The sequence below is a fragment of the Arachis stenosperma genome, chromosome 1 (assembly GCF_014773155.1).
Source record: "Arachis stenosperma cultivar V10309 chromosome 1, arast.V10309.gnm1.PFL2, whole genome shotgun sequence".
Classification (NCBI taxonomy): domain Eukaryota; kingdom Viridiplantae; phylum Streptophyta; class Magnoliopsida; order Fabales; family Fabaceae; genus Arachis; species Arachis stenosperma.
The window spans coordinates 5,166,560-5,234,701 of record NC_080377.1 but is presented as its reverse complement, the minus strand read 5'-3'; the positions used below and the strand labels follow the sequence as shown (position 1 = coordinate 5,234,701).

Genomic DNA, 68,142 nt, shown 5'->3' with positions numbered 1-68,142 from the left:
TCCTTTGTCCCACTTTTGCCTTATTTCATCCATCAATTTTATAGATTAATTCCAAATATAATGATTGGTTCTCATGGACTGTTTTGCTTTTTTCTTTTTTTGGTACTCTAAATAAAGAAATAACAATAAGAATAAGATAATGGATCACTACTAAAAACATTGGTATTGTTAAAAATAATTGGAAAGTTTTCAAATGTTCCTGACTATTGGGGTGTGTTTGGGAAGCACGTTTAAACTTCTTCAAAACTTCAATTTTTGATTTGGCAAACTTTTTTTCTCTATGAATGTAGAAGTAATTTTACTACCAAAACCAACGTTTACAAGAAGCAACTATTTTTAACTTCTGCGTTTTCCTAACGGGTTTTTAGCTATGGATACTAACTATTTATTTATCTTTTACCAACTTTATCCTTCATGTATGTTATTATATTATTTATAAAATTCTTGTTATTTCTATTTATATGAACTCTATTTTTCTATTTTTTATTTTTTTTCAACTGTTTGTTTGATATTATACACTTTTATAATTGTGATTTTTGTGTATTATGTTTGTTATTATCTTTTTATAATATGATTTATTGATTCTATTAGGTAAAGTAAATTAAACAAAAATTTAACGATAAATAATAATAATAATAAAAAATTATAGCATACTAAAAAAATACTAAAAATATTAAAAATATACTATATAAAAAGATCATCAAGAATTTTTAGATTTGTTTCAATTACTATAAAGTAAATATTTAATTTTTAATTATTTTTAGTACTCTCTTTTATAATTGTAATTCTCATATACTATATTTTAGTGTAATTTTTTATAATATAGATTATGCTTCCATTAAAAAAATAAATTAAATAAAAAATTAATCATAGATAATAATAAAATCATAAACGTTGGATTCCAAATTAATATTAAGAATAAGATTATTGAGAGTACTAAAATAAGAGTACGATGTAAAAAAATACTAAAGTACATTCTTAGTTAATACTTAAAAAAATGTAACATATTTGATTAAATATTCTTTTATATATATATATATATATATATATATATATATATATATATATCTAAAATTTATATTGTTTTATTTTTATTTAAAAATATATTTTATCTAGTTTTATATGTTATTTTTATTTTAGTAAGTAAATATTAATTTTGTTATAAAATTAACTAATAAGATCTATTTAAATATCTAAATTAAAATGATAGGATAATATAAAAAATTATTTAAGTTGAGGTCTAATTTAGTAATTTTTTATTTAAAAGTGATTTTAAATAGTATAAACCAAACAACATTTATTTTACTATAATCAATTTTGATACAAAAATTACCAAATATAAATCACTTTAACACAAACTTATTTTTTATCAAAATCAAATTTATAAAATTAATTTTATACAAACTTCAATTTACAAACTGTAATCCAAACACATTGTATGTATTACGTTCATAAAATAATAGAAAGTTTTATTTTGTCCCTCCCACAATTTCTAAGATAGCACATATTCTCTAGGCCTCAAAAGTGGGAACTTCTTAACTGTACGGCCAACTTTAACACCCTTAGATTCATAAGCCTGTAGTTGATTATACTCAAATACAGTAGAAGTTTCTTAGCATCTCAGACGAAGTATCATTAAATATAGTCACGCCCAAATAATTAAAATCAATTAAAATCAATAACATTTAACAAATTAAGAAAAAATTTGCAGTTGCAGGTTGCACTACCAGAAACGCAGTTATTAGCAATAGGAAGATACCCACAAACAAAAAATAGTAGTAAATTTATATGATCGTGTTGATTGATTGCAATATCTTATATTTCTGTAATCAAATTTTGTACAGATTTACGATAATTCTGTTTGTTCGTGACTAACTTGAAATAAGTTCTCTTAATTACTACAGTTCCATTGATTATCGTGACAAAATTAAATAATTGAGAAAGTATAGGGAGCCAATGACCTAAGCGTACAATATGTACAATGAAGGTTTAGAAAGTATTAGAGATATGATTATTAGTGTTACATTGTCCTATCAAGTTATGTTTTTGGGATGAGTGGTTTCAGGACATGGTATTAGAGTTTCGGATCCGAAAGGTCAATAGTTTGAACCTTGGTGAACCCAAAATTAACTTTTTATAACATGAGATGTTTATTATCCCTGGATAGTATAGGTGATGTCCATTTTATTCATAAACCAAGGATTTAACCCATTGTACACATTGTACGTTTAGGTCATTGGCTCACTAGCACTACTCTAAACAATTTTCACCTCTCGTATTTAATTTAATGTTTTTCTCCATCTTTAATTTAGTATTTTCCTCCATCTTTTTCAAAATATTTTTATACATTTTATACTTTTTCAAATTTAAACTCTAACCTAAGGTAAATTTGATTTATCAGGTGCAAACTTTTTTAATTTCTCAATTGTTAGTTTCTTCTCAATTATTAGCCATTGACAAATTAATAAAATATGTTAATGATTTGATTTTAAATATTGTTGATGATGTGCAATTTTTTCCCTTCATATGATTCTTAAATTCTGCCATATCTTTGAATTATGAGTTTTTTTATCTAGTACTAGCTATGCGCTTATTTGGTTAATTTTTTTTATTTAACAGTAGTTTTTTTAACATAGTTGTGTTATTCATTATCTGTATAAAAATCAGATTGTGATGTAACTAAAGAGATTAAATTATATACATACAATTTTACTATTTGAATTTTTTAGTTGTTACATTCTTTTTGTCTGTGTTCTTTTTGATCAAATACAATTTCGGTGCCCAATTTCATAGTATCGATGCCCAATTTTATAGTATGCATAAATTTAAAGACTTTGGTAATGGAATAAAATGATTCAATTGAAAATGAATGTCAAAATTATAAAAAAATACCAAAAAAGTACAAAAAGAGTACATATTTATATTTGATAAAATATTTCTAACTAATTTTAGAAAATAAAAAATACTAACTATGATTGATTGGAATAATAACTAATTTAATTACTCATTATTAATTACTCACTGTTAATTTATGGCAACATTAATGAACAGAATCCTAATTTTTAAAATTCAGAATATTAGTTTTTGTTCGGTAACTCGGATACCGGTGCCTGGTTTAGGATTGCGGAAATGGAGCTGGCAGCCGACTTCCCGAGTTCCTAATGTGGAGGGCGTTATCTGCAAAAACAATACGCCCAAGTCAGTTGAGCGTGCGGCGAAAAAATGAGAATAAAGTGGTGTGTGTCGTGCTTGGGGGAGTTTTGGCGCTGAGGATTAGAGAGTGGAGAGAGAATTATGGTTACAGGTTACTAGTGCAACTCTAGCTCATTCCAGTATTTCACTCATGTGGGGATGGGTGCATGGGGTTGTGTTTGGGAGTAAGGGTTGTGGGTTAATTTAGAAATTTTTAAGTGAACAAGTTTTTAATAATAATTTAAAATAATTATAATATATTAAAATTATTTTAAAAATATATCAAATATATATTTATATATTAATTTATTTAAGTTGAAATAATTATTTTAATTTAAAATATAAAATTATTTAATTAATTTATTTTATTCATAAATTTAAATTTAAATTTTAATTATTTAAATTAATTATTTAAATTTTTATTATTTTATAATTACTTATATTTTAATTTTAATTATGTATAATGATTAATTATTAAAAAATTATATAGAAGTCTTAATTAAATAAGATTAATTTAAAAAAATTGATTTAGTGTATTTTAATATTTTAAAAATAAATTTTTTAAATAAATAAAATAATTTTTAAGTAATTTATCAAAAATAAAAAAATGATAAGGAGAAAGAAATTACATAAAACATCTTATATAAGAAGTGAAATTATAAATTAAGTATTTCTAGAAACGATTTTTATGGGTATTTTTTGTATAATTATTTAAATATTAGAAAATTGTTACTTGATAAAAAAAATTGTTGTAATGGTCTGTTCTTTAAAATAGTCAAAGAGAACGGTTTTATTTTGTTGCCATAACATAATGAAAAATTAAATTTCAACAGCAACACTATAAAAACCATTATCTTTGACCATTTAATAGAACGATTTTAAAGTGTAGCAAATTTTGGCAACGGTTTTTATGTATACTATAAATTAAGTACTCTTAGGCAACATCTTTTATGCGTATCTTATTGTATAATTATTTAAACAACATTAAAAAATTATTGCCTAAAAACAAATCATTGTAACAGTTATAAAATCATTCTTTAAAATAGTCAAAGAGAACGGTTTTATTTTATTGCTATAAAATAATGAAAAATTGAACTTCAATAGTAACATTGTAAAAACCGTTGTTTAAAACCATCTAAAAGAATGGTTTTAAGACGTTAATTTTAGCGTTGCTAAAGCCCATATTTGTTGTAGTGCATTATAAAACACATCTTCAAGGTGAACTCTTTGTCAAGGTAACTTGTGCTTGAATTCATCCTTAAACATCCACCAGTGCTTGATCTTCAAGTGATTGCCAGAGTTTTCAATCAAATGCACTAAGCTTTGATGAAGTTATGCCCAAGTCAGGAGCTCCTAAAATTGATCCTCATCTTGTAATTCGGGATCCCAAACTTTGTTTTCACACCCGTCTTCTAGTTGATTTTTGTGATCTCGCTCGGGTGCCATCACTCCAGAATTCTCATTTAGACACCAAAGCACCCTCTAGGCCCAATCAATTGAGCGTTTATTTACAATGCCAACCACTAACCATCTCTCTCTACTACAAGAAAAATACCCATTCAGGTACACTTAAAAAGTGTAGCCAAAAGTGAAAAAAAATGATGCCTTAGGCTAAGGCTACGCTTTTTGGGCTACGGAGACGTTTTAGTAGGGGATGCCTATTCGGCCGTTACCTATTCTCAAAGGCTACGCCTTTCTGCACCAAAGGCTACACTTTTGGCGTTTGAGAATGAGATACGCTTTTCAAGTGATGCTGTCCAGGACCAAAGGCTACGCTTTTCAGCTTCCATTTTTACCATAATAGGCTACACTTTTCGATGCTAGTGCATCACCTCTAAAGCGTAGCCACATTGTATACCATAGCTACGTTTATAAGTGTAGCCTTAGGTCCCTCATTGTTTTTTTTTATACCATAGCTACTGTATATAAGTGTAGCCTTAGGTCCCTTATTGTTTTATATATACATATATATATAATATTTTAGTACTTATTAATATACAACATAATATTTAGTAATATGATTACATATATAATAATTATGCATTTTTAATTAAAAGAATTAAATATTATAAAATAAAAATAAATACATAATTATACTAAATAATTTCTTTAAATAATAAAAATTATCAGTAACCAAAATATATTTATAATAATGATTCAAAAGTACTGGAATGAAGTTAATTTTGAATATTCATACATCTCACTCTAAATTAAGCATAGCCATATCAAAATAAGCATGAGACCACTTAGAATTTACTACTAATACTCTACGAAAAACTAAAAATATTATATCCTACATAAGTATCTTCTAATAAAAATATTGTTCTAAAAACCGAATCGGACTGACCAGTTCAACTGAGTTAACCGAAAATCGGTCATCTAATTGGTTCGATTAAGGTGTAAAACCGTCGGATAAAAAACCGATAAAAAACTGATCGAACCGGTAGTTAACCGATGAACCGCTTGAACTAGACGGTTTTTTTCCAGTTTTCAATTTAAAAAAAGTAAATATATATATATAAACCCTCCCCCATTTTCTCTCTCTCTCACTCATGCACAAGACGACGAAACTCAGCCCCCCTCTCTCTGCACTCCACGGAACCCTAGCCCCATTTTCTTTCTCTCTTCCAGCCAACAGCAGTAGGAGGCCAAGAGCCAGCGCCCAGTGCCTAGCGCCATCGTCGCCGACGAACTCGTCAGCCAGCGTCCAACCTCGTCGTCGCCGATCCTCTTCTAGATCCCATCTCCTCGCGTCGCTAGGTCTCATCGCCGAACGAACGGGTGGAACTGACCGTGGTGGCATCAGGAATCGTCGCCTATGGAAGGTGAAAGTATACTCGTCGCCTGTCATCGTTTCTCTTCCCCTCGCTGTCGAGCGCTCTCTCTGTCGCCGTCGAGCTCTCTCTCCATGTTGCTGTTGAGCTCTTGATGATCTCTCTGTGTCGCCGTCGAGCCCAATGACCCTTCCTCCGGTAAAAACTGCTGCTTGAATTATTTTTACTTGTTTTTGTACTTTTGTTAATAATGCTGATTAAGTTGAGGTTTTACTATTTTAGTGATCTTATTTGCTGAGTTAATAGTATCGAATTACTGATTTTGATAATTTTTTATTATCCTGAGTTGTTGAATTGAATTTTTGAAACGATGTTGCTAATTTTTTGGAATAATACTGTTGTTAGTTTTCTGGTTTTCTGATTTTGGTATGTCTAATGTTGTAAGTGAGTAGAAAGTTCATGCGGAGGTTTAGGCTTCCTGAGAACGGCAAGATGGATCAGGTGAAGACATCCGTGGAGAATAGTGTTCTTACTGTCACTGTTCCCAAGGCAGAAGTTAAGAAACCTAATGTTAAGTCCATTCAAATCAGTGGTTAAACAAGATACTTTTTCTTAATATCCCCCCTTCTGGTTTTCAAGCATGTGTTTACATTTTGTTGTGAATTGTGATTGTGTAATATCTATTGAATTTTTAATAATTTTATTTAAAAAAATTTTAAACTTGTTGAACAAAGGTCGAATCATTAAATCATAAATCAATTATCTTATCGGTTCGTTGATTTCTCCGATTCTCGCAACTTGAATAAAAGTCATTATTAGTTAACCAAATATCTATAAATTCTCAACACTACTTCATCTTTGTCAATAAATCATCATGACAACTTAATCTTCATTAACATCCTTAAAATTATCCTGCATAATTATATAGAAAAGTAATTAGAAAAATATTTATAATGATATAGTGTCAATATTAAACAAGAGATGTGAAAATGACTAAACTGATTCGCAATTATAAAAATAAAAAAATCAAAATAATTATATAACGAGGAAAAATTCAGATATGAAATATGATTGAAGTGAGGCAAAAATTCAGATATGCAAACAGACCAAAAAATCCTCCAAGTACAATGTCAATCAATATTAAATTTTGAAGGGAGTGTATGGAGTGCAGTGTCACACATAATAACAGGTGTAATAGGGGCAGGAGTGTTGTCTCTAGCATGGGCAGTGGCACAGCTAGGGTGGATCGCAGCTCCATTGTTCCTCATGCTCTTTGCACCCATCACCTTTGTTTCTTCATACATTCTATGTGATTGCTACGGATTTCCTCACCCTCAACATGGTTTTATTAGGTAGTGTTTGGTGGAGAGATAGAGACTAAAAGAAACAAAGATTGAAATAAATTTTAGTATGAAATAAATTTTAGTATTCTGTTTGGTGCAAAATAAGAGACAGAAATTGAAATAAGAATGAAACTCTAATTTAATTTGCACAAAAGATAAAATTGGAATTAATTAATTAAAATAAAGATATTTTAAGTATAAAATGTTATTAAAATTTCAGTCTCTATTTTTAAAAATTTAGTCTCATGTGTCTCCACTTTTTGAAAGTACTAAAATACTAAAATTTTAGAGACAGAGATAGAAATTTTAGTATCACTCTCTAAACTAACAAACATAATACTAAGTCTCAATCTCTCTATCTCTATCTTAATATCTCAAACAAATGCTACCTTAGGAACTCTTCCTACATATTTGAAGTCAACATGTATCTTGGTCAAATCTCTTTTTCTTTCTTTCTCTCAAAAAATTTAAATATAAGCACTTAGTCACTAAATTAATTATTATATATTTTTATATAAATATATTATTTAATTAATTTTAATATATATATTTTTTATATTTTAATATATACTTTATATTAAGAATATAGTTAATTTTTTATATATACGTATTATAACACCATAAAATCTAATATGAACTTCTTTTTAGTATTTCAAATTTTCCACTGTTCATCATATAAAACAAACTTTTCATAAATGAATACTTTGATAAAAATAATTAAATAAATAACTAACACATTTTGAATGTCTTGTATTAAAATTAAATTGAAGTTTTGATGAGGAGGTCGTTTTTTATCTATCTATACTTTCATGCATACACAACATAAAAAATTAAAGGGAGCTGCTATGGTGCTGAAAAAAAAGATCTTTTTTGCTGAAAGAAAGATCCTTCAGCAGCTACGAAGAGTGCATGTTACTTGGTGGAAGTAACATGTGTCTTGTTGTAGTGTTAATTATGTTTGCAGGTGCTGCATTGGAGGCAGGTAGTTCAGTTGAGGGTCTCACGGTTCAGAAAGTTTGTGTGAGACTCCTTTATTAACATACAGATTAACAAATAATAAAGAGTTTGGTTTAGGAAAATAAATAAAATTTAATAATAACGTAATTTTTTTTGTTTCGATATTTGGACTGGATGGATGTAAAAATATTGTATGGACTGTGGATTATCATAGGCAAGTTAAAGAGAGTTGGACTTTTTTTGTCTTAAGAAACATAAAAAAGAATTTGTTTTAATGGTCAAAAATGATAAAAATGAAGTCCAATTTTTTAAAACAAGAAGAGTTAAGAAATTTATTTGCCCTTAACCCAAAAATCGAAAGATTTTTATTATTTGCTCACGACAACCAAGGAAGGGGATCTTTCTTTCAGTGTGAGTGAAGGTAGCGTTGGAGTTCACCATAAAAATATTGTTTTAATATTTTCAATTCAATCCTATGTGGGTCTCACTTTCACTGAATTGAATTCAGAAGAAACCTTAAATCCTGCGCAACCCAGAAAGCATTTATCATTGCTCATCGCACACCAGAGATCCAACCAGCCTAACTGTTGTCGTCGTCGGCGTAGATTGTGTCGGATTCTTGTCATTGTTCCACTGAAAATTGTGGGCAAATCTCTTTTGTTATTCTTTAAAGGTGGATAGATAAAAACTAAAAAGAACGTGATCGTCTTTCATAATTACCTGTATAAAAATCAGTGTATTTTAATAAATTATTTGGACGAAGATTTTGAATAAGACATATCTTTTTTTTACATAAGTGAATCAAATGTTAATATGTATTTTCAACAAAGTGTTGATGCTAATCCACGTAGTCAGAGACAAAGCTTCTTCTATATTAAACGGGGCAATTCCTCTTCCAAACTGTGATTTGATTCACTCATTCAGCATACATTCAAGATTAGTTAAGAACTTACTGATTTAATTGGTTAGCATGTACATGCATTAGTTGGTAACTAAAGTAATTAGTTAGTTAGCTGTTATAAATTTTTTGACAAGTTGATTAAGTTAGTTGAGGAAATTGTTAATTGGCTGGACATGTATATATATTCACACAATGTAACTAACTGCACTGATTTTTTTTCCTACTTAATTCATTTTTCCTAATTTCACATTCAAGAACCCTCTTTCCATTCTCTCTCTCTTCATCTCAGTTCTTCACTCCTCCTCTCTCTTTCTTTCTGATTCTTCCACTTCTCATCTCCATTCATGCCTTTTCTCTGAAACTCACTCAACAGAAATTGATGAGAGCTCATCATCTCTGCGCACGTTTCCAGACAAACTAAGAACCAATTCATTTTTTAAAATAAAATCGTAAAATAACTGTAAATTACATCTCAAATAATAAAAAATAAATATTGTCATATCCCCTCTTCCAATTAAATTTTTTTTTTTGCAAAAATTTCTTAATTTCTATATTGACCTCTCTCCTCCCTCCCATTCTATTTATTTTTTCTCTTCTAAAGTTATATTTTGTATATTGGTTCCTCAAAAAAATTTATAGTTCCGCCTCTACATGTGGCTAATGTCATTGATGATTGTCAGACTATGAGCACATATTCTTTTTTTTTTATATATAGATGGATTAGACCGTTCTCAATTTTGCATATTACAACACAATAAATTCTCAGGTCCACCTACACAATGTATTACATGGGTTAAACCCATATTTCGAACCCACATGCAACTGCTACTATGTACAATTGTGCACACATCCTAAAGCGTCCTAATAAAAATTCGACAGGTTAGTCCTTAACTTGTCGGATTAGGGGATACCATTTGGATAAACAAAAAAAAAACTAAAAACATCACAAATATGGCATTACTTTTTTTTGGACTCTGTGGCCTTACTTTTTTTAACGCGGTTTAAAAGAGTCACCAATACCCTTTTCCTCTATTTTTTGGACTCTATGGCCTTACTTTGGAGTTGCTCTAAACCCATTGGACTTGAACCCAAAGCAAGTTGTTTATGGTTTATTTTTTTTTTCAAATTTAGTTCAACTATTTTTGGTCAGACATTTAGTTCAATTTGTTTTAGGAAACAAGGTTTCTCAAACTAAATTATGTAAAATCAAGGCGATCCAATTTTTGTTTGCAAACACAAACACAAACCCAAACTTTTTATTTATTTGGGCTCTTTTTCTCAAATTACAATTTTGGGTGCCATTAGGAGGATCTTCATCTTTTAAATTTCTATCACAAATTAATTTACATAAAAATTGAAGTTCGGAGGACACGGTGACCCTATCAATGTCATTACCACTCCAAATAGATGCAAGTTTTCTATTGCCATGGTATCCCAAACAAACCCTACCCCATATATTTATGTATGAGAAAGAAAGGGTTCTCCTCTACTAAGAAATTTTGTGGACATATAGGTAGGTAAATAAATATTCCGCTCTCTTATAATATGATTAGTCAAATTGATGATGGCCACTTTCTTAGTGTTTTGTTTATTTATTTACTATTTTTATACACATAATAAGGGTACATGAATAAAGGCAACCGAGTTTAGTTAGATTTAGATTCAACTTTAATATTTTATTAATTCTATTTTAAAAATTCAAATTTTATCTTAAATTAATCCGATAGATGTATAATTAGTGTGTAAAATTTTATATAATAAATTAATAAAATTTTACTTTTAAAAAATAAATTTAATAAATATTATATACCATTTATATAAAAATAATTATACAAAAAAAGATACTATATAATATTATATTTTAGTTGTACAATATGACTTTTTGGATCAGACAAAATAAGATTTGGATGAACCAAATTTTGGATTGAACCAAGTCTTTATAGTTTATATATACATATTCCATGCTCACACATGACCGTAACATTTAAAAATTTGGAAGAATTTTAAATATTCTAAGAATACTGGTTTAGTAATGCTAGTTATTTATTTGAATTATATATATATATTAATTGAGATCAATAACTAAAGTAATTTATAATATTAATATTCGAGTTAATATTTAAAATAGTTTCTAAAATTTAATTATAGACTTAAATTGGCCTCTAAATTTTTAATTAACTCAAATTAAATTTTTAAATTTTAAAAGTCTACTCACATTAACCTTTATTTATCTCTGTTAACAGCGTACTTAGTTGAAATGTTAAGTGACACGTTAGATAGCATATAATCTGATAATATCTATTTGACATAGCAAAAATTGATATAGACTCAATTTAGCTCTTCTTAATAAATTTAAAATTATAACATGAGAGTTAAATTCCTAAATTGATATCATCGTTTGAATGTTGGAGAAGATGTTGAGGAGTACCAAATAAGATTTTGGATGCTACAACAGATCTCATTCGCATGAAAGTTTGGCAAAGAACCCAAATCGAACTAAAATTGAAAAGGTTTCACATTAGTGCAATTGTGGGATGCATTCTATTTTTTGCTAGTTTGTAATAGAAGCAAATTTAGAGAAATCCTTTTTTGGATGTCTAAACTATAATGTAAATTCTTTGACTACTTTATTTTTGAATTTACCTCTTCTTTCTGTAATGCATACTTAATTTATTTTTGTGATTTTCGTTGTGGCAGACCTTGAAAAGAAATAGTGTGAATTTTTTGTGTAGTCAGATGATGAAGAAGAAAAAAGACATGGTTGGAAGAAATAAAAATAAAAATAGTGATCATTAAAAGATGAATATGGATTGGAGAATTAGGACAATAAAAACTTAAATTAAGATTTTAAAAATATGAAATAGTATTTTAAGTTTTTCTCTTATTTTGTTTGTGTTTGTAGTTATTAGTTATGTTTTGAATGTAAAAAAATGATGAATGAAATTTAATTAAATATGTTACAAATATATTTTTTTCAATCATGTAATTTACAAATTAAAAGTGAGAAGTTGTGAATGAACCTACAAATATGTTTTGTTTGTTATGATGTTTATGACAATAAAAGAGATATTGTAAAATGAAATGGTAAATACAAGAATAAACATGAAATTGGCTAAGGATATCACAAATCTGCACATAAGATTAATGACAATGAGCATAAAGTAACCTTCAATCTGAATTCATAAAGTAATCATACTCACGACAATAAATAAAAAATGATGTTCAAAATATTATCATTATAGATACAAAATAAAAAAGGTTATTTAAAAGGTTTTAAAATACAGTCCAACACAAGATATTATAAAAGAAATAAATAGCCACTAACACACTCATATTCAAATTATATTTATCAACTTCATCCAGACAAGATAATATAAATTGATCTCTATTTTTTTTTGGTGGTTTGAAATTTAGAATAGAAACAAATTTCATATACCATGCCAATTTTAATATTGTTCTAGAACTAACTTCTTACATTGCGTTCACACTAGAATTTGTTCTTCTTTTAGGCCATAGTTTATCGGGCCTTGAGACCGGAGGTGGGAATGAATTTAGAGATGGATCTGATAGAGATACCTACATGTAATTAAAAGTATTTGATTCATTACGGATAAGTATATGAACTTTTAGAAAAATAATTAATTAAATTGTTAGATAATGTTATTTGTTCTATAATTTTTAGCTGTGAATAAGTGAGTTGGGTGAAGTCAATCTCTAAAGTATGTAGAATATCAATAATTTGTGTATCAGTAGCTACCGCAGCATTATTGGATATATTTAGGTTAGCTCCATTTTAGGATTTGAATTTAGCTACACAACAAACCAACAAAAACACATGCAATATCATCAGCTTTCTACTTATGAGAGCAACTTTTTAGTGTTGTTGGGAATAGGACACCATTTCCCCTTGAGAAAATACCTTTGATAGAGAAATAAAATAGACACAATCACAACACAAGAATTTAACGTGGAAACTCCAATTACCGGAGAAAAACCACGGCCGTTGTCAAATGACAACCAGAGAATATCACTATGTGAAAATTGTTACAACACATAGACTTCTTTCTCTCTAACACCGGCACCCCAGTACACTCACACTCTCTCAAAGCAAATATCTAACTACACCTCACAACACTCTCTAATCAAAGAGTACAGAAGAAAAGAAAAATCATATACAAGCTTAAAGTATTTCTGACTGGTGCAAAAAATATGGAGAACTTAGCCTCATATTTATAGCCTAGGCCACCCACTCCATTTGCTATCCTAAGCAATGTGGGACTAATTCAACCAAATCCTCACCTTGATTGAAATAGTCACACATCTTCAGCTTCCATTGTCAACACCGACAATTCTTTGCTGCCATTGTCTATACCGACAATTATAGTTCAGAGAACTATCATACTCCACCATGAAAGTATACTCACTTGGAATTAGACCACTCCAAGCATTTCGCCTTGGTACAGATTGAAACCTTACTGAAAATTCATGGTGCAACTTTCAAATTGGCTTTTCCTGAAAGTTCTTCAGCCATCGACCTAACTCCGCTACACACCTTGCATCTCAACGCCAACCAATACCCGTGTGCAATTATGGACCCGATTGCCACAACTTATCCTTATCCATGGCAGTGCGGCAATACCATGAGGATACTTCTTGTCTTCCATAGAACATCATCTTCATACCAGAGATCTTCTCCTTCAACGCCTTGTGCAAACCTGATTGTATCAACACATCCTTAACTTGTATTTGCCACAAGCCAAAATTGATTTTTCCATCAAATTTCTCTATTTCAAGCTTCACAGCACTTAAATATCCTGACATTGTTGCAACCGTATACTGGAATAATATAACTCAACTGTAGACCGTGCACTAGGAAGGGTCCCCAGAAAAGAGAGGTGGGTCACAATGGACACACTTAAATACCAAGTCTTTCCTTAGCCAGAACATTTCCAAACTGCACTCTCACAGTGTCACACTGCCTTCCAACAACAACAACAGCAACCAAAGATCAACCTCAAGCCACAGGACAAAATTCTTTTCTGATGTGGAAGGTCAGACTAGACTGCAACAACAGAGCATACTAAGAATAAATCCCACCAAACCGAAGCTCTGATACCACTTGTTGAGAATAGGACACCATTCCCCCTTGAGAAAACACCTTTGACAGAGAAATAAAATAGACACAATCACAACACAAGAATTTAACGTGAAAACTCCAATTACCGGAGAAAAACCACGGCAGTTGTCAAATGACAACCAGAGAATATCACTATGTGAAAATTATTACAACACATAGACTTCTTTCTCTCTAACACCGGCACCCCAGTACACCCACACTCTCTCAAAGCAAATATCTAACTACACCTCACAACACTCTCTAATCAAAGAGTACAGAGGAAAAGAAAAATCAGATACAAGCTTAAAGTGTTTCTGACTGGTGCAAAAAATATGGAGAACTTAGCCTCATATTTATAGCCTAGGCCACCCACTCCATTTGCTATCCTAAGTAATGTGGGACTAATTCAACCAAATCATAACAAGTGTGTCCTTTAATATTATAGTAAGTAAAATATGTCACTTAATGTTCCAGCTAAGTACGCTATTAATGGAGATAAGCTAAAGGGATAACATGAGTATACTTTTAAAATTTGGAAGTTTAATTTGAGCCAATTAAAAATTGGGATCCAATTTAAGTCCAAAATCAAATTTTAGGAATCATTTTGAGTATTAATTCACCAATATTCTTGAAATATATGAATTTTTTTAAAAAAAGATTTATCTCAGATAAAGAGAAGTTCTTAACAAAACTATTTATGAGTCAAATAAAAATAACAAGGTAATGTATACTTTTATCCTTAAAATTTGTTAAAAGATTTAAAAATATTCTTAAGTTTTATTTTGTTTCAATTTTGTTTCAAAAATTTTCGAATTGCATCAAATATATTCTTGACCGTTCATTTTTAAAAAATTTAGCACAAATTCAATAACAATTTCACAAAAACAATGTTCAATATGAACAAATTAGACATAATTGTAATGTATTATTGTTGAATTAGTCCTAAACTTTTTAAAAATTTAGTTGTTAAAGGTATATTTGATGTAAATAAAAAATTCAATAATAAATTAAAATAATATAAAACTTAGGAATATGTTTTAAATTTTTAACAAATTTTGAGAACAAAAAAATATTTTTTCCACAATAATAATAGAAACGTGAATATGTAAAAATAACAAACTTAATGATCAAAACTCTTGTAAACGTTACACATGCATATATAATTTTAATAATAAATTTGAAAATCAGTTATAAATCATAATAAAAGATTTTTTTGCATGACAAGAAAAATAAATTTATAAAATTAATAACCACTAAAACCAGAATAAGTTTTTTTTTGTGTATAATCAAACGGCCCAGAAACTTTGCTCAAGTCAAGCGATGTATCAATTCACAACTTTTTAAGTTCAGATTCGAGATCCTATTCAAAATACTAGTTTTCTATAATTCTATATATGCTTTTTAATTTGATGCTGTTGAAACCGTTTGACGATTATCCACTAATGTATTTTATGCTTTCTAAGTTTTTTTTTTCTGCTTTATGCTTTAAGTTTGACTTTTTTTTTTTTTAGAAAAACAAATAATTGTGCACGATTGTTAAAAATTAAGTCTTGTGCTGACCTTTTTCACATTGTTCTAAATCAATTAAATCATTAAATGCTGTTATGTGCAACATTGAAGTGCTTAAATGATCTTACAATAAATTGTGTGCTTCATTTTAGTTTTTAAATTTTTAAAATTAACAATTTGTTCTCTAAAGTTATATTTTACAAAAATTATTTTATTTTTTGATCCTATATGTTCTTCTTTCATAGGCGAGAAAGTGGCATGTCACGCACGTTATAGATGAATGTAACGGAATATATAAAAAGAAAAAAAAGTGAGTAATAGTTGGTGGTGGAATTATGGTTGGACATTGCATGCATGATGGAGTTGATTCCATGCTTATACTAAAACATAGAAGCATAGCAGACTGTGGCCGTTGGAGTATGTACATATTGAGGAAGATGGCTCGCGAACCAGTTTCATTAAAGGTTTGTTATTGATCATTAGTTAATGAATTATTATTTTATGTACAAAACAAAATTTAAATATCCAATACTTATTTAAATGAATGAATAAATTAACTAATCAAAATTGATTAGATGGATTGGTTTTATAGATGTTGTCAAGTTATCAAAGATTTTTTACAAGTTTTTTTTTTTTTTACCAAAGATTTTTTACAAGTTTTTTTTTTTTTACCAAAAATAAGAGACTCGAACCCGCAACCTCTTAATTGAGTATGAAGAGACTATGACATTTAAGTTATTACTCATTGGCAAGATTCTTTACAAGTTATTAGTAGCAAAGATGAATAGATATATAAAAACCTATGAATCACCAGATATTTTTTTTATTTATCGTCGTGTCTTAATGTCGAATATATTCCGGATTCAACACACATTTACACTCGTTTAACAGGCATGTTTTTTATATTTAATTGTGTCTTAATAAAAAAAAAATTTAAACACATTTAAATATTATCACATATTCAGTATTATTTTTAACATGTATTTTTTAAATAAATTTAAAAATATATATATTATTAATTATTAGAATAAAATATATTTTAAATATTTTATAAAATTAAAAAATATATTAAAAATAATAAAAAATTTAATTTATATTTTAATATCAATAAAATATTAAAATATTATTTTAATTTATCTAATAAACTTTATATATATATATATATATATATATATATATATATAGTTCTTATATTTTATAAAAATTTTAAATTTATGTTATCACGTATCTATGTCATGTCCTATTTTATATGTGTCCGTGTCCATTCATAACATATTGTCTTATAGTTGTGGAGGAGTGTGAAATCACCAAAAGCGGAGCCTCTTATGTGGATTGTGTTGAAGAAAGGACTGCTTAAAAAGGCCAAATATTATTTTTTGGTTAACATTCATGTATAATTATTTTTATGTAGAATTTATAATTAAAAATTATTAAATAATAATTTAATTAAATTTATTAAATTATATAATTGTTTTTAAATATTAATTTTGCATAAAAATAACTGTATGCAAATTTTTATTTTATTTTTCACATACAAATTTGTTAGAAATTTTGGGTTATATAATGCAAATGGTGGGATATGCGATGGATTATGATGGGAAGGCTAAACACTATTTTCTGTCTTGCACAAATGTAGGAAGAAGTAACAACTCTCATATGTACTTGAAAAATGTTAAAGAACTAATATTTTATTATTAATATTAGCTTAATATTTTATTTTTATATTATTAAAATTTAAAATTTAAAATTTAGTATAAAAATATCTCATGTGATATACTAATATTGCTCTTATTATTTTATTATTTGGTCGCTTTGGGAACTAAAATTTTGATACATTTGTGCAATGGGAATGGAATAGAAGTTTTGGTCTGCATAAAATGTATTATATCACTAATGATCTTTGATGTATGTTAATGCCTGAAGGGTGATTCAAGGAGTAGAACAGTAGCCTTGTCATACAATGTGGTGTTTGTAATCATTTTAGACTTGTGTTGTGATTTTTCATGGAAATACCTTGGTTAACTTTTTTTAAAATCAATTTCAATTTTATTTAAAAATAGATTTATATTTTTCATAAAAGATGATTTTTGTTTAATTATTCATTTTTCAAGTTTAAGTAATTATTTGTTTTTCAAAATAAAATAAATTTAAAAATTCAAATAATAACATTTAAAATTTTAATTCACATTTTGATATCATATTTAGCTTAAATATTTATATTGAGTTTAAATTAAATAATTATTGTTATATTCAATATTGTTTGAAATTAATTTAAAATATTAATTTTCTTAATTTATTTAAGAAAATTTTCTCAAAATAAACTCTTCAAGTTTTAGATAGAGCAATGCAAATCAATATTGAAATAATGATCACTTATTTATTTTTAGGATAAATTATTTAAATAAAATAATTATCTTTTAATATTATCTAATTATAACTTTTGAAAAAAGATTATATTTTGATTATGTTTTTATCACAAATGGATCATACTTCAAAGAGGCTGATACCATGAAAATTAAGACTTATAAAATAATTTGTCTATACGTTTAATTCTATAATTTGTATAATAATCTGATTTGAAAATCAACCAAACTATTTTATTTATGAATAAAGACACTCGCAAGATCCTTATTAGTAAACTTTAATTTATACCCTCTTTTTTATTTTTTTTAATCTTCTCTCTATGAATATGATATACAAGAGTTAAGAAACCTTTATCATTAAATATTATATTTGATTATTCTACATCATATTCATGTTCAATTAGTATTTATATACGAATATTTATTTATATTCTGTTGCATTTGTAATGAATTTACCTTTGTTCATAATTTGCTCTAATTTATCATGAATTTATCTTTTATTATGATGCTTTCTTCTGATATTTTTATAATAGTTTATTTAATATTTCAACTTGCTTATAAATTATGACAGAATCTCACAATTTAGGTATAAATTTTGGATTTGTTGGTCTCCAGAGAATTATATAAAATTAAAACAAAACCAAAATATAATTTTTTAAAAAAATGAATAAATAATATTAAAGGAGATTTATTTTGTTTAAATAATTTACCCTTATTTTTATCTTGAAAAGTGGGAAGAGATGACAACAATCTAGTCAATTTACACTAAATAGTTGGGTCAATTTGTATTATTATCTTTTAATTTAAAGAGTGAAATGCCCATGATGATCTATATTTCAGGATGTAAAGTGCATTTTGACTAAAAATTATTCTCATTCATCATACAAGGTGGAAACATATAATATATTTTTTTATCATTTTAAAGTGTTGTGGATATGCTGAGAATATTGAGAAGAAGTTGATATCCCAATCTTGAGTGTACAAGATTCAGATGCGCATATGTATGTATCTTAGTATTAGCCTCTTTCCCCTCTTTGTGGACAGGAAGTAACATCTCATGCATCATAAAAGTATCATATGTCATATAACACACATCAAACAACAGTCCAAGGAATCAATATAGAAAAAGGTATATCAATAGTTCAATACAATGTGACTTTTTTTTTTTTCCCGTTGAAAAATGTTACCCCTGGTATATGATTTATAAGCAAATAGGTTTTGGGTTTTTTTTTTTAAATAAATAAAAATTCCATATTTTTCCGATTTGAACAAACATATTAGTATTGACGATTTCGCATAATGTGTTACAATTTTGCATTCACTGCAATTTCATAGACTCAAACCACAAAATAGAGAGAGAAAGCATTTTCACACAAAAAATTATTGTGAATGCAAAATCGTAACGTACTACTAAAAAACATCAATATTAATACGTTTGTTCAAATTAAAAAATATATTTTTTTATTTATTTTAAAAAATCGATTTTGGAAGTATTTATTAGATCTTATCTCCGATAAATTATTATTTTCCCAAATTAGACTAATTTAGGGTTATCTTAAAATTCACTAATTATCTCTAAATGCCAAAAAAAATTAAATAAGATTATTCATTAATTAAAAATTTAATAATTACCTAAATATTTAAGAAATTAATTTTTATGTAATCATAATATCAAAATTTAGACATATATGTAATTATATATTACGATATCATAAAAAATTTTAAATTATTATTTAAAATGATTTAAATATATAAATTTAATTGAATAATTGTATAATTTTTTTTATATTATCAGTTTAATAAAACTAATCTCAATATTTAAAATATCTCAAGAAAAATCACAAATTAAGTCCGAAACTTTTTTTCCCCCTTTCTGACCAAAGAATCAAGTCCAAAACTTAATCATTTCTTCCAACTTGTATTGGCAAATGCAATGTGACATAATGGAAAAGAAAAAATGGATTAAAGATCGAAAAGAAAGAAAAATAGGAAGAGAGAGGAACACTATGGGCCTAATGGTTCAATCCTAACACGAAAAGTAGGTAGTCACTGCCTCCCTGCTTTTAATGGCCACACCTTCCCCCCACGCGTGACCCCCCTTTCCCTTGTTCACTCTCCACTCTCCACTCCTAGTTTCTTTTTTCTTAATAAATAAATTAAATATTAAATTTATACTTATAAATACACATAAATAAACTTACGTTTATACACTTTATTACATATTTTATCTTCAGTAAAGATAAATTGTTATGAATATATCTCATGCATTGTTATAAACAAAATATATAAGAAATTATTAGCAGTGTTTCTTGTCTGTAGACAAGATAAGATATTAGAATTATATATTTTATTGCATATTTCATCTTTAATAAAGATAAAATTATTATGAACGTATCTTATTTTTTGTTATAAATAAGATGTATAAAAAATTATTAATAATATTTTTAGTCTGTAGATAAGATAAGACAGTAAGATCTTTTTGAACGTATTTCGTCTATGACAGGGACGAGATACGTTTATAACAATCTCATCCTATACATATTTAAAGAAATTGTTATATGTGCAGACGAAATACATATGAGACAATAATTTTCAGTTATATAAGGAGCTCGTTCATTTCATTGTAACTCCAATATTATTTATTTAATTCTCTTGACATATTTTCTGAAAATGACTAATAATAAATACATTGTGTGTATTTATGTAAATAGTTGTATTAAAAACAATGATGAAGGAGATGTGTTTAATCGTCTAGATTCAGTCTTGTTTCGAATCCTTTGACTTGACACTCTACATAATTTAGAGAATTTAATATTAATGAAGATGGAGGTTCAAGGTTCGAGGGAGGTTACTAGAATTGGGTATAGGTTCCTCACTCCTTTAGCAAACGAAGGCTTCAAGTTCAAGTTTTTCTAGATCATAGGCGATGAATGCATGCGTGCGATATTTGAGACCCATGGGAGAATCATAGCACATAAAGTCATGGAGTTATACACAAAGGTCATTGATATTGTTGGAGGTAGAACTAGCCCATCTACATCCGCACCCTTGGGGCCACCGATTGCTGCATATTTGTTGCATTACACTATACTAGAAGATCAAATGTAGAAGGACTCTAAGTCAGTCCGGTAGCTCTAAGGAGGATGAGTTTGTAGCGGATACTCCGTTGGAACGAGAATTTCTCTTACCTTCACTAATTATTGTGCCTAATCTATCTAGTGTGCCTAGCCATTTTCACACACTGCATCTTGACGCGACGGAGGAATTGAAGATACACTTCGTTGATATGTTAGGTGACAATTACAACCTTGACAAGAGCGTTGAGTTTCAGGTGGGCTACTGGTTCAGGAGCATAGAAGCTGCTCATATATGGGTAAAGAATTATAGTATTCGACGGACTGTGGAGTACAGAGTGATTGAATTTGATTATATGAAATACCATTATCGATGCAAGCAAAGCTCAGTTAGGTGTCCATGGAGCATACGCGTGTCACTTACGAAATGGGTGTAGATATGGTCATATGATCGCCAATCTTTCTAAGTGCATTAACATTGTCTTGATAAGTAATTGAAACTTACTAGTTGGTGTGATTGTCCGATCCATTTAGAGAGGTTACAGTAGTTGTGGATATGAAAGGGTTGTGAGGCACAAGTGCAACTTGTAGGTGGCCAACAGTTTTCACAACATCTCCTTGCAACAGTGGAGAAGAGTAGGAAAAATCTACCAAAGATGCATATCACACATTGTGACAGGTGATCATAGGTGTTCAGTGTAGAGGAGCTTGACTCGCTAAAAGGGTGGAGTCAAATCTCGTATCGCATTCGACTAAAATGAATATTTATTTTTAGGTAATTCACCTGAATAAAATGAATGGAGATCAAAATTATGCAAATGTCCGTAACAAAAAATTGGTTACAAGTATGTCCTAAACATATCTGTATAAATCGAATCAGTGTAACTTGATGTAGCCATTTACACATAAATTGGCACATACCAATTTGAATTACATGTAACAAAGTATCAAAATAAAGTAATTCAATTTGAATAATGTGAGTTTGAATTATAAGAGGATACATGTCTCCAAGGTAAATAGAATTACCTTGATTAGAATTAGTTATAAATATAACACATAGTAAATCAAAATTAGTTAATTTAATTTAGCAATGGATATGTCCTATAAATACAACTAGAATGTCTGCTTCTGATCAGAGTGGCACTTATAATGGCTAGTAATAATCATTTTTAGTTCTTGTGTGCTAAAGAGAGACTATTAAGAAAAATGGGAGAGGGAATAAAATTTAGTGATAAGGATCCAATAAATTTCTTTATCAAACAGTTCGCGAGTTTTGCTGAGCTGCAAAGTACTACAATACAAAAATTGAAAGTCCATGGCATCAAATGTGTGGAGAAATTATTTTATAGGATTTCGATTTCTGTTGTGCGAGATTTTTTGAAGAATGACTCTTTTGTAATAAAGAATGATAAAGATTTGCAAATTTTGTTTCACTGTCATTGTCAGTTTCCCGATATGAGAACCCATGAATTGTCGGCCAAGTGTGAAGATGTGGCCGCTAGTTCTGGAGGATAAAATCAAAATACTCAATCTATAGCAATGTTAGGAGCCTCTAACTCAACGCCTATTGTTGCCTTTATATCTATGGCTGCAGTTGCACCCGAAGTAGTGTTGATGGCATAACCGTCATTTGCAGTTGATCTAAATGGAGTTAATGATGGAGAAATTGGTGATAATCATTTTTTTGGTAAACTTATGATTATGATGGTTACTTTTTCTGGGATGATACCAGCTTCAGCCTGGAGTGGAGAACCAGATCCCATGAAAGATGTATTGTGAGATGATGATGATGTAGAGCCTGCAATGATAGCTGGGGACAGCGATGATGATTTAGGGAGGAGTATTCTAGTTGGCTAAGGTGTCCCATTGAGTTTTAAAACTCAGCAATATCCACTACATTGTTTGACTTTAAATTTGGAGGACATGTGTAAGAATATGATTTTCATTAAACTGACTTTTTCTGGCTATTTTGTAATTTATTCCGCAAAATCTTGAACCACGGCCCAAAAACTATTAGTAAAGTAGGCCCAATGGTAATAAAAAATGAAAATAAATTTAAAAATAGTAATTAATAGGTCAAACTTGACTTTATGAGGGTAATTAATTCCTCTAAGTCAAATTTGACTATTAAAAAGTAAACACTTGCTTGTCATTAGTTTATTTTTCCCACTAGAAACTTTTTGAGTTAGGAATTCACTTTTAGTGATGGTTTTGCATGCGCCGAAAAAAAGTTAGTAACTGAAAAACTCGGAATCAGTAGTAAAAATAATTTCTACCTTGGTAATTGTGTTCCAAGATTAATATTAACTATCCATTCATGATTTATCTCTTTAAGAATAAATCTTAACCATTAATTATTTTATCGCACGGCAAAAGTTATCCTAAACCAAATTTCTGACTAGTATTTTGGAAACGACTCCTAGAAACCCCAAATCCTCTTATTTTCCATTCAAGTAACTAGCCCCTCCCTCTTGGTCTCTAGACCGAGAATATCTCAATCTCTAACCCCTTTCTGCTATGTTTGTAACACCGAGTAACTAACTGCGATTAATTATGGATAAGCTCGACACACAAGCGCTGACCCAACTTTTTCGTTTTCAAGCCCCTTTTTCATTAATACAGTATTAATAATACCTATCCCTTGACCACAAAAAGTTTCAGCCTTTTATCATAGAAAATTCAGCCAAGACTCTAAATTTGTATTTAAAAAAATCCTGCTCACAAATTTTACAAACACTTGTGCATTTTTACCACCTTTTTTACCGAATTCTTAAGAGAAAAATACTGCACCTTCCCTCTATATTTCAACCTTGATTCCAGTAGCTCTTGTATTGTTCTTCATGTGTTGTTCAACAATCTAAGCCATACAATTACAATTCCTTGTCCGTTTTCACTAATTGTCGCGTTTTTACAAAAAATTCAGCAAGTTGAGCTCTTATTCCTTCTCTATTTTTTTCAGTTTTTTCAGCAGTGATCATGATTAAATTCTAACACTTTTGCAATGCTTTTGCCAAATGTGTTTCAGCCTTTGTGAGAGAATTTTTTGGTATTTGAGAGGTCTAGTAACTGAATTAAATAAGAGGTAAGGATTAGGATTAGTTAGAATATGTTTGTGCTTATTTTCGGTGTTCATATGAGTCATTTTATAGTGAATTTGTACTTGTTTTGTAAATCTAGAAATTCTCTGAGTTATCTCTATTTTGGCTTGCTAATATGTGTAATATGAAATATATTTACCTGTGAATTTTGTGTGATAATAGCAAAAAATATGGAAGCACTTGGGGTTTAAGTTTCAAGCCTTAAAGTCACTAAAAGGGAAAAAATATAAAAAGTGAACATTAGGAAATTTCAACCACTAAGAGCACGGAAATTAGGGTGAAAAGAGTTAAAAATAAGTTATAAAAATAGTTTTAATCCTATGAAATAAGTAGGTAAGAATAAAATGGGTGTTATGGTCATTTTCGAATAAAAAGAGGGTTAAAAATGTGATTTAACGAAAAGAACAGAAAAATTCTGAAATTAATGTCATCAGGGATAAAATAATAACTATATAAATTATTTGGGTCAAAATTATATTTAAAATAAAGTTTTAGGCTTAAATAAACGTTTTAATAAAAGCTAGAGGTAAAACGATAAAAATTAAAAAGGTAATTAGAACAAGTAAATAAATTAATAAAGGGTAAATTGGTCTTTTAGGTCTCTAATGGTAAAAATTGAAATTTAATATAAATATTAGGAGTAATTTGGTCATAGAAAACTATTAGGATTCTGATAAAATTTTGACGCTAAACAAGGTTAAATGGTAAAATTAGAGTATTTAAAGGCAAAACTGAAATTTTTCGGCATAAAGTACAAAATTAAAAATGATTAATTAACTTAATGAAGGGTAAAAAGATATGTTTGGAAGGATATAAGGGTAAAATGGTAAAGTAATAACGTTAGTGGTGAAAGCGTCACCAAAAGCCTAAAAAAAGGGTAAAAAGAGAAGTTATGTACAAAAGGACAAACTTGGGATTATATAAAGACATCAGGGTCAAAATGATAAAATGTGACAACTCTGAGACATTTTAAGAAAAGAGATCGGGCACAAGTTTTTATAAAAGAAGGGCAAAGAAGTCCCTTAAAGAAAAAGTTTATTTGAAAAGTGTCACAGAAAAAGAAAATTGTAAACCCTAATGTGATAAGAGATTATCTGGGGAGGAGGAACATCTGTTCTGAGCCTCCGACAGAACCAGAACCATCATAAGAGATTATCTGGGGAGGAGGAGTTTCTACTCCGACAGAACCATAATCATGTTAAGATGTGGGGATGTTCACCTTATTTTGAAACATGTTTCTCCAACTGTTAGCATACTATGGCGCCAAGCTCTGCGAAGATTACTAATTGCCATAATGCATGTGGCTTTGTCTATTATGCTTGTATGCAAAACGTACGCAGTTGGAAAAACCATATTCGAACTTCGTCCCCGGTAACGTCGGGTTGCGGGTAGTCAACCGACGTGTGACCTCATGACCTGTATAGGACCAAACATGCATCATACTTGGTTGCTGTATTTATCTATGATTGTGATTTATCTACATTTCCTATATTCTGTGCTTGTTTACTATTCTTCTATATAATTGTGCTTGTACTTGTTTGCGTGACTTACCGACACAACTGCGCGAACTCTTAGACTTAGGCTGTGGAACCCCTTAGGTTCTCACCCCTTTACTTTCTCCCGTTTCGCAGATGGAAACTAGCGTAATTTTCTTTGAGTTTTTCGCATTTGGACAGGCGAGCAGCAATATCACGAGTGTGTTTAATGACTCTCTCCTTGCTTCAGCAAAGTGTTTCCTCAGCTACCAAGATATCCATGAGCAGCAGCAGTAATAGTAGTAACAGTAGTAGTAGTCTTTTCCCTTGCTTTGTGTAGACTTTTATAGGGCTAGGTGCTTTTGTAAATATCTATATAAATGAGTTAGAATGGGTCCCAGACTGGGGTGGCTCTTGTGAGTCGAGGCCTGTTAGTATAAATGATGGAATCTATAGATATTTTCATGAATAAGCAACGACGTAACTTGGCATGAACTATGATATACTAAATGAGCATTCGGTAATATATGTATGATATTACTATGTTTTCTATTCTTTATGTAAATATTATTTGTTTAATTATTATCTATTCTGTTATATCTATCTAACAGCATTCTCGACTAGCGCTACAGGCTCATATGTATATATTGAATATAAGGTTTAAAGTCTCTAAGAAAGCTGTGAAGTAGCGCCTGGCGGCTAGCATTGGTAAGGACGTACTAGAAGCTGGGTTGTTACACCATGGCACAACAGGGTTTTCCAAATGTAGAATCCGAATTCGGGAGAAAAGATACACATGATACATTAACTCCATCTGAGTTCTAAGTTGGTCAACAATTTTGGAGTAAAAAGGAAGTTGTGTTAAGTGACAAGACTTATAGTATCCGTTGTGGAATTGAGTATAGAGTGTTGAAGTTAGATTATATCAAGTGCCATGGAACATGTAAGAAATTTGAAAAAGGTTACAATTAGTTTATTCAGATCACTCTTCGCCAGCGAAAAGGTATTTGAGAAGTTAGAAGATATAATGGTCCTCATATATGTCTGACTATAGAGATTACTAATGATCACAAAAAGCTTGATTACCATGTCATATGTGCTTTCATCTTTCCTATGGTCAGAGCTAATACGGCTGTGGGTCGATTAAGGTATTGCAAAATGCAATAGAAGCAAGTTATGGTTTCAGATTGAGTTACAGAAAGGTTTTTTTGTCTAAGCAAAAGGCTGTTGCACAGATTTATAGATATTGAAAAGAGTCATACAATGCATTGCCAAGGTGGGGTCTAGCTGTGCAGACAACAATGTCGGGTAGTATTGTAGTACTAAAGATGAATCCTATGTGAGTTGGAGACCAAGTTGACAAGTCATAAGCTTATTTTCATTGGTTTTTCTGGACATTTTCACCATGCATCGAGACTTTTAGGCATTGTAAGCCGTTGGTTAGTATTGATGGGACCCACTTGTACGACAAATATGGGGTACCTTGACAGTGGCGATTGCACATAATGAAAATTCTAATATCATCCCTATTGCTTTCACACTTGTTAAGGATGAAAATGCAGAGTTATGGTCAGTTTTCCTATCTCACCTTTGGCAGTATGTCACACCTCAACTGGGTATTCTAGTTATATCAGATAGACACACCGGAATTAAAACTGTGTTGGAAGCTCCCACCCTCACCTCCACCTCTTCTATCACCACCATTTTCTCTCCATAACTAGCATCTCCGTCGCTATGACTACCATCCTCTCTCCGACCATCTCCACCTCTACCTCTAGCTCGTCTAATACGTCATCCAGGGTGAGCCCACCCCTTAAAGCCAACAATCTCCTCCTCAATTCATATCCATTCACAATCACTTGCTCGCTCGTGTACCAATGTCACGTTGCTGTTCTACACGATGCCAGACTGGGACATCAAACACTGGTTCCATAGTAGGTGCTTGTCCTCTACCCCTAGGGACCGCTTCTGTCGGAATTCCAACTGTCCTAGGTTACCGAGAAACAACTCTAGTGATAAGAATCTCTAACCATGTTGATATCACCACTCTAAGTATAACTCTTATGGGTCTAGATTCATGACGATATCAAACTAAGGTACATGCTGAATTCTATTATCCTAATGTAAGTGCCAAGACCAATTAGTACTGGAAAAACCAATGATCACTGCCTCTGCCATCTTTCAACATCAAAAAGTCTATGTTGAGTGTTGTACAAGGTCCATGTTGTACACCCCCAAATTGTAGTAGCATCCTAATAACCTTATCCACCTGATGCCACTTTACTATAACAAAGTACATTAATATCGTTACCACCCTCTACAACATCGTATGTTGTGGATCTAGTATATCAAGATGAACCCTCTGCAAAACCTCATTTGCGCTATAAGACATCCATGTGAATTGTAAAAGAAAAATAATTTTAAAATTCACTAGTCAATACTAAATGCCTCAAAGGAATATACTCTATAAATAAAATAGACAATTAATGAAGCTACAATAATACTCACATCACCTTGCTGCAACAAGTCTATCATCAGCCCCATTGCATTACTATGGGCTCTTTCTCGCTCGAGGATTATTGATATCTAGTCCACCTACAAGCCGCTACGTTAGATGAATAATGGGAAGGCATAGAATGACTAGCAATCGACATAACACACTTAATATATATACCTCGACACTAACAACAAATAAAATGCGTCAAACCCAACGGACTTAAAAGTAGGAAAATGCCAAAAGATCCATGACTGTAGTAGTTGTAATGGACTAGCCAACTTAACGACGTTCTTGTTAGAAACACATGACTGTACTCATGCATCGATAAAACCATGCAAGAGCGGTAGAGCTCCAACTATATTTACCCAATCTAACCTAGTTATGTAAGGCAACCAACAGATATGAAGACGTGTCCCAAACTTGTCACAAAATAACTGAGTCGATAGCAACAACATAACGCCCTCGCATATCTCCTTAATCTCTTCATCTGCATCTGGAGAAAGCTCACTGCATGTCTTTAGAATCACGTGCACTTCACAGTGAATTTGTAAATGTAATCTACAGAAAGTAGTATATCTAGCAACTCCTCAAAACAAGTCCAGGCAGGTCTACTGCTCTCCACAAACCTCTCGAAGTCTGTTAGGCACCCATTCACATAGTCATCATCGATCAGAAGGCCTAGCTGGTACGCCACATCTTGTAATATAGCGGTGTACTCTTCGAATGACATATGAAACGTATGCGTCTTCGGACACCATCTCTCAACAAAAGCGCTAACTAGTGATCGTTGAGTCTTGTAAGACAGTATAATCCAGCGGTATGCAAATATGGTATAATTCGGTCATCCAAGGACATACCATACTGTCTCTTTCATGCTGCTAATACATCGAGTAGGCTATATAATAGTAAAATACATTTATTAACAATTCATAACAAACTTGACACAATCAACAAATAACTTGATTACAAAATTTTAATATTATTCATAATCCTTTGAAAAAATAATAGCCCAATTCATAAACTTATAATTTATTAAGCACTTCTGATCAAAAGTAATGACAATCTTATTCTAAAAAATTAAAGCCAATCATATCATATATGCAAAATCCAATCTTAGTGTCTCTACTATATATGCTACTTTAGTTTTATCCATAGAAATCAAATCTCCACAAATCTACTTTCACCTATAATTACTATTTATCTAAATTTAGATATGATCAACAATTCTAAATTATTATTATCATTAACATTTCTAACTTAAAAAATTCTAATAAAAAATTATAAATCACTACTCTAACTAATATTTATAAACTAATAATTCTAAGTTACTAAGATGGTTAATATTTTTAATCTAACATAAAGAAAAGAAATTTCGTGTACTCACCTCTTAATTGATGTTACCCATAATATAGGCAACTACATCCGATTGGTAGATATAATCCGAATCGTTCTCCATGACCATAGTTTTAAACTTTGTCGTTTTGTGTTTTCTGAATTTTCTCTGGCCTGAGTTTTGGATGGGAGAGAAGTGAACGCAAATCGTATGAAGCCAATTCAATCCTTATATAAGAAAATCAATAATAAATTGAATTAGAGGCATTTGATTTATATAGACAAACGTGATAAGTAAATTAAATTAAGGTGAACTTTAACTAATTTGAATTATGGTAATTCGATTTATTTTAGAGATATGTATCCTCTTGTAATTTAAATTCACCTTATCCGATTTACTTTGGGACTAAGTTTTTTTGCGCTCTTCTTATAGAAAATCAGATTATCCTATTTTAATTTATTTTGTCACATGGTAATTCGAATTTGTGTAATTTAGTGACTAAATCGAGTTACACTGATTTAATTTTTATAAATATATTTAAAATAAATGTGTAATTAATTTCTGTTTGGGATATTTATGTCATTCTAATTTTTATTTATTTTATTATAGTGAATTATTCTTTATTTTTCTTTTTAGATTTAGATTTTGTAAGGGGTCTTAGTGGGTGTGTAGTTAATTTTCTCCCTGAAGTATCTCTTAGGTTTTAGGATGCTTCAGTTTATATAACAAACTAAAAAAAGGTTGTCCCGTATTTTAAATTAAATTATTAAAGTTAAAGAATATTTTTCAAAATTAATAAAACTAATTATTTATTCAACTGTTATTTATTTTTTATTATATATAATTTTTACATTTAATATATTCTGTTAGTTTTAATAATTTTATCAAATTTATAATTAAATTTTTATATTTTTTTAGTTAGATTTTTATATTACTTTTAATTTTATAATTAAATCTTTTTTATATCAAAAATGTTAAAATTAACGAAATATTTCTTCTAAAAAGTATATAGTCAAAGATTAAGTTATGTTTTTAATTATATATATCTTCAATTTATGAAAAAATATTCAATTAATTTTAATATTTTTTATATTAAAAATAATTTAATTATAAAATTTAAATTAGTATAAAGATTTAACTGAAAAAATATAAAAATTTAATTAAAAATTTAATAAAATTATAAAAATTAATAAAATAATTAAATCTAATTTTTAGTATGCTTTAATATATATTGAAAGGAGGAAGAAATAATATATACTGTTATGAAACATTCCATAATAGTTTTATTGAATATCATGCTAAGGTACGAGCATGGTGAATCCATGTGGAATGCCGATCTTCCTTGTAGTTTCATTTTCCTTTTTGTGTTGGACCTTTGCTCTTTTTACGTGGATATGCAGAAAAAAAGAGAAAAATTCAAAAGGATATTCTTTACCCCAGTCAGCGTCAACGACATCAAATTAAACTTTTGTTAAAGAATTATTATTTTAATGTGTTGTTTATAGTTTCTTCACAAAGAAGAATTTCGACCGCAGGTTGGATTTTCAACTCAACAGAAAAATTCGAGATCGAAAGGAAAAAATATATTATTTAAATTATAATTTGTTGACGATATAATATTTTTTTAATAATTTATTTGAGCTCAGATTTCACTAAATTTATTTTTGTAGCCATTTTAATTACAGTAATAATATATATATATATATATATATATATATATATATATATAACTATTATATTAGTTATTTACATAAAATATATATTAAAAATAAATTAAATAATATATATTTATATATAAATATATAAATTTATAATGTATATATATCATTTTTACTTTAATTAACACAAACCTTGAAAGTAACATTTTTTTTGTATTTTTTTATTATAAATTAACATTAACTAACTCTTTATATTTTTTGCATTAGAAGTGTTGATTTTTTTAGCATTTTTCATAACTCACCGTATACGTATTATATTTTATAATAGCAAAAATTTGAAAAAAAATCTTTTTGTTGTTTTTTAAATTAGGATTTAAGACTTTTTAATCAACATGTAACATAAAATATAAAAATAAATTAACACAAGATAATTTTAAGGATTAAGTATAATTTTAGTCTTTATAATTTTGATCAAAAATCAAAATCGTTTATAACAAATTTGGATTTAAAATAAATTTTCAGATAAAATATTTTTATGTTTGTTTTTCTCTTTTTATCACAGTTTTATCAAAAGCTTTCTTCTTCCATCTCTGTTTCTTCCATAATCTTTTATATTTGTTAGATTTCTTCTAACTCTAACAACATTATTAGTCATATAATTACTATCGTTTTAAAACTCAAACAAATCAATCAAGTAAATTAACAACACAACAAAGAGAACTCAGTTCAATATAACAATGATGGCAATCGAACAAGTAATAAAGATGACAAAACAATGATGTGAGAAACTTTTAATAGCGGCGATAGTATTTCCGTCGCCTACTTTCTCCTCATCTTCGTACCTTCTTTCTCTCTTGCTCAACCTCTAACTCTTTTCTCATTCACCTCGTCTCTTTTGGTTTACATTCGCAGAAGTGGCAATAGTTTCTTCCGTTATGCCATAGTTGTTTTTTTCTCATTGTTCTTCTATTTTTGTTTCAATTTTTTCTTTTTAGTTTAATCTCCTTCTTGCCATTGGCGGAGCTTTGTTAGGGCAAGGGGGGGTCATGGCCCCCCCAAAGTTTTTGTAAAAATATTAGTAATTCTACTCTAAAGAAAATAAAATTAGTTTGTTTGATTAAATTGATATACTTTCAACTTATGTATTTGAATTTTATGTTCATCTTTATCATTCTTTCAAACTTTTTATCCTATCCTATTTGACATAACAAATAGCATATATTTAAATCAACAACAAGTGACATATCTTTAAATCAATGTTACAAATTAAATATCATTATAGAATTAACACTAAATTATATTTAGCTACTCATATAGTTTCATGCATTATTTTATTTTTAAAATAATAAAAATTATAATATAACTAATAGTAATATTAGTTATTAATAAAAAAATATTATTTTATTTTTAAATCAACTTTACAAATTTAATGCCATTATAATATAACACTGTTTATATTAATAAATTTTGATATTTTTATTTTATTAAAAATTTAAGATTTTATTTTGTTGTATTATATTATTTAATTTGTAATAAAAGTAATAATAAAAATAATTAATCTTAAAATTTTTGAGAAATAAATATTATCAAAAGTAAAATTAATTGTATACAATTTAAATAAAAAATCAATTTTTTAAAAAGAAAAATCAATTTTTAGATAAAAAATTAATTTTTTTAAATAAAAATAGATTTTTATATGCAAAATTTTTTTTTTCATGTAAAAACTGATTTTTTATAATTAATTTTTTATTTAAAATCAAATTGGCTTATTAATCTAAACAAAAAAATTTATTAACCAAAATCAGAATTATTTTTTATTAATCTTAACCATTTATAATCCTACATATTAATAATAAATTTAAAAATAAAATAATTATATTTATAAATTTTATTTTAATATAAATACTATTATATAATTTTTTATTAAAATTTCTGGTCCCTCCAAAAATTTTTTTCAAACTCCGCCACTGCAGTTCTTGCTTTTTTTTTGTGATTGTGTAAGAATGAGTAGTATGTGTAATGAGTGAGAGTAATAGAAAGTATATCATGTATTATTTTAGAGACGAGAATATACATGAGGGAAAAAAAATTAGTGCTACTTGAATAATAGAAGATGAGAAAAAAAAAAGTATTTTTGTTCGAAAATTAGAAAAATGATAATTTTTAAACAAAATTTAACATTAGATATGATTTTAAATAAAAAAATTTAAGAACACCAAAATTATAAAAACTAAAATCATAGTTAATTCTAATTTTAATTAATGTGAACATAACAATATTAATATCTTGTTTACTAAGTTAGGCATATCTTTTTTCCCAAGCAAGAAGATGACTTATTCTGCATTGCATTAATATTAAATTTCTTGAAAGGTCAAATCGAAACACGAGTTTACAAGGTGAATGAATGGTGACGACAAGTATATATCAAATTTTATTTCCTTTTTATTAGTCATACTTCTTTATCTTCAGTAAAATGATATATCCAAAGCATAATTGATCACCCCAAATAACACTCTATCTCGTGTCACAAACTAAAGAAACCATATTTTTGTGGTTGAAGGCCATGTTATTTTGTGCGGCCACTGCTACTAACATGAATTTGCTATTTTTGTCGATAAATTATAGTTCGAACGACATATTTTTTTTATATTTATTTAAGAAGTTGTGTGTTCGAGTCACTTTATTTTTAAGGAGATAATAATTTAAAATTATTAGAAGATAATTTAATTAAATATATTAAATTATAATTTTTTAATTATTATTTTTACAAAAAGATAATTTTTATGAAAATAGAGATTGACTAAAAACATAAATTAGATGTTTGTTATGCAGCGTAGGTGTGTAAGAAAAAACATTAAGCATTAAATTTAATTTATACAGTCAAGTTTTTCAGTTAATATCAATAATTTTTAAAAAAATTATTTTGCATCTTAATTTATAAATTATAAATTTTAAACTCTAAATATCAAATGCTAATTCTAAAACTAAATACAATAATACTTTAGTAATTTTGTTTTCCAATTCCTAATACTTGAACTGAATTGAAGAAACTACATAAATGTAACAATACCAATATCAATTAAACCTACTAATTAAACTACATTAAGTCAGTAATCCATATTTTACAAGATAATAAACCACACATGTAATAAGCAATCAATTTCTTACTTGTCACACCTCACGCCCACAGATTCAATGCCAATGTAAACGCCAAACTCTACACCTTGGCTATTTCCTTTCTTCTCCAACAATTAACAATAAATAATTAATAATAAAACCCACTCACTATTATTTGTTTCGACATATTTGGGTAGGAATAATAGTTGTATATCATTATTTAATTTTACCTAGTAGTAAAGTTGAATGATGTGACGTAAGCATTAAGATACGATTTTCGTCTTCATAAAAAATATATATACAATTTTCGTAACAAAATGATAAATAATTCATTGCTAAAAATGATTTTACTCGAATTGCGTGAAGTTATTTGAATTGCAACAATTTTAGTTAATTTTATGGCTAGGAATAAAAAATTTATACCCCCAATAATTGAGTTAGCACAATTTGTATAATATAAAAGTATTTTTTTCCAACTTCATAATTTGTCATTTTCTAAATTTTCATTGTATAATGATATGAAATTATTTTATCTTGTTAGTATATGAAATTCTTTCTTTAGATAAATATATTCAAGTAATGAGTATAAATAATCAGTTTTCATTGATATAGTTATATATAAGCAAAAAAATTATTATTATTATTGTTGTTGTTGTATATATAATTATATAAGTAGGATACTCAAAATAAATATATCATATTGCATTAATTGTTTTACTTTTTTTAAATAGCTCGCATAACAAAGACACAAGTTCAGTGAATATTCAATTTGCTTTCTAATTATTCTTTCTTATAAACAGCCATCTTAACAAAAATAAAATAATAATTTTTTCTAATTACAAAAAGTGCAAGATGGATCAACCATTGATGATTTATTTTCACGATTAAGGGTTGAGTTGTAGTTTATTTTGTTCAGGATAAAAAATGGTTAGAAACTAAATCAAGCATTTACTTTTATTTGTTATTATTGTTAACAATGGATATAGTGTTTTTACCAAAGACAAAAGTTAAACTATAAAATAATTAATTCTAAGATTTTCACATATAAATAATATAATATTTTGTGTAAATATTTAGTAGTATATTGTGCATGATTAGTAATAGCTCAACAAATCATTTAAACTTATAAATTTAATTGATGGTCATATAAATATTTTATATTATTAATATATAAACAAATTAATTTTAATATAAATAATTTTATCTATATATTCAATTACATAATATTATATTAATAAAATTAATATTTTTTATTTATTACATAAATAATTATTTAAAAAATATATAATTAAATAATTATATAAAATATTATATTTTATATTATAAATACATTAAACTCTATAAAATAATATAAAATTAAAAAAATTAACGTATAATTAATTATTTTAAATAAAACTAATATTAAAAATTTATTAGATAATAATTTAATTAAACAGAATAAATTATTTAACCATTCTTAAATATAAAACTTCATATGGTAGTGAATTTTTGCCAAAAATTAAAAATAAAAATTCAAGTGCAATCAACTTTAGGTAAATTTTTTTTGGTTGTCTACGGTATTTTTCAATTTGAGACTAATCTATCGTAGATCTGAGCTCTACTTAAGGGTCTGTCGTTGGCCAAAAATTGCTACATGTAGCAGGTGGAATTCAAATTTCTAACCTTACTTAAACAGATGAGTAAATTGATCATTCGATCAATCCGAATTGATTATTTAGATGGAATTAATAGTTGAGAATTGTTAAAGAATTTTATTAAATTTTATCTATGAGCTCTAGATTTTGAGTGCATCTGAGTTTCACTAGAATGAATCTATAATTTATAATAATATAAAAAATTAATTATTACGAAACATTATGCATTATTCAGATACACATTCTGTGTCTGAGACACCTCTTTCTTGTTGAGAAAGGCTGTACACTCTCTCTCTTCTCACCATTTTCATATCTATCTATCTCTATCACTCTTTTTCTCTCTCTATATATAGGTAGAGAGAGAGTCACAGGACCCAATTACCGAAAGCGTTCTTTTTGTGAGTGCGTTTTTCTTATTTCTGCCGTATTACAAACTACAAACTATGCATCTCTACAATGCATGGCTTCCACCGCCGCTCGCCGCCCAAACCGCCGCCGAGAGGGACTCATTCCGCCGTGTCATCTCCGACGTCTCCGCCTCCTTCCGCCCTGACGATCCCGAATCCGTCTTCTCCACTCTCAAATTCATCTCTGTCCTTGACCTGTCAGTTCCATTTTTTTCCCTCTCTTGTCTCTTTCTTCTTCCACTTCCTTAGTTCCAATTTTGTACACCTCAATTTCTCTCTCTGTCACTCACTTCAATCAAATTCGGGTTTTTGTGGTTGTTTATTCAGCTTTTCGATTCAAGTGTGTGTCTTTCTCTCTCTTTGACCTTAAATCACTGATAATTTTCATTTTTGTTTGTTTGAAGTTGTTATTATTATTTTTGTGGATGCCTTAACTAAGAAAATCTTGTAATCTTGGTTTGATGCATTTGGTTTTTAATTGAGATTTATCATTTATGCTGTTGCTCTGTGTAGTTTTGTCTTTTTTTGTTGATTTAGTTATATATTTTGGTGTTTTAGGCATAAGTAGGGGGATAAAAAAAGAAAAGGCAAAAGGTTTTGCTTGTGATCGTGGTTATAAATTATTTGAGTTGGAGATGGAAGTCACTGGAGAGGAAGTGATTGTGTTTGTGTTTTTCTTATGGTTTTAGGAGTGTTGGATTTATGGTTGTGTAAGCTAGTTGCAATTTTGTTAGGGGGAGAATGATGTATGTTGGAGTTGTTTATGGATATGAGTTCTTCTGTTTTCTCTGTCTTGCGGTGGTACAGGATTTCTGTTTGTGGTGGGTTTTGCAAAGTGAAGCAATAAGTTGAAGAGAGAAGGAATTATTGGTCTCAATATGTGATAATGTTTTTTATTGTTATGTTTAGCTAGTTGAGTGGGAATTGAGATGATGAAATTGGACAAATTGAAATGAGAAGTGCAAGAAATGCTGTTACCACTTACTAGTCAATAAGACCCTCAACGTTTTTATCCAAGTCATGTTGCAATTATACTAATTACATACAAAAGAAAAAGTTTTGAGCTTAAAAAGGAATCTGCTAGTGAATCACTCTGTTTGAAAGTTATATGCTTGATACTGTTGTCACCTAAACTTTAACTAGCTGTGAATAGGCAAAAGGTGACCTTGTTTAGCAATTGTATAATACTGTGTACTGCTTATCTGCTATCGAGTATCGACTAGTCCTGTGAGATTCTTATTTTCATCCATTGCTTATTTATTGTTTCAAAAGCTACAATATAACTAGACAACTATTTTTATTTATTTATTTTCCCAGTTATGGCTTGTATCTGGGTGGAGTTAGTTGCCGGATGGAGGGGAATGAAACCTGACTTTTGCATGTCTTGTGCAGTTTTATAAAGGCCAAAAGTGATGTAGCTTTGGAAGATGTCGAAGCCCTTATTCAGATGGGCCTTGAACTATTTCACTTGTCCCGTAACAAGCTTTATGCACAGGTGCTGCATTCTGTCTCAGAGATGTGGAGTTTTTGCATTTCAATACATCTCTTCATGCTCTTAAACGATAATCTCATTTTTGTCCATTAGGTTAGATGGGGAAATTTGTTAGTCAGACTACTCAACAAATATAGGAAAAAGATTGCATTGAGTATTCAGTGGCGGCCTTTGTATGATACGTTGATCAGCACACATTTTACTAGGTAAGTTCATATGAATATTGTTTATTAGTTGTTTAAGAATATCCTAGAACCGGAATCTGTCATTTCTTAGTTAACTACTTAACTCATTGAAAGCAAAGGATAATAAAAGAAAGGAAGCAAAGTCTTAATATTTAATCACTGATATGTGGATGAACACCTAAATTAGCTGATTTGAAATACTAGGATATATATTAAACGATTGATACTTTTGTATTTATATTAGATTATATTAATATTTGGTGCTGATCGCTTTTATTGTTTTCTTGTTACAGAAGTACAGGTCCAGAAGGTTGGAGAATAAGACAACGACACTTTGAAACTATAACTACCCTTGTTCAGTCCTGCCGGAGATTCTTCCCATCAGGTTCTGCCTTTGAGATATGGTCTGAGTTTAAGTGAGTGCTCTGGCATTGTTTCTGTATAACGTTGATTTATCCTCATGAAAGCTTTCTCATTCTGATTTTATTTTTGTATTCTATGTTGATGCTTAGCTAAAATTGTTATTAAAGTGAATTGCCTTGTTTGAGCCATCAGCCACATAAGGATTTATTATTCATTTATTTGTTTTTTAAGGTTGTTTTTTTACTATATTATTTATTATCTAATGATGAATTTTCTTGTGCTCAATGAATAAATTTATAGATCTTTATTGCAAAACCCATGGCATAATTCATCCTTTGAGGGATCTGGGTTTGCAAGACTATTCCTTCCTATGAACGAGGACAATCAGGACTTTTATTCACAGTAAGAAGCATATATTTCCTTCTTTCTTTTTTTCTTTTTAATTTTTTTTATTGGCTTTTTGCGGAATTAACTTTTATAATTGAGTTGGCAGTGGTTGGATTGAAGAATGTATAGACTTGTGGGGATCTATACCAAATTGCCAATTCTGGAACAGTCAATGGGCAGATGTGGTAGCCCGGGTCATAAAAAATTACCACAATCTTGATTTGGAGTGCTTTCTGCCTTTGCTTTTTGCCAGATACTTGAATATGTTTGAGGTGAGCATATAAATTCGACTAGCAATGCTTGTCTTATGTCTTATTAACATTAGGTTAATATTGGCACTAAGCAGATTAATTGAGAATGATCACAAAGTATATATATGCCATCTCTGTCTCAAACTATCGAGATTGTTTCTTGTTTTATGCTTTTTTAACTTATTGATAATCTCTGTTATTACGACTAAGATATCAACTACAGAACATATAAAAGATGCTCTATACCCTCCTTTATGTGTTATTTTAATATTGCAAAAAAAAAAAAAATCTTGGTGGTCTTTTTTATCCGTTGTTCTCATGGCAATAAAGAATTTCACTATTCAATTGTACCTTGTATGCTATTCATGCCAAACTTTTAAAGGTATTTTAGTGAAAGTTTTTCATAATTAAGTTATAGATAAATGGACCAGTGGGAGTAACACTTTGAAGCTGTGAAACGATTAATTTTATTCAAGTGTTGGTCGTGAATATATATGTATATAGATTTCTTGTATGGGCTAATGCTGAATGCCACATCTTTGGATGATTATGTGTTCCAATCAGTAAATTGGGTGTACCTGCCATGAATTAATACAGGTTATGTCATGGTAGATACTCCTTGTGATCTGACAGTTACCCACACAAATTGTATTAATACACCAAGGACACCGTAAGCAAATTCCCTATATTTCACTCCCCAAAACTCCAAAATTATCCCAAGGTTGCCAGACTGCCTGTCTGCTCTCCTGACCACCATCTCCGACAACATAACTTAATCTCAACAGAAATCAGTATGCTCAGTATACAAAACAAGCTTTGAACCCACTTCAATCCCAATCTTTCATTATTCTCTACTCGGCTTCCTTTGCTACCACCTTGGAGTAACTAATAATTTCACATTTTGCAATCTAGATTTTTATTTACTATATTTTTCTTGTTCTGAGAAGAAAAGAAAAAAGAATAGGCATTAAAACAAAACCAGAATGGCGTAGCCTTTAGTACCAGCCCAAAACCAAGCACACCATACATGGAGGATTAACATTGTTACACCGATGAATGTCATATAAGCTAATGGAATTTGCGACCCGTGTTTTATTTTGTGAAATAGAGGGAGTAGTAGAACTTGAAGAACAGCTAAGAGGGGCAAAGGGGTGGAGTGAAGTGGTTATTGTTTGCCATTTCCCATGAGTGGAACTGCGGCTACAGGTTGTGGATGGGGGAGTGAAATTATGGAATAGTGGATTTTGGGGGGTTGGGCATTGGGAGTGGAGGGGAGGGGCAGGGACTGTGTGGACTTGAGGAGAGAGGGGTTCTGGGTTAGAGAGGGAAGAAAAACTTTACCATGAATCACGTGATTTGGTGTACCTATACTCTATCATATCTTCTCAGTTGGATAAGGTGGTTCATCAAGCTCCATTTTTAACTTGATGCATGGCATCACTATCCTTGACTGCTAGATTCTTTTACTTAATTTCTGATTACATCGAGTGTAAACAAAAATGCACAGTTTCAATATAGCATTGTTGACTGTTGGCATGTGTCACCATGCTACTGCATCTGCCAAAGGCCATGAAACATACATAGTTGTACTGCAGCAGATACTATAATTAGCTTCTTGAGTCCTCCACAATCCTTCTCATGCATATATGCAAGCATCGAAACACAATGAGTCTTGTGATGTATCATTATGCCAATAGGAATTCCAATACTGTTTCTGAATTACATGACCAAGAAATGCTAATCTTAAACTTATGCAGTTATTATGTTTCTCCTCTGTTGGATATAAAAATTATTCATCTGCCTCCCCCCTGTATCTTAGGCTTTTGGGAGAGAGTTTATCGGGTTGTGTTGGAGCTTTTCTATTAAGAGGTCTCAAGTTAGATTCTTTTTGTTCCCCTGATTTTCTAAATAACAGTCAAAATTTTAACACATGAATTTGGTTAGTTTTTGGCACTAGCTGATTGCTCGTTTTATGCAAACTTGTAGTTGGTTCATTTGCACTGCTCCCTACATTTCATGTTTGTACTTTGAATCACAGGTTCCTGTGGCAAATGGCAGTGGATCTTATCCCTATTCATTGGATGTCCCAAGGAACACGAAGTTCTTATTCTCCAACAAAAGTTCCACTCCTGCGAAGGCTATAGCCAAAACAATTGTAAGCAAATATACTGCAGCATACTTTTGTACGATTCTAATATTTGAAGTTTTGAACCGTGATACCACTTTCTTTTATTATTTTGATCTCTTGCATTTGCGATTTCAGGTATATTTATTAAAACCTGGTAGTTCATCACAACAGCACTTTGAGAAGTTGATCAACATTTTGGAGCAGTTAGTTTACTCACTCAGTGCTCTCATTATTCTGGTTTATTCAAGTTTTCCTTATTTTCTTCAGTTTGTTCTAAGTTTTGTTGTCACCCCCCTCCCCTCCCCTCCCTCCTTTTTTACTCTGCATCTATTTGTTCAGATACTATCATCCCTCGAATGGTGGTCGATGGACTTACTCATTGGAGCGATTTTTGTTTCATTTGGTGCTTCAATTTCAGAAGCGCCTGCAGAACGAACAAGTGTAAGAATGAAGTGTGGTTTATCATCTGTTCTTCTATTACTGTGACATGCCTGTTTTATGCAACTGGACAAGTTCTGTTTGCAGGGGCACAAAAAATAGCAAACCAATTGAACAACATCTTGGGAGATCAGAGAGGGTCTTCTTTGTTAATTCTGTGCTAAAGTTAATTGATCGGGGACAATACAGCAAGAATGAGCATCTCTCTGAGACAGTAGCTGCAACAACTTCGATATTATCCTATGTGGAACCCTCTTTGGTTCTACCATTTGTGGCATCTCGGTTCAGAATGGCCCTTGAGACGGTTAGTAGTGCTGGATGTGTTTCTTCTATGGTCAAATTTCATGTTATTTTTGGTCAATGATTTGTCCAAAGTACGTCATTCTTCAAACAAACAATATTTTATATTAGCTTGCCTTTCTGACCACATTCATTCTTCGTTGCTAGATGACTGCCATCCACCAGTTGAAAATTGCAGTTATGTCAGTGGCATTTGTTGGACGTTCACTATTTTTTACGTCCGTATCAGCTTCCTCAAAGAAACAAGTTGATCTTGGTGGTGATGATGAAACATTAATTGATCTTATGGGGGTTTCATTATCGAATGCATTACTTGGCATGGATGCTAATGACCCTCCGAAGACCTTGGCTACCATGCAGTTAATTGGTTCCATCTTTTCAAATGTGAGCTTTCAACTTTTAGACATATTGGATAAACAGCTTTTTATTACTACAAAGAATATTTAATTGGCCCACACTGTAATTGCAGTTGGCTTTATTGGATGATAAAATTGATGACTTGTCACTTATGCCGATGATACGTTTCTCTGAATGGCTGGATGAGTTCTTATGCCGTCTCTTTTCCTTACTTCTACACTTGGAACCAAGCAGTGTTATGTAAGTAAAGGTGCAATATGTTTCTTTATTTGGCAATGATATTGTTTAACTGTATTTTGTGTATGTTCCTTGTATAATTGGATAAATGGTTTTGGTGTATTAGAAATGAAGGTCTTCACTCTTCAGCAGCATCAGGGACTTTTCTGGTTGATGATGGTCCATACTACTTCTGTCTGCTTGAAATTCTGCTTGGGAGGCTTTCAGAATCACTTTATAATCAGGTTCTTAAAAGTATTATAATACCTAGTTTTTGTGGAGGAATATATTATTGGCTTACACATCTTTGTTAAACAGGCTTTGAAGAAAATTTCCAAGTTTGTGAGGACAAATATTCTTCCTGGTGCTATGGCTGAGGTTGGACTGCTCTGTTGTGCATGCGTACACTCAAACCCAGAAGAAGCAGTTAGTCAACTCGTTGAGCCAATATTAGCATCTGTGATATCCTCCTTGAAAGGAACACCACACACTGGATTTGCAGGAGGAACCTTTTATGCTTCTTCAACCAAGGTATCCTTTTTTTGTTTGAAGTGATTACTTCCTCTGCAATTTCGCTGCAGGATTCTTTTGAAATCTGAAACAGTGAGAATTCTCTTCTCAGAATAGATCCACAATTTCACCAGCTCTTGAGGCTGCAATCGACTATCAATTAAAAATATTAACAGTTGGCATCACTTTTGGCGGTCCGGCAATACTCCGCTATAAGGATCAATTTAAAGAAGCTGTCTTCTTGGCTTTTGACTCACCATCCTGGAAGGTTTTATTCTCTCTCAACCTTGTTGATAATGGTCTACTAGTACATATCTGACCTTGGTTATTCTTATTCTCAATGACAGGTTAATGGGGCTGCTGATCATCTTCTCCGATCCCTTCTTGGAAGTCAGGTTCATTATTATCCAATAGATCAGTACAGGTATGTATATAGCTGGCTGTGTGAGTTTTGTTGTGTTTTATTAGGGTGTGTTTGCGAATTCTAGGGGAAGGAATGTGCATGTTTGGTCGGCATTTCTGTTTCTATTTTCAGTTTTCATTTTCAATCTTCTTTATTTTTAAGATTTAGTGAAGGAAAAAGTGAAATCAGAAAACAGGATTTTAGGGCCTGTTTGGTTGCAATTTCAATTCTATTTTCATTTTCTGTTACATTTTGAGTGTTTTTTTGTTTTTAGAATTTTGTGAAGAAAAAAAAAATGAAAGCATGAAATGGGTTTTATTGTTTTCACAAACAGACCCTTATTGTTTTCACTGTTTTTTATTCTTTTTTCACAAAAATTGGAAACCAGAGAACACTGAATATGAAAACAAAAAATAACAACACAAACCAAACAGGTTTAGAGGAGAAGTTGGGGAAGTGAAGGAAAGGCAGCAGGTGTTTAAACCTCCTTTTGTTCATGATTTTAATATAAATAAGGAGGAAAATGAACGGTTTTATCATATATATCTCTTACCATTCTATCGATAACTAAAATTTATTGTAATTAATATATATGGATATAGATGATATTACAATAATTTGTTAAGGATAAAAGGTTAAATTAAATTAAAATCTAATGAAAAACTCGCCAATTTTGAGGAACTTGAAAATAGGGGCCTTGGGGTGGCAAATTGGGGTTGGAGGGTTAATACTTACTAGAACCTCCAAAACACTCCCCCACCAAATAATAAAACTCATGAACAAGGTCAAATAATTGAAAGGCTTTCCCACTGCTTCTAAACCAAACCCGCAAAGACACCCTTAGTTTTCTTTTTCCTTATTCTGTGGTTTTGTTTTTCTTTTATCTGAATGTTATACATCTGGTTTTGTAGATGTGTTCTCAGTCATCCTGATGCTGCTGCTCTAGAAGAATGGATTAATTCAAAAGATTTTACTGCAGATGAAAGATTGACCCCGAAGTGGCATATTCCTTGTGATGAAGAAGTTCAGTTTGCAAATGAGCTTTTAGACATTCACTTTAAGTCAGCTTTGGATGATCTGTTAAAAATATGCGAAACTAAAATGCATGTGGATCAAGGTATATTACACATGCACTTACCTCGATTAGTTATGCATCATTCTTAGCTCATGATTCAAGATTTCTTATTTGCATTCCTTTTTGACAGTGAGAAAATTAGCACAATAACTCGTATTATGTATTCTCAGTTTTTAAAATTGTGGAGTTTGTTGAAATATAATGAGAGATTTTAATGTTAAATAGTGGTTAGTAGTTTAGATTGTGCGTTTATAGAGAATATTTGAGTAGGTGTTAAACATTTATTACTCTTCTTTCTATATATGTTAGCATTCTCTCATGTAACAATACAATCTGCATACAATCTACACACATCACATAGGAGAAATGTATTTTTCCTCTCATTTCCCGAGTTACTATGTACTCTATTATTTTCATAGAAAATCATGGATTTTAACAGAGTTGATTTTTTTACTCCTTGAGAGATGATGCTTTGCTGGTTACTCGACTTGATTGGATACTGGTTATTGTTATGGAAGTGGCTAATAAGTCTATCTATTACTTTTCCCACTGTTATCTTGAATGTCATGTCTTGTGCAGGGGATGAGAAAGAGCACTTGAAAGTGACTCTCTTACGAATTGAGTCATCATTGCAAGGACTTTTTTCTTGCTTGCCTGATTTTGTCCCAAATTCAAGGAATGGGATGGCTGATGATTCAGATCATAAGTTTCTAATTGCTGGAGCAACAGGATGTACTGTTGGCAGTACCGCTTTGCGAGAAAAAGCTGCTGAGATTGTACATACAGCCTGCAAGTAAGGATTAACATTGACGCACCTCTGTACAGCGTACATTATTCCTTCAACTTGTGTGCTTGTACTTTTTCATATATCCCATTGATCTCGTTTACTTAACAGGTATATTCTGGAGAAAAAATCAGATGACAGCATCCTTTTGATACTCATTATACGCATTATGGATTCTTTAGGAAATTATGGTACTCTGTTTCATTTCTGATTACTTATCAAGCACTTCCCAAATTCTATGGTATACGCACGCCTAACTTATTCTGCTTCATTTTATAAACAGGTAGTTTGGAATATGATGAGTGGTCGAGTCACAGGCAGGCTTGGAAGTTTGAATCTGCTGCCATAGTAGAACCTCCGGTTAATTTCATTGTGTCAAGTCGTTCTAAAGGAAAGAAAAGGTTTAATACTTTCACATACTTTGATTTGATCACTGGAACTATGTGCTATGAACATTTCTAATAAAACTCTTGATTTTCTTCCCAGACCGAGGTGGGCTCTTATTGACAAGGCATTCATGCACAATACGTGGAGATCTTCACAAGCATCCTATCATCTTTATAGAACAAGTGGGAATTTCAGCCCATCAGATCATGTGACCCTTTTGGCGGATGATTTGTTGAGTCTCTCTTTGCATAGCTATGAAACAGTGCGCCTGTAAGTGAGCAACTTCCATTACTAACTATAATATAAAGGTTTTTATGTTCTAATTTTTGTTTTAGCAATTGATTTAGGTTGGATCATATTTATATTTTTTTTTTTAGTTTGGTAACCTATCTTTGATTATCTAACAAATTAGAATTCTATTAAAAGAGTAAAATAGAAGAATGAAATCATTTAACATTTTGTTCATTCACTACTAACTAGCCTTTAGAAAGTTTTACAATGTCTATCATGGGTGCTTAGTATGATGTCTTCACTATTCTTGTTGTTGTTTCCTTATCTTCTCGGTTAAAATTGTGGTCTAACAAAAAGTAATATAGAAAAGAATATTATGCACAATGACATCATCGTAAAATTCAAAGTATGTTTTGATGAGCTTGTTGATGTTTATCTTGATCTAAAACTTTAGTCCAACAATTTTTTACTGTTACTTGATGTCACTAGTGTTTTTGTGGCTGATTTAATTTGATATATGGTGCTAGGCTTGCAGGAAAAGCTCTAGTGAAGCTAATCAAGAGATGGCCGTCTATGATCTCTAAGTGTGTTATCACCCTTACCAACAAGTTGCAGGATTCCAATGCCGAGGAATATGCAGTGCTGGGTTCTTGTTCGGTCCTTGCCTCACAAACGGTTCTTAAACATTTGACTACGGTGATGATCAAGCATTTTCTTTAAATTGTCTTTCTGGGTGGTTATTAGTTTCATGTCTCTTATATGCTTTATTTGATTCCAGGATCTGAAGTCATTCTCTTCATTTATCATGGCCATTCTCTCAAGGTATTTCCATTTTCATTGTTTCCCATTACAGTTAGAAATTGTTGTGCTATGGGTAATTTGAGAGACTAATACGTTGCTGGTTTCTCCTTGAAGTTCTCATCATGAATCCTTGAAAGCTCAGAAAGCAATTAATGAGGTAGACTTATCCCCTTCAGATGATTGTTGACTTGTATTGTAGTTTTATTGTCTTGATATAATTTAATAGTTCCTGATTTTCAACAGCTTTTTGTAAAGTACAACATCCAATTTTCTGGAGTATCTAAAAGCTTTTTTAGGATATCAGACAAAGACAACCATACTTGTGGACTGGGATTTTCAGATTTGGTTTCTCAGATTGGCTCTATGAGTTTTGATTCCACTGGCTTGCATTGGCGGTAAATGGCAACTCATTTGGCCTTCTTTCTTTTCATATTTGACTAGGTTTTAAAGTTGTTTAACACTCACGATAGATTGAGATGGCCTGACACATGCTTTAGGCTCTGTTTCTTCACTATTTTTGTTTTATCTTATTCATCTTTAGTTTGCTTTCTGCTTTACATCTTTTTGACTTGTATATGCTTTCTATTTTATAATTTTGCACATTCAAAGCCTTGGCTCAATAAAATACTTTTCTCTTTCAGGTATAATTTAATGGCTAACAGAGTTTTGCTCTTGCTAGCTTTGGCTTCTCGGAACCACCCAAATTCATCAACTAGAATCCTGAGTGAAACAGCTGGTTTGTATTGCTTGTTATATACTTTTGAATCCTCCGTTGTGCTATCTTTTGTGCATTGTGTTTACTATTTATGCTTTTGCTCGTATAGGCCACTTTTTGAAGAATTTGAAAAGTCAACTTCCTCAGACAAGGATACTTGCAATTTCGGCTTTGAATACGCTCTTAAAGGAATCACCGTACAAGCTGTCAGCTGGTGAGAAATCTGCTGTACTCGAGGATTTGCAAGGCAATGCCAAGTCATCTCTTGAAGAAGCTTTAACTCACACCTTTCAGGAAGAGGGTTTCTTCAACGAGACACTCAATAGTCTTTCTCATGTTCATATCATAAGTGATTCTGAAAGTGCTTCTAGAGGAGGTCATGGAGATTCCAGTTTCCAAAGCTTGGCTGACAAATCTATAACCCGCTTCTACTTTGAATTCTCGGCTTCATGGCCACGCACTCCAAGTTGGATCTCATTTTTTGGGAGTGATACATTCTACTCAAGTTTTGCACGTATTTTCAAGCGGCTTGTACAAGAATGCGGCATGCCAGTTGTAGTGGCGCTAAAAGGCGCTGTAGATGAGTTTACAACTGCCAAGGAGAGGTCTAAACAATGTGTAGCTGCTGAAGTATTGGCGGGTGTGTTACACTCTGATGTTGATGGTCTATTGGGAGAGTGGGAAAACTGGCTCATGCCTCAGTTGAAGAATATCATTCTAGCACAATCTGTTGAATCAGTTCCTGAATGGGCCACTTGCATACGGTATGCAGTTACTGGCAAAGGGAAATATGGAACAAGAGTTCCTCTGCTGAGGCAGAAAATTCTTGATGCTTTGATGACACCTTTACCTCCAACAGTAGCTACCACTGTAACAGCCAAGCGATATGCTTTCCTGGCAGCTGCGCTGATAGAAATATCCCCACAGAAAATGGCAGTTGCTGAAATCCAGCTCCACAATATACTCTTGAATGAAGTTCTTGGTAATATGTGCCACTCATCAGCCCAAGTAAGCATTCCCTCTGGTTCTATTTGATTAGTTGATCACCTGATTAAATTTTCCCTTACGTAATTGTCCTAAATTCTTTTCTTTTCTTTTGGTGAGAAAATTTCTTCTATTTACTTTTTCAGAGTTCTCCCTTCTTTACAGTATATGTACTTCAACTATGTAATTGATCTTTTGTGATTGTCCGTGCAATTTTAAAGCTCAGCTTATTTATTCTGTAGTTTTAGGAAAATCATGCCAGTTTTTAATAACTCCACATCTTGTTATGCCAGCAGTTGATATATTGGTATATTTATTAAACCCCTAAGCTCAATATATTCTTAGTATTTATTCATTTATTTATTTATTCATGATGATGTTCTTAGTATTGAATTTACGACAAGGATGAATAGCTAATATTTTACAAGCATATTCAGTCAGTAATTTGGTTGGTTATTCAGCCAGTACGGTAAACAAGTGACCTTAGGATTGTAATTCTAAGTCTTGTATATTTCACAATGCTATCTCTTTATAAAACTGAATATCGTGTTATCCAGTTTGATGTAATTATATGTTTTTGAATTTGATATATTTTTAATTTTATACCATGCTATTGAGGTGCCTTCACTTTTTTTATACCAAAGCATGGTCAGGTTTTATGCGAACATATGAAATGTCTCTCTTTTACAGCTCCTCCATGTTTTAAGTTGGGGATCATGGTAGAAACTGGAATGGGTGTAATATGTAATTAATGTGAAGTGCAATCAAATTTTGTGAGTTGGTTGTGTTTATGATCTATTTCAATTTGTATATGTAACAGGTGAGGGAAGCTCTAGGTGTTACCCTATCTGTTTTGTGCTCAAACATTCGACTATATCATTCAAGTCATCATGATGATACAAGCAGCAATGTTGATACTCCGATGAAAGATGAAAGCTGGGTTCAGCTTCTTACTGAACGAGCTGCTGAAGCAGTTGTTAACATTCAGAATGTTAGCCAATCAGACAAAGTAACCAATCCCATAGATACGAGATCTCAAAATGGGCATGCAGACAATGATTCTCAAGATGATACGAAGTGGATGGAGACGGTACTAATGGAATCATATAGCTGAATTTTGCTTGTATTCGTCATTCCATTCACTAATTATTTAAATTTTGAAATTTGTGCAGCTACTATGCTTCATCATCTCATCATTGAAGTCTGGGAGATCGTCTTATCTACTTGATGTTATTGTGGGGCTTCTTCATCCTGTTATTTCTTTGCAGGTTTGTTGTATATATTTGACTGTACTATAACATCTTTGTTTTATGTCTTTCATTTGTATGGTTGCTTTGTATGCTTTTAATTCTCTTAAGTGTTTGAACTCATGATCATCTTGGTTGTATTAGGATTTAATTCCATTTTCTTGGCATCTGTCTGATCAGAGTATTACTGAAAACACTGACCTCAATTTTGAGGTTGTCATCAACTTTGCAACAGTTAATTGTAGCATGATATATATTGAATTGGTCTCCAGTCATCCTTAATTTTCTTCCAAAACTATGGGTTCCTCTTCTTTGGGAAAACAGTAGTATGATTGCCAATTAATTATATAACCAAATCTAGACTACAAGCATCTGAAATTCATTAATTTAAAATTTGATCCTCCATTTGTGTTTGTGCTATCTTTTTTTTTTTGGTCGTAACGTGAGTGAATATTTTGGTCGTAACGTGAGTGAAAAATATTCTCGAGACCAACAATCTTTCCTCTTACTTCTATACAATGTTGATCTTTTTCTTATTCTATTAGACCCTTGGTTGTGTTTATACTTGTGCATCTCATTTTCATTTCTTAACTCAGTTTCCTTTCACATAGAAGGTTTCTCTTGAAATTTTTGTTTGGAAACCTAAAGCTCCTTAGCTGAAGTCTCAGAAATTTTCTCACTTTAATGAAGGCTACTATGCTTCTTGTAATGCACTTTAATATTTATTTAGATTTTTGAGAAGCTGTATTGGAAAAGTCATATAAGATTTTATTTTTATTTTATATATATATTTGATTCCCTTGTCAATCAAATAAGAAGCATGTCAATGATCAAAATTCTGAGTAATTTTATTTGTTTTGTAAGGAAACCTCGAATAAAGATTTAGCAACAGTAGCAAAGGCAGCTTTTGAATTGCTAAAATGGATGATTGTCTGGGAACCTCACCTCCAGAAGGCTATCTCTGTGATTCTTTCTGCTGCCAGTGATCCTAATTGGCGAACTAGATCTGCTACTTTGACATATCTGCGCACTTTCATGTACAGGTATGATGATCTTCTGACAGATTTGCTGTGGCTTATAGCCATGACTAGTAATTATAATGATCATGTTTTTCAAGTTTTATTAAGATTGAAATTTACAAGACTATGTAGGACAAGTGATCCCTTATAGAAGAACAAAAACTATTAATGAAGCATACCTTTCGGGTGTCTCATCTTGCTCATTGATGATTATTTTCTATTATAGGCACACTGGTGTCATTTACTTCATGTAATTGATTCTACCTAGTGGTGTAAAATTTAGTTATTGTAATTTATCTAGTCCTCCGGTTTCAGCTTGTAGGGTATGTTATTTTACTTTTTGGTCTTTCATGAAGCAAGCACAAGTATGTTATTTTACTTTTTGGTCTTTCATGAAGCAAGCACAAATGAAAATTCATCTTTCTGTAACAGGCACACTTTCATTCTCTCAAGTCCGAAGAAACATGAAATTTGGGGTACTGTTGAGAAGTTACTAGTAGACAACCAAGTTGAGGTAAGCTCTCACCTAAATGTTATCGAATATTGCAAAATATCTACTTGTGTAACATCAATCATTGATGGCTGCAATTGATAATATACTATTGTTATTTTGATTGTCTCTTTTTAAATTGTCTCATTATGGAAGATTTGATCTTTGATCTAGGTAAGAGAACATGCGGCAGCAGTCTTAGCAGGATTAATGAAGAGTGGAGATGAAGATATAGCTAAGGATTTCCGCAATAGAGCTTATGTAGAGGCAAATAATGTATATAAGAGAAGGAAGTCAAGGTCATTCTTTTCCCTATGTTCCTGGAAAGATTAGTTGTTTTGTAGGAAACTTAGCTGCTAAAATGGCACCAGATTATTTCTCTGAATCAAACTTTCTTTATCTAATGTGCATGGTCTTGCAAAGTAATATATAGCTTTCACCTTTAAACATACATGAGCGTTATATATAGTGTGAGATAGGAGTCACTGCAGTTTGTGGTGTAAAAAAATGTTTGTTACTTGTATAGGCGTGAAGTGAGTATGTTCAAGGTGATATTTGCATATTTTATGAGTTATGTTTTTTTATATTAAATAACTAAATGCTAATATTTATGTGTAACATGATGTGAAAATTTCGTGAAGCAGAAAATCAAGTTCTAGTTCATCCATGGCCTCTGTTCATGGTGCTGTACTAGCTTTGGCAGCTTCTGTATTATCAGCTCCATATGATATGCCCAGGTTTGTCCTGCTATAATATCCATGTGATATGACATGCTTAATGCTTTATCTTAGTAAAGTGATGAATTGATTTAATTGAACTTAAAACTGATAGCAAACTAGTAAAATCCAATAAATTTTCACCAAATCTTAAGCACCTAATATAATTAACTCTTTTTTCAGTTGGTTGCCTGAGCATGTTACATTGCTGGCTCGTTTCAGTGGGGAGCCCTCCCCTGTGAAATCTACGGTTACAAAAGCTATAGCAGAGTTCCGGCGCACTCACGCTGATACATGGAATGTTCAGAAAGAGTTATTTACAGAAGAGCAACTCGAGGTAATTTGTTTTTTCTAAATATTTCGAAGAGACCTGTCTTTCAGAAAAAAATATTTTATTATTTCTGCATCTCATAATTCTTTTTTACCTTATTTCCATATATTTACAGATCCTGGCAGATACATCATCTTCATCATCGTATTTTGCTTGACCTTACAGTCCAAAGATATTGCTGTGATAATACTAAAAATATCAGTTAGAGGAAAAAATACTTTTCATTTTGGTGTAACTATAATCTGTAAAAATAGCTCTTATTTACATTTGTACCATTGATTATCTTAATAATTTTATTCCTTATTCCAGCTTCCATAAGTCGAGTTTTTTGCCTTCCTCAATTCTGTAATCTTTCTTACACCATTGGGTTCATTAGATCATCTGCTTGTAAATCCCACAAGACACAATCTGAGTTGAAAATATTGGATAAGTTTCTAATTTCTTTTGTAGCTTCGGAATCATCCCCATTTTCTTCAAGCTTTTCATGTAACTGGTTTTGCTGATCCACAGCTGTGCATGTGCTCCCAGTGCATACACTTTGGCTCCATGGTGAAGCATCCCCTTTACTCCCAAAAGGTACTGGGTTATACTGAAACCCGGGCATGGGTGGGAATACGCTGTATGACATTGCATAGCTTGCAGATGTAGCTGCACTGGAATCCCAATGCTTATTTGAGGGCATCATTTCAGGTTCTTCCTGTATTGCCTTTGATAATCCAAGCTTAATCTTTTCAACAGTGTCATCCTTTTCTTCTGGTTTACAGTTAATATAATCTGTGATGTTATTCCCTTGTGTCATAGTTGAGTGTTGGCCTTGGAAGCTAATTGGCTTCTTGGTCAGAAGGTGGAGTACCTCATCCTTGAAGCAGCCAAGTGCTGCTTCGGCAAGGTGCGCTGCCTGTGGCGGTGCCAAGGTTGTGGCGATTTCAGCCATTAGGTGTGAGAATGGCTTGTGTGTCACAGGGTCAATTCCCATGCCTGAAAGCTTCTTCTTCAGCTTAGTATTCCAGTGGTTTTTCACATCATTGTCGGTGCGTCCCGGCAGCTGTGCTGCTATCAGTGACCACCTGAAACATCAATTTAAGTAGATTATTTGTGGGCTTAAAGTATGATTAAGCTAAATCACCGGAGTTAAAGATGACAGAAACCTTGATGCACATGTTAAACATTCAATGTACCTGTTGCCAAAAACTGAGTGAAGCTTCACAATAGTTTGTTCTTCAGAATCAGAGAATTGGCCATGTTTGAGATCAGGACGAAGGTAGTTTGTCCACCTTAGCCTGCAGCTCTTTCCACATCTCTGGAGACCTTTATACATAATCAATTAACTATTAAAAGGGTTGTTTACATCAACATTATTATAGGTTAATACCAAATCATTTGTTTTGTTAAGATTTTAGAACAGATAATTCATGACAACACGGATGAATTTAAGATAGGAACTAACCAGCATTCTTGGGGATAAGGCGCCAATTGCGGGTGCCATGTTGAGCAATGTAGGAGGAGAGCTTGTTATCTTCCTCCGGAGTCCATTGTCCCCTTTTCACATTGTCCTTCTCACAGCATGGAATGCGTCCCATTGTTTTCTGTATTGGAATTTGTTAAATTGTTTTGAGAAGGGGCAGGTAAAGGGACTATAATAATGATAATAATAAATAATGATAACAATAATAATGGGAAGTGTCAAAAAGTTATAAGAATTGTCTTTCTTTGTTTCCCACACCAACCTCTTAGAGAAACACACTCTACCAGTCTTTCAATTCTTTGAGACAAAGCAAAAAGGAAATATTTTCTTTTGCTTTTTGTTTTCTTGTGTGCATATTTTTGGTTGTAGCTCCCTATTCTTTTTATATATAAAGGGGGTTATGTTATGGCAATTGAAATTGCATGCAATAGGGGTAACATGGGTAAAGAGGCCCAAAGAGCATCCATCAAAGGCGCATGATTATATTAAAGAATTCAACGCTATATTGTGCGTGTGAGAGAGGCAGGTAGCTCACCCACAAGATGCCGCAGTCAACACCTCCCTTTCTCTTTCTTTCTTTGTTGACCGCTTTGTGATCATAGTTTGTGCGCTTTTTTCAATGCACATGTTGGGTAGGTTTCTGCTTTGATCACACAAAACCACCTCATCTTTCGGTTCTTCATTAGCAAGAGTGGCATGGCAGGGTTAGATCCAATCCCCATGCTTGTTAAGGTTGTTTCACGTGCGCTGTCTCGATCATTCTTTGAGCAAACTCCTAGTTATGGTTTTGGATTTTTTTTTTTAAGTGGTCATCCTATGCTTGCTCGTGTGTTGGATGATTGGATCTCACAAGTAGGGTTACGTTGACATGCATATCACTTCTCGATATATCTTGGATCTTCATTTTCACTATTAATTGCTTAGTGCTTACTACCTTGTAGGCTCGTGTTTTACATCTTATGTATACTTTTAAAATGATTGCCATTTGCCAAAGGATTCCAATAAAGTCGTTAGTTAATTTTGTTCAAAATGATATTTTTATGTAATGTGATTTATGTCAAAATTTTCTCAAATAGAATAATCAATCGTGTTCTGTGTGTATATTAAAAATCAGTTACAAAATCAATTGTTTCTATAGAATCTATGTTGAAATACAAGAGACATTAAAAAAATTGACTTAAACAATATATGTATATATTTATGAAGTATGTATATTTTGTTGAGTTGTCATGTCTGTGTCGGATATATTTCAGACGATATTTACTGATACTCGTCTGACACGCGTGTTTACGGTGTTCAACCGTGTAAAAAAAATAGAAAATTTTTCTTCGGACACGTTTGGACACACCTAAATACCATTACGTGTTAGCGTGTTTAATCTTATTCTTAACATATATTCTTGAAATAAATTTAGATAATATAGTATATATTATTATTTGTTAAAACAAAAAATATTTTAAATATTTGATATAATTAAAATAAAATATTAAAAATAATTTAAAAAATTTTATATTTTAATATCAATAAAATATCATTATGATTTATCTATAAAATATTTTATATTTTATATGTATATGTATCTTTGTGTCTTATAAGATTTTAAAATTCGCGTGTCAGTTGTATTCTATACAAATCTACAGTAATTGGTTGACTGATTTTTAGTGGGCACATATTTATTTGAATTGATAAAGATCTTTAACTATGGTTTTGGCTCGAAACTACATTTGGGATTAAGTAAACTCCCTAAACATTCCGTACAAGCGACAAATATTCAAATATGAGAGGAGGTCTGTTTTTAACAGAGTCATTGATTCACCTAATTTTTCTTTCAGAACATTTTAAAGCATAAGATCTTTGGAAGTAATAGGGGACTTGCGGAATCGATGTATATAAGTAAAGCGATAAGTTTCGATATTAACCGCTGAATCGTGACCCTATATTGCAAATTTGCCATGTTAAAAATAATAATAGCTTATAATATGCCATTTCTAAATCAAGATGCTTGGTGTAATTGGCGTTTGGCTGGGTTTCTTAACCATCTAGTTAACGGGTTTAAAATTGTGTATAGAAATAGTTATTAATTTTTAACTAGTAGTCACGTTCTTTTACTGGTTGAAAAGAGAAATGCTAGGTGTACAAGTATTTCTTAAATCAAGTTTTTAACCAAATTTTTGTGTGCTTCTTTTTCAGTTTTCTTCTTTTTTTTTGTTATTATCGTCATCATGTTCTTTTTTTGTAAGCTTCTTTCTTTAACGTTGTCGCTGCCGCCACCGCTGTCTTGTTGTTGTTTAATTTCTTCTTTTTTTTTTCCCTCTTCATCCTCTTTTATTATTGGTCTTCGTTGTTTTCATCTTCTTCTTCTCTTGTAAATATTTAGAAAAATAGAGTACAGAAACTTGTGCGATGTGCAAAATTTTGTATTATATATAGAAATTTGTATACTATATCAATGAAATATACACAACACATAAATTTTAATATATAGTACAAAAATCTTGGTGTATAGTATAGAAATTTTGATGTGTAGCATATAAATTTTTGAAAAACTACAGAATATTAACTCATCCATCTAATAAAATACATTTACAGTAAAAATTTGTGTATTATGTACAAAAATTTGTGTCTAGAATTAGATACCCAGTAGTAGCTGGATTGTAGTGAAATTAGAGTATGTGTGTGAGTGGGGGGGTGTGTTTGAATTAAAAAAGGTTATTTATCATCTCCTCTAATCATCTCTATGGTGGTCATTGCTGTTCTCTACTGAATCCACACAAAAGGGGTGGTTTTTCTCTTTGATCTTGCCTCGCTTTGTCACTTAGTATCCTTACAAGTTAACTAATATCTTAAGTTTTTAGTTTATTTCTGAAATACATTCTAAGAAACTAGATGGGATCAAGGTGTCATATGCTCATTGCAATGAGTATTCAACAAATCCAGCAAATACAACTACAACTGCCATTTACCATTGTTTTGTATGCCTCAAGTATACACCTTGCCCTTTGATTTTAGAAGACAAACTTTTTGTATTCTATTTTTTCTTAACTTTCAGTTTAAATACTTAGAAAAGAAAGGTACACAAAAAATTGTGCATATAAACATTTTTCCTTTCAATTTGTTACCACAATGCTAAGAGTGAAGTGGAAGTGGAAGTAGGGTCATTTTTTTTTTTTTCAGTTAAAAACTTAGAGCCCTACAACGGGTCTCATTTCCAGGCTTCTGAGAGTGAAATTTATAACATTGGGCATGTTCAACCTTATGCTTCTTCCATCACATAAAAAAAATGCATCTTATATCTATCTTTCAGTATTACAGATGAAACTAACTAGTTTCCGAAGACCAATCTAAAAAAAACAATGTAATTTTAAGTTCCAGCAGCTCAATCATACATATTAATGAGACAAAAGCATCAAAACCTTCAATTCAATACTCTCTCTAAGCATAATGCTTTATGCTTTCTAGTCCTATGTCTAATGACTTGTTTTTTTAATATAAAAACTAAGGGGAAAAAAGAGGACATTTCCATAATATAATTCAAGATTTCCAATTTTGGGGAAAGATTCTCTCAGCTTAATTTTGCACTTATTATTCCTTCAATGGATCCAACAAGAGTAAACATTCCCACCACAAAACAAACAATGCTAAAAGTTCTAAGCAAGACCCACTTCGTCGTCCATGGTTGAATGTTGCCCTGACTCAAGTACATTTCCACCGGAAAATATATTGTTAATGGCCAAAAGATTATGCCACCAAGAACCCCCAAGATCTGATTGAAATAGGGAAAGAGCATCCCAATGATGGTTGTGGACACAACATAAGCAGTTCGGAAAGTAAGCCGAAGGAAGTTTAACGGAAAAGCTGGCAGAAAAGGAAGTTTCAAGTTATATGTTTGATTCACAAAATCACTGTCCGGGAATTTGAACCGAAGCCAATTCTCAACATTGGCGAAGAGTGGCTGGCTATACACCTGCAACAGATCAACATAGATGTTGAAGAATGTAGGATAACAGATGTACCATAATAAAAATTTTGAGGGTGCTATCTTTATATGTACCTGATATGCACCAACAAGATGAACAACTATACAAGCATTGGCAAAGTCTACTAGCCAGTGAGGCCTTGCAAATTCAAACCCTGTTAAAAGGTTTCCCGGTGTGTCATTGCCGAAAGCTGCATATCCAGCACAGCCACAACAGAGGTAGAAAAACGTCGTGATAATGACTGCTATTAGCGAGGCCCTCCTCATGGTTACGTTTTCAGGAGGAGGTGACTTCAAGGTATCCTTCAACAATTGTACGGATTCACATTAGCCTTTATAATTATCAAGTTCTGCTAAAGGTAGCATGTTTTGTTATTGTCCTGAGACAAATGGGACTCAGATATTTGGGACAAACATGTTTGAAAAATCAATCATGCTACATGTACACAAAATTAGCTACCAAAGTAGCCACCTGTATAGAGTATATGTTGGAATACAAAATACACATTGAATATATATATACACACACACACGCACACAAATACATGGTGGCTGATTTTTGGTGTGTACATGGTATTTTTATTGAACAATAAGAAAGACAAAGGGTTGTCCTTTTCTCAAAACAACTTTGAAGACAATCTCTGTACATTCAAAATAGAGGGAGATAAAAGACATGTCCTAGGGGCAATTTGAATTGAATTTATGAACCCCAAAATAGAAGGGACATGAAGGTAACATCTCTACCATCCCACTGTCTCTGTTCTTTCTGTTCCAAATGCTACCCTAAGGATATTGTAAAGTTACATTCTGAGTATCTGATTTCATAAGGTACGTACCTGTACTTCTATAAGAATTACTGAGAATGGATAGGAGAATGCTATGTCACCAAGAGCTTGAGCAACCAGCCACATCTTTTGAACATCAGTAGAAGTAGGAATTCCTTCAATGGTACCCTCAGCATATCCTTTTTCTGAGCACAATGTAATGGTTCAAGATAAATGTCATAAAGGGAGTCAAAGTAGAAGAAATTATTATATGATTTATGATAGGGCACTATTTGATCTATGTAGCCTACCCATTTAATGGTATAAGGCTTAATTGTTGTTGGTTTGGTTTTTGTAGTATTGGTTCAAAACAAAATAACAAATAAATACTGATGTGCATACCTACGGTTTGCTTGATGGCGAACCCCATTCCTATGAAGGCATAAGCGAAGGACATAACCGCCGCGACAACCGAAAGCCACTGAATGTTATGGAAGTTTGGTATCTGTGAAAGAAGAATCTGGATAACTCCAAATATAAGCATGTAGTATGAATCCCCAAACTCACATGCACCATTCCCGTTCTTAATGTGACAGTTTGATTCTTGGATTGCTCTGCAGCAACAAATACAAATAGCAGTCTAAATCAATAAAATTATTGTTTAGCATTTACCAATATTGGTAGTCAGATTCTGTTGGAGTATAAATAAAATATCATGCTTACAATAAGTGGCACTAGCAGGGTTAACTGCATTTTATTCCCTGAATTTTACACCATGTGCACTTTAACTCCCAAATCAAAAATGTAAATTTGGGTCCCTTAACCTTTGGAAAATATGCAGATTACCCAACATAAGTGCATCATACTTCTTTAAACTTTCAATTATGTGCAAATTGCTCCTCGGAGCTTTTCCTATATTTGCAACTTTGATACCTTAAATATGTGTTATTTTTGTAAACAATCAATAGAAAAATTAGCAACATGGTTAAGTTGTACACCTTGAAATGTTTAAGGGATCACTTTATACTTTTGAAATCAAGGGCTAGAATGTACTTGATGTAAATTTGAAAGAGGTAAAGCGCAATCAACCCGGCATTCGCATTTCTTGATTAAACGCAGGAAAAGTAAAGTAGAAGCAAGGAAATATGACAAAACAAGAGGAACCAGTATGATTAACCAAAGGACACACCTCATGCTGATAGCTGAAGTAATAATGTAGGCAATTCCAAAACCATATAAGCTCACATTCACGAAAACACCACAGAGCCTTCCAGTTCCAACTCCTGTAACCACAAAATGATCATCATTTCATGGTAATTTCGTATATACAGTTAAGAGACTGTTCTAAATGTTCTGTGACATTTTATCAAACATGATGTGTGCACTCAATAATTCAAAAAGTTTACACTTGATACATTGAGACACAAATGTTCTTGTTCTTCAGCTTATTGGTATTGATTAAAGAGGTCAAACGTAGAAGAAAACTTTGCTAATTGAATAGGAACACATAACCTACCATAGCTCCATCACTATAAATATCACCATGGTTCATCTACCATTGCTATCATCACCATTCACCAATTTCACCATGATGTCTTTCACTGCTACCTTTCCTTAATCATGTAATCTCAATGTTAAACTATATTAATAGAGCAATGATATTTATCATTATTAGATTAGCAGAGATAAATTGTATATTTATCATACTATTACTTTTTATTGGTATGAATATGTGATTATTGAGAGTGTTAATATTATTATTATTATTATTTTCTTCCTTTTGTAAATAAAAACACACAATTATTTATATTACACCTTACAACATTATTCCTATTGTATAATTGCATCATTGAGGAATTATTGAATCTAATTCTAATAGTCATGAATATATTTTATCTATAACATGAGCAAAAGAAATATTTGGAGGAAACATTAATCTCTAAGAGATAAATCAGAGGGAGAATAGAACTTCAAAAAAAAAAATGTATATTCTATCATAAAAAGGACTAAAACTTGATGGTTTAGAGTTGAATTTTTTTTCTTAAAAAAAATAATTGTACGCAGACAGATCGGAAATCAGAAATATATATACACACACAAAATTTTCACGTGACATTGATCATGTGCATAGATTTGTGTTTATTATATTAGATTAGTCATATTAACGGCATAAAGGTTCTATCTTATAAATCAATTATAAAAAATGTATATATAATATAACTTAAGCCATACGAACAATTAATCTGAATCATAACAATCATTCATTTGAATTTTCTTTTTTTATATATAAAGTGCTGTAACTTTCCAATATAGTTTCGTAAGGAGGAGGAGAACTGTGAAGGCAGGGTCATGTAGTGGTCATGATCCATGTGGCAGTATTTAATATTATTAAAATTAAATAAAAAAATAAAAATGAGAAAGAGACCGATGAAAAAAGTAAAACAACAGAAGCTGAAGAAATGGTTGCCGTGACATTAACGTATTAGGGGGAAAAAAGAAAAAAAAAGGATAATTATTTTATATTCTTGCTGGAAAACTTGTTCTTCCTCCCGGTTATTTATAGCCATCCGATACGGCGATACAAAAATTAAAATGCCAAGTCAAAGGGCAGATTCGTAGATAACTATAATTTAGGCATTTAGCTTCGTGTTATATATTCTTTTAAAATAAAACGTAACTAAAAAATAGGTAACGGAATTCCCAAAAAAAAAAGGCTTTTAATCCAAAGTTAAATGAAAGTAAAATTAAAATTTTAATGATCTGATACATATAAAAACGAACCATAAATTGAAGTCCATAACACTTGATAAAATTTCTTTAGATGATACGAAAAAGAGAAGGTTCACGGGCCTTGATTAAGAAGGGAACAAATAAAAAGTAAAGATAAAATAAGAGTAAAATTATAAGAAGTAGTAAGTAAGGTTAGGTATGAAGATGAAATGGTAAAAGTAACAGCATGGAAGTGAAAGCATACCCTGATGAATATTAACGGCGTCAAGATAAGAAGAACTCCGTTTGGGTCCATATTCAGGGTCCGGGGAGCGATAAGTGTTGCTGAGAAGAAAAGAGGAAAGAAGAGTGATGGAAGCGAAGAGAAGCATTGCGAGAGGGCCTCCGATCCATCCAAGCTGGGCTATGCTCCATGCGAGTGAGAGCACTCCTGAGCCTATGACACCTGTCACTATGTGCGCCACTGCTGTCCACACCGTCCCTGTTCTTTTCGGCTCCGATTCCGCATACTGGGTTTGCAGCAGTGGTGTGCTGTCGTTTGATGCACAGTCATCTGCCATGGCGTTTGATGTTGTTAGTTACAACTGATTCATTCAGAATCGCTGCGATGGCTTTGTGGCGTTCGTGGAATTTGGGGATTGGAAGCACAGACTCCAATGGGTTACAGAAACGTGCAATAGCCCAACTCCAAAATTTATATACTATACTAACATCTCTTCTCTTATCATTCCTTATGGTTGCGTTGCGCTTTCTTCTATTATTATTATTATTATTATTATTAGAGTAAAGTAATATTTCGGTATCAAAATTTTGGTTAAATTTTAATTTAATTTTTAATATTTTAAATATCTTATTTTAGTTTTTAATAGATTTAATGTTATTTTAATTAAATTTAATATAAATAATTAACATATTTAAGAGCTATAAAACAGAAGCATTTTATGAATTATTGTGTCAGATACATTTTAGATTCGTCGATATTTGTTCGATACACATGTCTGTCATATTCAACTATATCTTAATAAAAAATAAAAAAAAATTTCGGACTCACTTGAATATATCTAAATACTATTACGTATCGAAATGTCTAGTTTTATTCTTAACATGTATTTTTGAAATGAATTTAGAAATAATATATTATTCTTTATTGAAATAAAATTTATTTTAAATATTTTATATAATTAAAAAATATTAAAATAACTACAAAATTATTTTATGTAATATTAACTTGATTCAATTTACTATATATATATATATATATATATATATATATATATATATAAATCAAATAATATTTGCATTAAAAAAAGTGTTAAATTCAATTTACATAAAGAATCAAATAAAACATACATGTAACGAAAATCGATTTAAAATATTTATGTAATTTTTTATTTAATTTATCTATATAAATTACCCTTATTTATTGGGTGGAGTATTTTTGTTGTGCATGTGGTGTTATTATATCAATTATGTTTAATTATACTATATATATAGATACAAAAAATCAATCACCAATTATCTATCGTATAAAATTATATATTTAAAATTTTAAAAAAAATTAATTTGTTATAAATATATTTGATTATTATTATTATTATTATTATTATTATTATTATTATTATTATTATTATACACACCTTTATATAGAGTGTGTAAAATAATATCTATAAATATTCAAAAATATATAATAATTTTGTATTCATGAAGGATTTTAATTATGTTTTTGATATTTAAACCAATTTGTGAATTTAAATCCATTTGAAGTTTTACAATAAATCACAATTAAATTTTAAAATTAACTTCGATTGTTAATGGATTAAGTGATCATTCAATATCCAGCTTGGCCATCACACTAGACTCAATTTTCATTCTTATCCATAATATCATCATGTTCATGTAAGCATTTAGCATAATAAATTAATAAAAGTTTTGCCGTTCATAAATCAGCGATTTTCAAGTATTTTATTATTAATTTGTTCTATTTGTAACGTTGAACTAGAATTCTTATTATATTACATCTTCAATTATTTAGATGCTTTAAAAATTTGGAGCAAGAATTTAATAGTGTATCTAATTGGTGGAGACTCTAAATTATTATTTCGGATTACCAATATGTGAATAAGAACTCAGATTTATTTTACTTTGATTATTGTCTGGCATATATAAAAAAAAGTATGGAAGAATGTTCGAACGCCAATCTATGAATTTTAAAAAATTTCTAGCAATTGCTATCAAACAAAATCAGAAACTTATAAATTTACCTACTGAAACTCCAACTTAATTTTAACTTTGTTTTTTTTTAATTTCATTCTTTTTACTATGTCTCGCTACTATTTAAGCGAAAGATAGAAGAACTTCACCTTTTTTTGTATAATTTTAAATTTTGGACAAAATATTTTTTTTTATTTGAAATAAAATAACCTACTGTCTTTGAGAAAAAAAGATTAACAATAAAAATTAAAATAAAAACTTTAAAATATGTTTAGGATTTAGTAGGAACTAAAATCAAAATTTAACTCATTTTATGATGATTATAAATTTATTTAAGCTTAAATGGAATTAGTATCAAACATTAAACATTATTATAAATGTCCAAACCCAAGCTCCTATATATTATTAGACACATTTGGGAATTCCATGAAGATCAAACATATATAAACAGAAAATGAAGCCGTTAATAATAACCGAAATATGAAGAATTGCAAAATCTAGAATTAATGTTTCACTTCTCTTCTTCATGATTGTGGAACATTGCAGAAGCATCTATCCTTTATAAATGCTATTCAAACATGTTAAAACCTGGAACATGCTCATTGGTTGATGTTCCTTATCAATTTGTTTTGTCTGCTGTACGATGTGGCATTATTTGCCTCGTCACCATATTCTTTGTCAATCAACAATCATAATTAATAATAATTATAATTGGTGGCTATAGTGTTAATTCAATGAACCTCAAGGCTCTTCACATACTTTCTGATCACAGTCATCGGATCCCATGTTTTGAATCTCAACAATAGATTCTTTCAAAATTTTATACTTTAGTTTAATCATCTATTTTTGTAAGTTAGGATCTAAGAGTTCAATTTTAATATAAGAATTGATAGAATTGAATAGATTTAATCTGAAAAATGATGTTAGGGATCTAGTTCAATTTTAATATAATCATTAATATAATTTAACCTGAAAAAATAGTTTATAAATAATGTTTACCATTTCATGTTTCATATTGTTTTTTTATTTTATGTAAAATTTTAGTTTTAGGCTATTTTTTTATATTGATTAAATACATATGTAATACATTATTGTTAGAAAATAGAATGTTTTTTTTAATATGATTTTTTTTATTGGTATTATTCAAATCGTACGGTCTGATTTATTTGAAGAAAAAAATAAATTACAAATCAGAGAGTCCGATTTGTTTGAAGAATAAAATAAACTATAAACCGAAATGTCCGATTTGTATTTTTTATTTTCAAAAATAAAAATCCGACAGTCCGATCAACATTAAATTTTTTTTATTTTCCAAAACACAAATCGATCAATTTGTGATTGTTGGTTTAAATGAAACAAATCTAAGGCACCAATTTATATAATAACAACGAAAAACTCATCTCTTTTCACATCATTCTGAGATACATCCCTCTTTTTTACACACAAAAAAAATAAGCGTCTTTGTTCCTCATATGTATACAGAAACTAACAAAATAGTGAAAAAATAGTAAATAGTTTGCCTTTTACTTCAGATATAGGTGAATGATTGGAATTTTTTTTTTTCAATTTATTTGTAAGATCAAAGTTTTGAATTTGGCTTCTAATGATAGAGGTTTTCAGTTTCTGATAGGGATCTCCAACTCCAACGTGTTATCTTAGGTCACAAATTATGTAATGTTAATGGGACCCTTTCAGTGACAAGTTCTTCAAAATTACCAACAAAGCAAAACAAAAATCTCAAATTAATGAAATTATGTTTCACTGCGATACGGAATTGTAGTTTTCAATTGCCAAGTCAGAGTGTTCATCGTCGTTTAGTTTCGTTTTTCATGAATTCTGTGAAAGTGGAAAAAGAAAATTAAAATATTTTTAATTATTCTACCCTATTTGGATTAAGTAGATTTGAGTAATCAAGTATGAATGTTAAACTTAAGCATGTTCATGAAACAGTAATTCTTAATTACGAAAATAGGATGAGCGTGTTTTGTTAATGTTTAATTATAATGCATGTTAAGTCACCAAAAAAATTATAATGCATGTTATGGTGCGTGCGTATATTCTGGTAATCATAGTATTTAAATGTTGTTAAAATTAAGATAATTTTATTTTATTATTTAATAATATTTTATAATTTAAAAATTAAAAAAATATGATTTTGATTTTAATGATATTTATATAGTTACTATAGCTAATTAATATATATATATATATATATTATTTTTTACGAATAATAGTATTTTTTAATTTGATAGGTTAAACATTAAGTTATCGTAAATTTAAATTTTATTTAAAAATTTTTCACTTATCAATAGATTACAACATATAAGATGAAATTTAAAATTTCAACTCTTATTTAAACGATTCGACCAATGAGATGAGCTTGTATAAACTAAACTTTTTTTTTGGGTATTGGAACGGGGTTGGAGTCCAAAACTATAGAATTACAGCTTTACTAGGTAAAAGTCTCATTTTGGCTAAATATGACTGACAGGTTATTATTGTCCATTAAGGCAACGTTTGATTTATTAATAAGTTGAGACATAAATATAAATTATTAGTATATATATATTATTTTTGATAAAAATTGAATAAGATACAATAAAAATTATAAAAAATTTATTTTAATTTTATAATAAACTTTTTTTTAAAAAAAATTATTTATCATTCGTTGTCAGTAATCATCTCTTCTATTACCATGGATTTATCATTGCACACATTATTAAAAATCAATTATCAAAAAATAATAATAATAAAAAAAAAGCAAGAACATCATTTTTTTTAATAAATAGAAAAGAAATAAAAAGAACATATCAATCGTGAGACAAAAATTAAGATAGATTGTATAATACAGAATGGTAAAACGGAAAAAAATAACGAGAAAAGAACGTGTAGTGACCCATCGTAGCAAGTAAAAAAGATGAATCCAGTAATATTCACAGTTGCGTCACCGAACAAATAACAATAGTGATACGTCGTGAGCAACAACAAACAAGATAAACTCAAATTTGAGAATAAATAGAGATAAAGAAGAGAGACACAAAGAGTGGTGGCCAAAAAAAAAGAGGAAGGAAAGAACAACACAAAAAAATAAAGGAGGAAGAAGAAAAAAGAATACATCATACATGAAGAAAAAGCGTAAAGTGAAAAAGAAAAAAGAAGGATCTGGGTCTTTGGATAATAAGAGATAAAAATAAAAATAATTTGTCTCGTGTATTGTATCTGCATGTCTTACCTTTAATTTACTACACAAAATTTGTGTATTTGTATATACTCGTATTTATCTTTATTGTAAAATATTCAGCGTCTTAACTAACCAAATAGTATATATGCACTACTGTTCACGAACACTAATCAAACGTGGTCTAAGAAGACCTTAGAGCACCTCCAATGATTGATCCCATTCAATTTTTTTTTGATACTTTGATAAACTTATCATTGAAAAAGTAGAGAAACAGTTCCCTCACGAAATTTAAGGTAGAGGAGTCCCTGTTCAGAGGGACTCAAGGACAATAATGGTAACTTGCCATTAAATAAATAATTATATGAAATTATAATTAAATTATAATAATTAATTAAATTAAATAATTATAATTTTATTTAATTAATAATTTATATTAATTATTTAAATAATAATTAATTAAATAATTAAATTATAATTAATTTATTAATAATTATAATAATTAATTAGATTAAATAATTAAATTTTTATTTAATTAATTATTTATATCATAATTAATATTAAATATTATTTATATTTATATTATTATATTAAATTAGCCATTGTAAAACTAGCCGTTGTAATATTAGCCATTAGAAACTAGCTGTTATTATGTTACTGTTATTATTAATAAATTAATATTTTGTTATTCTATATATACCACTTAGATACACTTCTATTCTCACACTATCTACTACTCTTCTTTATCTTCTTCCAAGTTTACGAAATCAAAGTTCTTCTACTATTATTTTTTGTTCGAAAAAATGGATCCAAACCAACTCAAATCTTTCTTCAATTACTTACAAAACTTTTCTCAAATTCCAAATACCCAACAATCTCAAACCTCAAACTCTCAAGTTTCAAATCAAAACTTCACACTACCAAATTCATTTCAAAATCCAAATCCACAAAATCTTTCTAATTTCAATTTTCAAGCTCCTTATAATAATCAGTTTCCTATATTCCAACCGCAAAATCAAAATTCACAAACACCCCATTTTTCATTTTCGTCCATATTTAACCCCTCTATCGGAAATGTTACTCCAACTTTCTTGCCGTTTCCAACTCAATTCAGTGCATCAAGACATAACTCATCTGGTGTTGGTGGCTCTTCTAATCCATCCTCTCAGACTCCTATACAATCTAGTCCAAATTTTCAATATTCAGATTTTGCCAACCCTCGTGGATTAGATGCTATCGACCTTAATGATGATGATATTGAAGATCGGAGGCAAGATAGTATTCAACACTGGCATTGAAAAGAGGATGAGATGCTGATAAGTAGATATTTAAATGTTTCAACTGACCATGTAGTTGGTACCGATCAAAAGGGAAAAATATTTTGGAGTCGAATTTATAGCTATTGTGTAGAATTTTGCTCCGACATGACAAGGGGGGTAGTTGCATGTAAGAAACGATGGTATAAGATAACACAGTCATAGATAATTGGATCGATGCGTGTTTACTCCAAGATTCAGAAGAAGAAGATATCGATAGAAGCTCTATCCCAATTACTCGTAG

The 68,142-nt window shown here is 30.4% G+C and overlaps 4 protein-coding genes across 5 annotated transcripts in view; 2 read left to right on the top strand and 2 right to left on the bottom strand.

The window, feature by feature from the left end:
• Positions 1-36,410: 36,410 nt before the first annotated feature.
• On the top strand, positions 36,411-52,707 carry LOC130970660 (proteasome activator subunit 4). Of its 2 annotated transcripts, none has more exons than XM_057896820.1 (35): positions 36,411-36,645; positions 37,841-37,943; positions 38,034-38,146; positions 38,419-38,541; positions 38,789-38,890; positions 38,982-39,147; positions 41,165-41,281; positions 41,390-41,457; positions 41,594-41,695; positions 41,780-41,996; positions 42,140-42,376; positions 42,462-42,589; positions 42,693-42,810; positions 42,884-43,096; positions 43,188-43,343; positions 43,423-43,499; positions 44,390-44,595; positions 45,133-45,346; positions 45,449-45,528; positions 45,621-45,738; positions 45,824-45,994; positions 46,483-46,651; positions 46,734-46,777; positions 46,871-46,913; positions 47,000-47,151; positions 47,398-47,492; positions 47,581-48,479; positions 49,276-49,545; positions 49,628-49,723; positions 50,567-50,745; positions 51,154-51,235; positions 51,386-51,510; positions 51,856-51,948; positions 52,111-52,264; positions 52,374-52,707. In XM_057896820.1, exons 1-35 carry the CDS (start codon positions 36,485-36,487, stop codon positions 52,413-52,415), a joined length of 5,433 nt encoding a protein of 1,810 aa, XP_057752803.1. In that variant the 5' UTR covers positions 36,411-36,484; the 3' UTR covers positions 52,416-52,707. The 2 variants fall into 2 exon arrangements, with proteins under 2 accessions (XP_057752803.1, XP_057752810.1); XM_057896827.1 differs by having other exon boundaries at positions 36,413-36,645; positions 38,039-38,146.
• On the bottom strand, positions 52,614-54,087 carry LOC130970677 (transcription factor MYB80). Its single transcript, XM_057896837.1, has 4 exons — positions 53,986-54,087; positions 53,706-53,844; positions 53,437-53,566; positions 52,614-53,325 (listed from the first exon to the last, which is right to left on the bottom strand). The coding sequence occupies exons 2-4, from the start codon at positions 53,836-53,838 to the stop codon at positions 52,614-52,616; spliced, it is 975 nt and encodes a 324-aa protein (XP_057752820.1). The 5' UTR covers positions 53,839-53,844; positions 53,986-54,087.
• A 2,903-nt stretch (positions 54,088-56,990) lies between these two features.
• Positions 56,991-61,890, bottom strand: LOC130939811 (probable amino acid permease 7). The gene is made up of 6 exons (XM_057867888.1): positions 61,438-61,890; positions 59,653-59,746; positions 58,866-59,077; positions 58,536-58,669; positions 57,775-58,002; positions 56,991-57,687 (listed from the first exon to the last, which is right to left on the bottom strand). Exons 1-6 carry the CDS (start codon positions 61,751-61,753, stop codon positions 57,286-57,288), a joined length of 1,386 nt encoding a protein of 461 aa, XP_057723871.1. The 5' UTR covers positions 61,754-61,890; the 3' UTR covers positions 56,991-57,285.
• Positions 61,891-67,385: 5,495 nt separating this feature from the next.
• The window catches only part of LOC130974046 (uncharacterized), a 2,023-nt gene continuing 1,266 nt past the window's right edge, over positions 67,386-68,142 (top strand). The window contains 2 exon segments of the mRNA XM_057898785.1: positions 67,386-67,860; positions 68,094-68,142. The exon segment at positions 68,094-68,142 is cut by the window's right edge and continues 485 nt beyond it. Of these exon segments, the coding sequence (XP_057754768.1) occupies positions 67,386-67,860; positions 68,094-68,142 (524 nt within the window).

Coding starts and splice junctions, on each gene's coding strand:
- LOC130970660 (XM_057896820.1), top strand. CDS start 36,485: ATGCATCTCTACAATGCATGGCTTCCACCGCCGCTCGCCGCCCAAACC. Junction 38,147..38,418: donor ATCAGCACACATTTTACTAG/GTAAGTTCATAT, acceptor TTCTTGTTACAG/AAGTACAGGTCCAGAAGGTT. Junction 51,949..52,110: donor GCTCCATATGATATGCCCAG/GTTTGTCCTGCT, acceptor CTCTTTTTTCAG/TTGGTTGCCTGAGCATGTTA.
- LOC130970677 (XM_057896837.1), bottom strand. CDS start 53,838: ATGGGACGCATTCCATGCTGTGAGAAGGACAATGTGAAAAGGGGACAA. Junction 53,567..53,705: donor CCTTATCCCCAAGAATGCTG/GTTAGTTCCTAT, acceptor TTATGTATAAAG/GTCTCCAGAGATGTGGAAAG. Junction 53,326..53,436: donor CACTCAGTTTTTGGCAACAG/GTACATTGAATG, acceptor TTGATGTTTCAG/GTGGTCACTGATAGCAGCAC.
- LOC130939811 (XM_057867888.1), bottom strand. CDS start 61,753: ATGGCAGATGACTGTGCATCAAACGACAGCACACCACTGCTGCAAACC. Junction 58,670..58,865: donor CGCCATCAAGCAAACCGTAG/GTATGCACATCA, acceptor CATTGTGCTCAG/AAAAAGGATATGCTGAGGGT. Junction 58,003..58,535: donor TAATTCTTATAGAAGTACAG/GTACGTACCTTA, acceptor CAATTGTTGAAG/GATACCTTGAAGTCACCTCC.